The sequence below is a fragment of the Rhyacophila brunnea genome, unplaced genomic scaffold (assembly GCF_057557595.1).
Source record: "Rhyacophila brunnea isolate RB1 unplaced genomic scaffold, BYU_Rbru_1.0 scaffold_24, whole genome shotgun sequence".
NCBI classification, from domain to species: Eukaryota; Metazoa; Arthropoda; class Insecta; order Trichoptera; family Rhyacophilidae; genus Rhyacophila; species Rhyacophila brunnea.
This window is the reverse complement of record NW_028232904.1, coordinates 11,508,142-11,580,230: the sequence shown is the minus strand read 5'-3', so window position 1 is coordinate 11,580,230 and position 72,089 is coordinate 11,508,142. Positions and strand designations below refer to the sequence as shown.

The 72,089-nt window shown below is 34.5% G+C and overlaps 2 protein-coding genes across 2 annotated transcripts; both read left to right on the top strand.

Moving 5' to 3' along the window:
• Nucleotides 1–3,132: 3,132 nt before the first annotated feature.
• On the top strand, nucleotides 3,133–30,464 carry LOC147069035 (uncharacterized). Its single transcript, XM_085951111.1, has 10 exons — nucleotides 3,133–3,331; nucleotides 3,555–3,931; nucleotides 8,725–9,074; nucleotides 16,548–16,723; nucleotides 17,548–17,848; nucleotides 18,273–18,476; nucleotides 26,439–26,596; nucleotides 26,779–26,909; nucleotides 27,232–27,435; nucleotides 30,194–30,464. The coding sequence occupies exons 2-10, from the start codon at nucleotides 3,580–3,582 to the stop codon at nucleotides 30,277–30,279; spliced, it is 1,962 nt and encodes a 653-aa protein (XP_085807237.1). The 5' UTR covers nucleotides 3,133–3,331; nucleotides 3,555–3,579; the 3' UTR covers nucleotides 30,280–30,464.
• A 13,921-nt stretch (nucleotides 30,465–44,385) lies between these two features.
• On the top strand, nucleotides 44,386–71,646 carry polo (Serine/threonine-protein kinase polo). Its single transcript, XM_085951703.1, has 10 exons — nucleotides 44,386–44,576; nucleotides 47,616–47,840; nucleotides 48,801–49,005; nucleotides 50,487–50,679; nucleotides 56,993–57,225; nucleotides 64,844–65,001; nucleotides 65,893–66,077; nucleotides 67,187–67,320; nucleotides 68,062–68,174; nucleotides 69,209–71,646. Exons 1-10 carry the CDS (start codon nucleotides 44,475–44,477, stop codon nucleotides 69,398–69,400), a joined length of 1,740 nt encoding a protein of 579 aa, XP_085807829.1. The 5' UTR covers nucleotides 44,386–44,474; the 3' UTR covers nucleotides 69,401–71,646.
• Nucleotides 71,647–72,089: the final 443 nt, after the last annotated feature.

Below are 72,089 nucleotides of genomic sequence, written 5' to 3'. Positions count from 1 at the left end.
ATTTTGTGTTATTTATATGTAGACTTGCGTAAAATAATATAGCAGTGAAAACAACACAAGATTTACGTTTTCTTTTATGAATTTCATAAATACAAATAAAAAAATAATTGGTAAATCTCTCATTTTATAATGTGTAAATTAACAAATAAATCAATGAAAATGTTTAAAACAATTACAGATTTTTTTGCGGTCCGAATGATTGCGTATTAATGTCAAATCGAATTTGCATTGCGATCGACGGACGAAGTCTGGCAACTCGGAGGTAAAATATCAAACATGTTTGAAATCCAACGAGCCTGGTCTGCGGATTAAAAAGTCCGCAGACCTGGGGTGCTCCACGCGAAAAAAAAGTCCGAAGACTGTAAATCGTCTGACTTGCGTGCCAATGGAGCGCCGGCATTTGATTTGCGGCAAAAACCGACAAACGATGGATCGCTGTGAGCGCGCCTCGAGCTGCAGGCCTATGTTATAACTGGTGATATAATGTCACCCGACGACATGACGTAATTGTGACGTAAGCCAATACACTCTTGAGACAAGCCGCCCGACACACACTGCTCACCATAGATATTATTATGCTGAAACACCTATTTGTGTATGGGGACAATGAATAACGCCAGTATTTGACTAGTGTTATTTTCTCAAATGCTATTATCACTCCGGTAGTACGTCACAATGATGTCATATGACGTCATGTCGACCGGGCGACTACAACTCGCAAGTTCTAACATAAGGCCCCTGCTCGTGAAATAATTATTTGGCGTCCACAAGTTACTGTATCTGCAACGATTAAAGTTACAGTTACGGCTCGCTAATGCGTCAATGACATTGAGCTACTTTACAAGCTGTTTGTTGGCGAATTTAAAAGCGGGCGATTCAGCTACTGCGATGACACACAAAACTTTCCATTCGCTGAGAAGCCAACAAGCTAGCGACTATTTTGACAAAATGTAGTCCGTTTTTTTACCGGGAGGTCGTTACTACGCTCTACTGCGCAGACGGACTAGGCACACACGCCGGCGTGTAAAGTTGACCGGCTTTCAACTTTTCTCGGTAGATTGTATACAATCTGCTTGTTCTATGATGACATTGGGTTAACTGATAGTAACTACAATAGAACTGTAATTTTTGAAATGGATTTTTACAATAAATTAAATTACAATTTCCTCCCACGAAGTAGGTACGAGGGTGGGTCAATAATTCAATATCTATTAAATATTAAATATCAAAACCGATTAAATATAATATAGGTTATTAAGTTAGACATCACCAGAATCTGAGGTTCTATTTGGTTGATATTTCTGACACATTTGGCAATACACAAATTTATTATTTTCTGACCATTTTTACTATGCTACGAGGGTGGGTCAATAATTCCTTAGAAAAAAGCATTAAAACAGGTTTTATTTTTGTATTTTTTTTTATTTCTCAACATAATCTCCTTGGAGCTCAATACACTTGGTTAGACGTTTCTCAATTTTTTTAAACCGTCAGAAAAATAAGTTTTCGGAAGGTCCTCAAAATAAGCATTTGTCCGATCGATGACTTCTTCATTTGAAAAAAAACGTTGTCCACTTAGCCATTTTTTTAAGTTTGGGAACAGGAAAAAGTCACTGGGGGCTAAATCTGGCGAATACGGTGGGTGGTCGACCAATTCGAACTTCAATTCTTCAATTTTAGCCATTGATCGTAAACATGTGTGAATACGGGCATTGTCCTGATGAAAGAGGATTTTTTTCCTGTTTAAATGAGGCCGTTTTTCTTCAATTTTGTTTTTTAGCTGGTCCAATAAAGATGCATAATAATCCCCTGTTATTGTTTTTCCTTTTTCCAAATAGTCAACGAAAATAATTCCACGTGCATCCCAAAATACAGTAGCCATAACCTTACCAGCTGATTTTACGGTTTTCGCCTTCTTTGGACATGGTTCGCCTTTCGCAATCCACTGCTTTGACTGTTCTTTCGTCTCGGGAGTATAGTGGTGTATCCATGTTTCATCTACAGTCACAAAGCGACGAAAAAATTCATCCGGATTGCGTTGCATGAGCGACAACAGGGCTTTAGAGGCCACCACCCTATTGCGTTTATTGTCGACTGTGAGCAAACGCGGCACCCATCTTGCAGAAATTTTTTTCATGTCCAATTTGTCATGTAAAATAGAAATGACGCTACCTTTTGAGATCCCTGTAACCTCAATTATCTCACTCAACTTTAATCTTCGGTCACTTAACACCATATCGTGGATTTTATTGATCATTTCTGGTGTAGTCACCTCTACAGGACGTCCTGAGCGTGGTTCATCCTTTGTTGATGTACGACCACGTGTAAATTCATTTAACCAGTTATAAATAGTTGCAAGTGAAGGAGCAGATAATATGCCGTGAACTAAATCCAACTCATTTTTTATTTCCTTTGCTGTTAACCCTTTTATATTAAAATGTTTAATAACAGCTCTAAACTCAATTTTCTCCATTTTTGTAAACAAGCAAATTTTTTTTTTAAATGTACGAGAAACACACAACAACCCGACCAATCTGATTGAAACTTCGCAGCATACTGAATCGGACGAATCGGTAGTGCCGCTGCATGAAAACAAACCGCTTACAGTACTAGTCGCGCCACCTGTCGGCTTTTCTAAGGACTTATTGACCCACCCTCGTACATGTAAGCAATGACATTAAAATGTAAGTAAGTACTAATTTTATCAGTGTGTCGATATTTGCCGACAGGGATGGGTGTGCGCGATGTGTGTTTAGTAAAAACGAAAATCAATATTTCTTCACTCTCTTGACAAACGTATATACTAAATGCATAATAATATTAACACGAAATGTGACAACCTATATCTCAATCGTATATCTATAATATTTACTTGATAATAATATATTGATATTAATAATAAAATAAATCATTGAACACAATTGATACCTACCTATTTATATTAAATAGGTAAATAAATAAATCTAAAAATCGTACCTATTTACAAATATAACTTTTCGCTCATTTGTATACGACAGTCTGTACCTATATTATAAGCCGGTGAATGTATGTACCAACAAATAATTTTATTACTGTCTTGTCTTGTGAATTTAAATATTATCATTTTATCAGCTGTCAGACGCGTGCGTGCGGGTGTTCAATTTATTCCGAATTGGGTTTTTTGTACTTTTTCGCGTGACGTTCGTTCGTACATATTCTAAATTATACTACACAAATAAAGTTATCCATTACAATTACCGACAAATCTTGTGTTCGACCCTGAAGCGTGAATTGGTTACAGACAACGTAAAAATAGAACGATGTATTTATGCTTACGTTAAAAAACTATAAGGTATGTGAATCCAGAAACGTCAGTGAAAAATTTCACTGCCGAATTTTTCAATTTTGACAGTTATTATTATTGATATCCGGTCATTGTCTGAAAATTTTTATTATTAAAACTTCAGTAATAACGATATTTTATTTAAATGGCAATAATAATATTAATATAATAAATTTTATTCGAATCCTGTTCTAAATTCGAATTACAAAAAAGGTGGCGCGTTTTTTCACAGTTGCGAAGTCGTCAGCTGAAATACGATGTACAAAAAAATGTCATGGCTCTTCCAAAGGACTCGCTCGGCGAAATTAAAAATCGGCATCTTCATCACAATAGTCTTCGTGATATTCTGCTTCATCCACCTTCAGACCAAGGAGACGAAAAACATTCAGCTGTCGTTTTTCAAAGAGAACTTCAGATATTTGGACGGAATCAATGCAACGGAGTGCAAGCTTCCCAAATACGATTTATACGATCCAGAAATCAAGGTGTACATCGAGAAGCCGGCCAGCCCCATTTATTGTGGATACCTGCAGCCGTATTTGACCTATTTGGATTGGGACGGAAGCCTATATCTTAATCAAACCGAAGTGGAGAATAAAAAATATAAACGTAAGTTTATTTTATATAATATCTACTTAGGTATATTAATTTATGGATGCAATGAACACTTGGTGAATCTCCAGTGAAGAATTTATTTAGTTGTTCAGCCCAAATTGAATGTAACCTATTCGTACCTAGCCGAATATCGAACAGCTCGGAGGGCGATAAAAATGTAATAAACACAACACTACTAGGTGCCAAGAATTATTGCGTATAATTTGATTTTATCTATAACATAATAGGTATATGACTTCTAATGATAATTAAATTTACCTTTGGGTTCTTCGACCTATCGGGTTTTCTGGGCTAATCTGCCCCGGTGTTATCACAGTATACAATTTCTTCCCTTGCGCATCTATTCTATACACAAGGCTGCTATCGGCGGCTATCGAGGGTAGTTTATCGTCTTTAAGATACGAAAACCTCGTATCGAAAAATGTTAAAATGTTCAAGAGGATGAAAAAGCAGTTTAACTCAAAATTATCTTTAAGAGCGTGCATAAGTGAAACGGCAAATAATTTTCAACACTATGTGAGACGTAATTTCGGCCGCGTTGCCATTCGGAGAGCGATAGTCGACTTGCGAGCATATCAATTTGTTTTGTGATGGCGTCGAAGGTATATATTCTTAAGTCGTGTAAAGATGACTAAAAAACATTACTCATTTACTTTAAAAAGAAAACATGTCAATGAATATACTATTATTATTACGAATATAATAATAAACATAACATAAAAAGGACGCATGTTGATTTTTTATGACAAATTATATTTCGTTCGGCTCGCGTCATTTGCACAATCCGCGCATCGCCTAGTCACGATCTTTTTAGACCATGCCTCAGCTGAGGGAACATGATCAAAGTTGTTTTAGAAGATGATTAATTAATCAAGCGGGGCATTTTGTACAGTTGGGATTTGGCTTGTGGCTTATAGATTTGGCAGTATTTAACTTAGAAAATGAGTTTCGAGTTTTTGTTATTCCAATGTAAGATTTTTATTGAGTTACGAGGTTTCAATGTTTATAATAAATATAGTTATATTTTATTATCTTTGAAAAGAAAACACATTTTGGACATTTGATTTATTTAATAATCTTTAAAAGGGAGAAGGAAAAAATAATGAAACAATAAATTAATAATTCAAATTTTAAAAACTTATATTAAGTAAGATTGTTTGAGATACGAGTATTGCAACATGGTCAAGTTAGTTAGTAAGTAGATTCATTATTCATACGTACAAGAATGTAAAGAAGTTAGAAATATCATTTTCCATAATTGATAACATGGCCGATCGCCTTCTGATTGGCGGAATTTGAAGTACCACAGATAAATAGGTCATTTGTAAATAATTGACATGAATCATTGAAAGATCGATAGCATAAAGGCTAGATTATTTACCCTGAAAGTGCAAGATATGCGCTTGAATCCAATTAAATTAATATGGACGAATCATCTGGAAAAGAAAATGACACTCACTGTATTGTCGGGTCTGCCGAATGGCACAATCTGTTCTATCGCCATTACAATACAGGTGATATTGCTATAAATTCCTGATGCTTTTTGTTGGGTCTGCCGAATGGTTCGGTTCGAACGGGTTCGCTCAAATGAACATTGACATTAGAAACACTGCTCTGTAAAATGACAACTTTTGGGTAATATTTCAATAGCCATTATCCTGACAGAAATAATTGTATTGTGAGATTATATAAAATATAATTTCATTTTTTTTTCAAGTAATTTTCTAGTAAATATGTTTCCGAGGTTATTCACTCTCCCTGGGATTGTCGTGTACCACATTTTGAAAAAAATTCACTTTAATCGTTTGGATGATACAATGAAGTTTGTTCAACCATGTGATATTGAAGCGGTAATAGTCATCCGTTGATATTTTTAGATCACATTGAATAATGCAACGTGTGTTATCTCAATTCACCGAAACTGTGGGTAGGACCCATTGATATAATACATATTTGCATATTCCATGAAACATTTTCTAGATAACATTTTATTACATGGTAGATTATTCCTGTATAAGTACATGTTATGTGGTGTTGATTTCTAAAATATCTATGATAGGTATTATTGACTGAAATCACTTAACAAAACCAGTGTTGCCAAATTTTGCCAGACGAGGTATGAAAACAAGCTATTTGGCTAGAAAAAAATGCTAGATTTTGTGAAAATAAAAAGTAAATTTACTTATTCTACCAAGAACGATGTCAATACCTTTCCTTTCGCATATCGAAATAAGTGCAAAAATCGAAAAAATGTCTATACATTGATAGGTTTATGTAGGGTGTTGATTTATACTTTTACACTTATTAAAAACACGGATTCAGGGACATTAAGTATTACGTAAGTATACTTCACTTTTAAGATGAGTAACAATTTATTAATTATTAGCAATATTTGTAAACGCACGCTTTGGCGCGAAAAGGTGGTAAATTGTATTTAGACGCGACGTTCAAGGCTCGGGGGTAGGTTACCGACTGACCGTACCTACTCTCGATCCTTCGTCCGCCCAGAAACAGATAACGGTAACTTTCTTTTTGTTTGTTTCGCTGTGCATCCTGGTCTAGCCTCGACTCATTTACAGTTACAAAATATAATATTAATATCATCCCAACTCTGTCGATTACAAAATTTTTGATGGGGAATTTAGGCATTGTAATATTTGGTATCAACATGTAAAACCACACATTTTAACAGAAATATAATATTTCAAAATTGACAACAAATGCCTATAGTGTGTTAACAGTGTTCGTTTCACATGTCACATACTAAGCACAAATTAAATTATATGATGCCGTTTCACTATAAGACCATGAATGCTCCTATTGTTTCAAGTGTCGACTGGCCACCTAATCGTTACGCACTGAGCGCGTCTTTAGCGTCCAATGTATTAAGAGCATACTTCAGTGAAACGGCAAATAATTTTCAACAATAGGTGCGACGAAATTTTCTTGCGACTCGCGAAAGTCGAGCTGTGAACACGTCAATTTGTTTCGTGATGGCGACGGGGGGGGGGGGGTATTAATTCTTAAATCATGTAAAGATGACTAAAAAACATTACTCATTTTACTTAAAAAAGAAAACATGTCAATGAATATATTATTATTGTTACTAATAGAACAATAAACAGAACATTAAGTGGACGCATGTTGAATTTTTATGACAAATTATATTTCGTTCGGCACGCGTCATTTACACAATCCGCGCAACGCCTAGTCACGATCTTTTTAGACCGTGTCCCAGCTGAGGTATAGCCTTAATCAGGTGTCTGATAGTCAGAAGGTTTATGCGCATGAAAATAAATAAACTAAATATCTAGCGTATTTTCAACACATTTAAAGCTGTTGGAGGCATCAAGAAATGCTAGTAAAAATGCCACTAGCCAGATGCATTTTTTGCAAGCTAGATGTCTATCGAAAAATGCTACATCTAGCAAGAAAAATGCTAAATTGGCAACGCTTAACACAACCAGTAAAGTTGTTCAGTGTTATTTGTTTTTTTCCTGAATATTGTTGGAAGATTATGTCATCTCGTAATTGCAACAGATGTGTGTGTTATCGGTTGTATTATTTTCCTCTGCCCATTTAATGGTAACGTCAATCCCAGCTAGTGCATCTTCTGATTTAACTGTATAAGCTGCAGTCCGTTGACAATTATTGTCTTCATCCTCAGAATACAAGCCTTTTTATATATTCATGAGCTCGTATTCAGTTGGAAGTGGCGCATACTCCTCAGAACTTTCTGCAATCCATTCTTCTAAAACATTTTGCGTTTGTTTTTAGTCGCCCTCTGAATCAATTCTTCTAATGCAATGACATTATTAATGGACAACGCACTCAGTACAGTAGCTAGCAAGTAAATCCGCGCATAGCGACATTCGCACATGTAGAGGTAGACGTCACGCAATTTCCAGTATGCGATATCACGCATCGGGAATTTATAGCAATATCACCTTTATTGTAATGGCGTTAGAACAGTGTTTCTAGTGTCAATGTTCATATGAGCGAACCCGTTCGAACCGAACCATTCGGCAGACCCGACAAAAAGCACCGGGAATTTATAGCAATATCATCTTTATTGTAATGGCGTTAGAACAGATTATGCCATTCGGCAGACCCGACAAAAAAGTGAGTGTCATTTTTTTCCAGATGCTTCGTCCATATTAATGTAATTGTTCTAATGGAACTAAGTCTCCCGGTTCCCAGTTTTCATCATTTTGAGTCATGAAGGCCATGCCTCAGCTACGTTAAATACGGCAGCGGACAGCTGATATAGGCACGCGGCAGACGACTGAATTTGACATACGAATACCGGCGAATTATAGAGTTGAATTTTATGATTCCGTGAAAAATGTATAATAATAAATATGTAATATTATAATGTTTACATCATTGTATTAAAATCAGCATTATAAAAAGATGACATCACTGCTTCCTGTGAAAAATTTAAAACTATTTGACGTGCAATTGTAGACAGTTGATGCGGTAACATAACTTCAACCTATATTCAGATATTTCCATTTCACATGCATCTCAAATCTTAAAATTTTAATCTCTCTAAACATACAAAACTGGATAAACAATATCCTTGCACTAAACGACTTAACCAACGTTATGGTCTTTTAAAAAAAAATTGCATAATTTTTTTTAAATGTTGAAATATCTACGGATTCAGTCCTTCCTTCAGTCTTCTATTGCTCCTCAAGGAGACGGTAGCATTCACTTTGGATATCTACATAATTCACTAATAATCTTACAATATTTAATGAAATAATATCTTTTTTCTTTCGCAGACCTGAAGTGCGTCTATCAATCGGTGTTAGCCGACCAGCAAGATGATTACAAAGTCCTCTACGGCATGGAGACCAGGATCAGCTCCTTTCCCATCATCATCGGAGAGCCGGTCTTCAGGGTGAAATGTCACATAAATGACAAACCCGTTTACCAGATGGTCCACAGCCAGATCGTGCCACTATCCCGGAACGATATGAACGCAAATATGGCCATCCCGGTCCACCGACCGAGCGTCCTGATATTTACCATTGATAGTATGTCCAGGGGAAACTTTATAAGAAGTCTTCCACTCACCTACAAGTATTTGGTCGGAAAACATAAGATGAACGTCTTCAAAGGGCTTAATAAGGTATGTATTAAACAAAATAATTATATCTACCCTATAATATAAAAAGATATGTAAAATCTGCAATGTTTTTCTGTTAGGCTTTTCTTTCCGACTTAAAAAGCATTTTCACAATATTCTTCCGACCATGTCCGATCCTAATAAGATCATATGGGACTCCGCAGAGTGGAGGTTTGTATTAACAGATTTTGTTTTTACCAAAAATGGATGTCAGCCACTTGCTTAACCTATTAGGTCCATACTCTGACTCCTACACGAATTGAACTTTCACCATAGATGTTGAAAATAACCTTCTAAATAGAGATGGAGCCTAATTGTATGAAATTCAAGCAAAGAAAAAACCTCTGGTTATGCAGTGAAAATGCAGTCCGCCGTGTCATACTTCACCGTGAAATGTTGTATCAGAAATATGTGGCCGTATATTAAAGACCGTCCAACCTCTTTGGGTCGTATAGTACTGACATAAAATTCATGTCTAAATAAAACACGGTTCTTGTTGGTTTACACTTTACAGGAAGCCAGCAGCAAACAAATTTAGAAAATAGTTGATCTACTGGATTATTTGTTAGGTTAGGTTTTCGTTCTTGAATACATGAATTTTGCCAAAATCAGCTATGAAAATTGAATTAATGTTCATGATGAATCTAATAAAATTGGAGACCGTATAGTGAACTGTGCCACGGCGAAATGTTTTACGTACAATTTACATGTAACCCTTCCAGTGACGTCCCTAGACAAGATGCCGCCTCTAAGCAGCGCCAAAATGTCGGCACGATTTTTTTATATAGTATTTTTTATCATCTTTTCATGACTCCAATATCTAAGAAATGTGTTGTATGGATACATTACTAATAAAATATATACCACTAAAATATACAAAATTAAATTTAAATATCAAAACCGATTAAATATAATATAGGTTATTAAGTTAGACATCACCAGAATCTGAGGTTCTATTTGGTTGATATTTCTGACACATTTGGCAATACACAAATTTATTATTTTCTGACCATTTTTACTATGCTACGAGGGTGGGTCAATAATTCCTTAGAAAAAAGCATTAAAACAGGTTTTATTTTTGTATTTTTTTTTATTTCTCAACATAATTTCCTTGGAGCTCAATAGACTTGGTTAGACGTTTCTCAATTTTTTTTAAACCGTCAGAAAAATAAGTTTTCGGAAGGTCCTCAAAATAAGCATTTGTCCGATCGATGACTTCTTCATTTGAAAAAAAACGTTGTCCACTTAGCCATTTTTTTAAGTTTGGGAAAAGGAAAAAGTCACTGGGGGCTAAATCTGGCGAATACGGTGGGTGGTCGACCAATTCGAACTTCAATTCTTCAATTTTAGCCATTGATCGTAAACATGTGTGAACACGGGCATTGTCCTGATGAAAGAGGATTTTTTTCCTGTTTAAATGAGGCCGTTTTTCTTCAATTTTGTTTTTTAGCTGGTCCAATAAAGATGCATAATAATCCCCTGTTATTGTTTTTCTTTTTCCAAATAGTCAACGAAAATAATTTCACGCGCATCCCAAAATACAGTAGCCATAACCTTACCAGCTGATTTTACGGTTTTCGCCTTCTTTGGACATGGTTTGCCTTCGCAATCCACTGCTTTGACTGTTCTTTCGTCTCGGGAGTATAGTGGTGTATCCATGTTTCATCTACAGTCACAAAGCGACGAAAAAATTCATCCGGATTGCGTTGCATGAGCGACAACAGAGCTTTAGAGGCCACCACCCTACTGCGTTTATTGTCGACTGTGAGCAAACGCGGCACCCATCTTGCAGAAATATTTTTCATGCCCAATTTGTCATGTAAAATAGAAATGACGCTACCTTTTGAGATCCCTGTAACCTCAATTATCTCACTCAACTTTAATCTTCGGTCACTTAACACCATATCGTGGATTTTATTGATCATTTCTGGTGTAGTCACCTCTACAGGACGTCCTGAGCGTGGTTTATCCTTTGTTGATGTACGACCACGTTTAAATTCATTTAACCAGTTATAAATAGTTGCAAGTGAAGGAGCAGATATGTCGTGAACTAAATCCAACTCATTTTTTATTTCCTTTGCTGTTAACCCTTTTATATTAAAATGTTTAATAACAACTCTAAACTCAATTTTCTCCATTTTCCATTTTTCCATTTTCCACAAGCAAATTTTTTTTAAAAATGTACGAGAAACACACAACAACCCGACCAATCTGATTGAAACTTCGCAGCATACTGAATCGGTAGTGCCGCTGCATGAAAACAAACCGCTTGCAGTACTAGTCGCGCCACCTGTCGGCTTTTCTAAGGACTTATTGACCCACCCTCGTATTATTGTTCAATATGTAAACAAAATAATTTTAGCTATTTCTATAATATATAATATTTCTATATATTCCAAATGATTCTCCTCGATTTGCCGCCCTTCGTGTAACTGCCGTCCCCAAGCGACGCTCAATCTGCCTACCCCCACAGGACGTCACTGAACCCTTCTCTAGGGGGTGCTGCCCATATAAAATATTGGGTACTCCTGATCTAGATAAACAAATCAACAAAAAAAAAACCATCCGAAACATCATTTTTTCTTATTAATGACACAGTGTACACTTATTTATGAGTTACCACTTCCTTTTGCCTGTTGTTAATGTGTCAAATATTTGAACAGGCTGTCTAAATAATTACAGTACTAGCATGTTCAGAAATGATACATGAAAATAAAATGTCATAGAGCAGGAATGTCCAACTTTCAAGTAGGCTATTATCTGATAAAAAGAACTTTTTATATACAACGTTTTAAAATTTTCTGTTGGATCATATAAACTTGACTTGACTAGCTTAAACGATCAAAAAAATTTGTACTTGATAGAAATACTGAATAATGAAATGTCATTTCATATTGATTTCGATAGTAACGCACGTATATATTATTTAATAATTTAGTTGCTAGGACCCCCTAGCAACCAATAATGGTATCGAAATAACTTTTCATACAAAACAGAATTAACTGAAAATAAATTTAATTCTACTTAAAGATGGCTAAAAATATTAAAAAAATGCATTGGCGTCGTGTTCTGATATATTCTAAAAGTTTCAAATGTCTAGCTAGTCGGGAAGTTAGTTAAAAATCGATTGCAAGATTTGTACCGGTCAAATAAGAATACGACCTAAGAAAAACGTTGTAATAAATACGTATCACTGGCAAAGTTTCGTGTGCACTATTTATGTCGGATCTTTACAGCCTTCCTCCACCCTTCGCCACTGAAATGTTTTATAATTGGTTGAGAACACTTAGGCTTTACGAATTAACAACACATGTCTTTTAATATCATAAAAAAATACTCAATTTCCTATTCGTCGTGAAAATTATAAGCTTGGTCTTCTTTTGGAGTATGAGCCTAACGGAGAAACAAAAAAATCCTCTTCAAGTATTCAAAAACAGAATTCTTTGAAGAATACTTGGACCAATTAAAGGAAACCGAAGGTTGCACATCCGTACGGATGTTGAGCTCTGCAGACAATTTAAGCCCAATACAGTCGAATGTCTTGAGGGCGCAAAGATTCAGATGGGCTGGTTACATTGTAAGATACGGTAGATTTAGAGCTCTCCTGCAGGGTTTGCATAGAGGCTGAGTGTGACCGACTAGAGAGAGATAGCTCAGGATAGATACACTCGGAAGATGATTGTACAGTCAGTCATGGACCTAACAACAGCTTCTTTTGGATATTCATTGTCAAATTATTTTCGTGCTGTGCAGAGTCTAATGTGCGACAGTTAAGGGAAACTACTCCTCAGTTTCAAGTGTGACGATTCACATCTCCTCTTTCTCTCACTTATATGGCAGGACGTAAGTGCACATATACGAATCAAGTGTTACGACAAAACCTTCGTTAATTTGAAAATTACTTTCATGTAAGCCATGCTTTGCATTCAAAATTTCAATGAAATCCTGTTATATTACAACTGAATGTATACGATTTTTACATTACCGCGACCCAATTCGTATAGTGACATGTTGGACGTGCCTGTCAGAGTATTGATTATTTCTTGACAAAAAAAACTGACTAACAATAATGTTTTCACATGACAAGATAACACACAAAATATTATAGGGTAAGAAAGACATGTATAATGATTTTTCGACATGATAATGTTTTTGTAATAATTCCCGGTATTTTTTAACATTTAAAAAGTAACAAAACAGGGGTTTTTAACCTGTGTGTTACTTAATATTTTGTTATTACAACGTTTTTCTTAGCTCGTATTCTTATTTGTCCGGTACAAATCTTGCAATCGATTTTTAATTAACTTCCCGACTAGCTAGACATTTGAAACTTTTAGAATATATCAGAACACGATGCCAATGCATTTTTTTAATACTTTTAGCCATCTTTAAGTAGAATTGATTTCATTTTCAGTTAATTCTATGAAAAGTTATTTCGGAAGAGATCCGTAAAAAGTAAAACTATTATTGGTTGCTAATGCGTCAATGACATTGAGCTACTTTACGAGCTGCTTGTTGGCGAATTTACAATCTGTCTGTAAAGTCGCCCAGTGTCATCATCGAACAAGCTAACAAGCAGATTGTAAACAATCTACCGAGAAAAGTTGAAAGCCGGTCAACTTTACACGCTACACGCTGGCATGTGGGCCTACTGCGTCTGCGCTGTAGAGCCCTCCTGGTAAAAAACGAATTACGTTCTGTCAAAATAGTCGCTAGCTTGTTGGTTTCTCAGCGAATGGAAAGTTTTGTGTGTCATCATCACAATCGCAGTAGCTGAATTGCCCGCTTTTAAATTCGCCAACAAACAGCTCGTAAAGTAGCTTAATGTAATTGACGCATAATTGGGTCCTAGCAACTAACTTATTAATATTAATATATACGTGTGTTACTATGGAAATCAATATGACATTTCAGTATTATTTCTATCAAGTACTAATTTTTTTGATCGTTTAAGCTAGCCAAGTCAAGTTTATATGATTCAACAGAAAATTTAAAAACGTTGTGTTTAAATAGTTCTTTTTATCTTGTAATTATTTAGCTAATAATTTGAGAGTCTGAATTGAGGGTACTATTTGCAAACACAGCTCATTTGCATGTTTAATAAACTATTTCTTTTATTCAACGAATAAGACACAAGATTTAAGAATGAAACATTCTATATACTGAATATTATCTCCGACCATCTGCGATCCTAATAAGATCATATGGGCCTCCATAGAGTGGTGGTTTGTGTCAACAGATTTTGTTGTTGCGAGAAATGGATGTCAGCCACTTGCTCAACCTATTACGTCCATACTCTGACTTATATACAAATTGAAAAACAATATGTGTATTTGCCCAAGATTTGAACCTGGGACCCACGATGCTATATACCGACGCTTAAGCCGCACGGCCATCGTGGGGCCGTTAAATACTGAATATACATAATTTGAAAAAACATCTTATGTATAATATACACACTACAAAAAATTATTTTGTAGAAAAAAATACAACACCCGACGGGACTTGAATCTGTATCTGCTGAATTCGCCACAGTATGCTTTTCCAATTAAGCTACGGGCATCTTATTGAACTATGACGATTTTAACTAGTAGTAGTTCTGTTGTAGTAACTGAAAAATCAGTATTTTATTAGTCTGTAAAACAGTTTATTGCATTTGCTGCAAATTATGTTTTTGTGAATAAGCCGTGTTTGCAAATATTAGTCTCAATTATTAACACTCTTTCTTGGGTTAAAAGGTTAAGAAACCCTGCAGTAAAAAATCTAATTTTTTTATATTTTGTTTCCTATTTTATCTATGTTTACTGTCTCGGGGAGGTGTTCCCAACATTATTTATGTCGCCCATTTTATACTGGCCGTAAATGAATTATGACCCCTTGTCACATTTTCATAAATAGGCATTTGTAATTGGAAGAAGAAAGCACATAATATATAAGGTGTCTAATAACAAAAACCGATGAGTCAACATATGGTCAAAGTCTAACAAAAAATACGTCCATATTCCATGTGCAATTTCACACATAATGGTTACAAAAACTGATTATATAAAGTGATATACTTTTTTATACTCTTCTTAATAAACTAATATTGAATGATCGGGGAATTTCAATTGACGAGATATAGAAATAGTGGACATTGGTGGGTTTGTATATTTAGGATCGACCATTAGTGGAAAATGCGGATGTGAAACACAATTAAGAAGGCACGCACATAGGTGTGTTGATACGTCTTACCACTTTATGGAAGGTTCGAGGAATTTCAATTGCCACGTAAATAATGCTCGTGCATACATCAGTATTCTCCATAGTTTATATACAGAGGGCAAGGGAGCGGAAGGCAATTGATGCCTTCGAAATGTAGTGTTGGCGCCGAATGCTTCGTATTTCTTGGGCAGAGCACATGACAAACCAGTTAATCATCCGGAGATGCAGATAAAGGAATGGCTTTCGACAATATGTTTGAGATGCATTCTGAAGTTTTTTGGATATATTGCTCAGCACAGACCGGAAAGCCTAGACTGGTTTTGAGTGGTCTACAGAAGGCGAAACAGAAGAAGAGCGGCGCGCTGGAGTGACCAAGTGAAGGAGCTGACTGGGGGCAGCCTTCAACGAGTAATTTACAAAATTTAAGAATGTAACATTCTTTGTTGAACGTGCATAATTTGAAAACACCTCAGAAATATACATATTGGAAAAAATCTTATTCAATCCTGTCCCGAAATCACTTTGAGTTCCGTCTAACACCATATTTTTTTCAAGATTGTATTTTTCTGAGGTGTTTTCAAATTATGTATGTACTTGTATTATTTTTACTTATATACCCCCAAATATATATATACTTATGTACCCCCAAATAACGTGGAATATATTCATTCTCACTCTGACACTTAAAATGAGAGGCAGATGTTCGGTGTATTCCTGTTCCGAGGGCAGTCAGGATCAAGACAGGTGTGGTTTCACCTCAGAATAATAATATAAAGAGAGTGTGTATTGTTCAGCTATATGGAGACATGTTTCTTGCGTATAACACACAGTAGAACCTCAATTTTATTATTTTTAACTTAATTATGAAACCTTATACCATCAAGTTGCTTCTCAGTACGGCTACCAAATTTAAACATAACATAGTTAACCATATTTTCTACTAAATTAACTAATTACCACTAACTTTATATTTAACATAAAATCAATAATTTCCAGCAATATGTGTTCGCAGTTTTTGAATGAATGTAGTCATTCAAACCAATATTTACCGGCGACGTGTACAAAAAATATTTAATTCAGCCGCAGAAATTTTATCTTACTCTAACGCATATTGCTGAGAATGTAAGCGTGTCGAATATTTTCTCACTCGTACTTATGGTTCGTTTTTGTTCAGGCCTTGGGTTTCACATGACTTGGAAATATGTTCTCCAATTCATCAGCCATGTTATGAAACAATGCTGTTTCTAAAAAATATCTTCGAATTTGTTACAGGTGGCCGATAATACTTTTCCTAACATGATGGCTCTGCTAGCCGGTTTTATGGCGTACGAAAGGGACGACATGCCAGGGATTCCAGTATGGAGCATCAAGAAGAATTCTACCATGAAAAGATATGATGATATGCCCATCGTTTGGAAGACATTCAAAGAATCCAAATACGTCACTATGTAAGAATGAATTTGGACTATAAATAGGAGTTTTATATCTTTATAAATTATTTTGCTAGCGCATAAAGGGTGGCTATGTTGGTAAACTCCACAAATATTAATATCGCTCAGTTACCGTTCTGATTTTCTTAGATATCTTGACTAGATAACTTGATTTTCACTGTTTTTGAGATAGCTATTGAATATGATTTCACATTTTTTCTATACAAAATGATAAAACTAGGTAAGTCAGCAGTTAATGGGAACTGTATTAATTTTGTGTTTGAAAATATTAGTTAACTTTAAAATTATAAATGCATTAAATAAATAAAAAAATATATCTACGATATTTTTTCATACAATTAAAAATTATTTAATTGTTCCCTGTTAGACAAGCATAATTTCCCATTTTTATTTTAAATAATGATAATACCATAGATTTATGTTAATCAAGTAAAGTTTAAATTTCATTTTCCCAACCAATCATCAAATCAGAGTTATCTAGTTGTAGTATTGAGGTGACGGTATGCAATGCTTTTCATGTTGGAAGCTTTTCCCTTTCCACATTATGGAGACACCACCAGATTATGTGATTAGCGGTTCTCGTGGTGCAATGCGTAGGGCGTTATCCTTTCATCCGAGACATCCGGGTTCGATTCCCAGTGAAGACACAATGTATTAATGTGATTTTCTCAAAGCCTAGGTTGTTGTGATTGTTTCACTTCTATTACTAAATACTCTACTCTCATTGGGCCTATAGGCCTGTTGTATTTTTAAATATAATAATATATATATATTTTATAAATGTAATGTAAAAAATCTTTTAAGTCGACCATTTCTTTCAGGTACGCCGAAGAATACTTAGATGCTACGTTTAGCCTGTTGGATGTGGGCTTCCTCGAGGATCCAGTAGACTATTATTACCGGTCTACGTACGTCAGCCTCAAGGACACGCTCAGCAACATCGCCATGAACAAACTCAAGTTCTGGGACCGCTCCAAGTGGCGGTACTGCCTCGGAAACACTCTCTCCTACAAGCTGGCGCTCAATTACACCGAGGAATTCCTCACGGAGATGTCTGACATGAGATATTTCGCTCTCAGCTTCTTTGTGGAGATGAGCCACGAGTATTTGACTGATGTTAAGGTTTGTCAATGCGTACTAAATAATCACTATGACATTACAAAAATTGAGGTATAATTAACTATTTCTTTTATTCAACGAATAATTCACAAGATTTAAGAATGTACCATTCTAATTATTGAATGTACATAATTCTGAAAACATTCATTCAGTAAGGGTCAAAGAGAACCTTGCTAACTTGAGGAAACTCTGGCTAACGGAGTGCCTAACAGCCATTCCTCTCAAAAAGTTTGTTAAAATAACCTGCAAATAGTAATGGCTTGGAGCGTACATCTTATCTTAGTTTTTCATTGCTTACTCTTGCAATCTTCTTCTTCCTTTCAGATATCCCTCACTGAGTCAATTGCTATCCCAAGTATCCTTTACTCCTGCATTTATTACGCCCTGATGTTTCTTCCTGATGTCGTCCATTATTCCATGATTTTAGAATATGGACGGTGACCTGTTGGAGTTCTTTACTAAGATGTTTGAAGGTGGCCTATTCAACAACACGGTGGTGCTTGTGATGGGAGACCATGGCCACCGTTTTGACGCCATCCGCAGCACCTTCATCGGCCGTATTGAGGAGAGGATGCCTTTCCTGGGCATATGGTTGCCTGACAATCTCAAGAAATCTCATCCACATTTGCAGGTTACTGCTTCTAGTTTATTTCGTAAATTTTCGACTGGATACAGTGGACTTGCTGCCAAGCTTAGCGCTTGGACTTGTTATCCGACCAATATGACCAGTGGTGTAGAAATACAGGATACAAACCGCATCTTCAATGTGTACGGAAGGGGAAGAGATGCTCAAGTTGGTCGAACATGCTGTTGGGCCCATAAGGGCCGACCCGTATTCCTTTAAAAAAAAATTGTTGCATCTTACTGTAGACAAAATGAAGATCTCTTTACATAGGTCAGTTTTGAATTAGCTTTGTTTTGTATTACTATTTTGGTACTGTTCGGTTATCAGGATTACAACGGAAAATACATATTGAAAATAGCCGATAAACTGGATTATTTGTTAGGTTAACCTAACCAAACCTAACCTAACCCAACCTAACCTAACCCAACCCAAACTAACCCAAACTAACAAATAATCCAGTTTATCGGCTATTTTCAAAATGTGTTTTCCGCTGTATTCCTGATAACCGAACAGTACCACTATTTTATATAATTATTTATAATTTTTATTTTTTATTCTTTGTGCATCTCTACCATGAGCATTTTTTATTATATAAGTCAATTTAAAATTAGTCAAAGCACACTTGAGTGCGTGGTGACCTCAGTCTTGGGTAACTGGTCCTGAGATATTCCCAGACGTAAAAAAAACTGCTGATGCTTCACATCAAACGTAGGGCCTCATGATAGGTGCGGGACGGGACCCGCAGATTATGTTTATTTTGTACACACCGAAGAAGTCAGTGACATAAATACACTGATGTACTGAAGCAGTGCTTCTCAAACTTTTTATTGTACAGTCATCTAAATCAGGAGTTTTGTTTAGTTTTAAGTTTTTTAGCTTAAGTTTGAAAAGTACTATACTAAATTATTATTTTATAAAAAATCTCAATGTCAAAGTGGACACATTCGCAGAATAGGCTAAAGATACCAATGCATATTTGCAATATGCACCCTTATTGGTTAATTATATTCTCACTCTTTCTTTGTATTTTCCCAGAACTGTCTCATCTTTTTTCACAGTGGTAAGCAACGTTCCCTCTAATTTTTATATTGTGTGTGCGGATCATCAACACATCTGAGTAGAGTCACTCGTCACCCGGTACGGTAATTTCCCCCCCCCCCCCACACAAACAACACATACAATTTTTCATTAAAACTTATTTTTTTAAGGTTTTCGTAATTAACGTATACAATTAGCATTTTTTGCACATATATATCCGTACTTTTATCAACAATTAATGTATGAAACCGAGACCAGCTTTTGGGAATATCTGTGTATTTAGATACATGATTATGAATGGTTACATGAAATTTGTACGTATGCAGTTCTTCGTGGAACACTTATTCGTGTGCCGCAGTACGTGAAACATGAGTTCGTGCAACATTTAATCAAATGACGAGTTCTTCGTTGAACATTTCACCGTGGAATACATTTCACCGTGGAATACGTATTCTACAACATGTGGCGCTAGTTTGCTCTTCCAATTAGATTCAATACGAATTTTATGAGATGTCTTTATTGGTTTTAAATAATTTAATGTTGAAACTACATAAATAATATACCTATACGATGTGATTGTATTTATAATCTACTTACCTACCTATTTTCTAATGTGTGTTTCTTGTATTACGATGGTTTTATTACGTATTTTTAAGTGTTTTATTTAGACATTAATATTGCAACTTACAGAAATAGCAATATTTTGTTGTTTTGGTGTGGACAATGGACTAGTTGATTTGAAACCTTTTGTAAGTATGCGTTATTGAAAATAAAAAGATGGCAATACCTACCTTTTTTAATTTAAAAAATAAATGTATATAGGTACATAGGTATATGTAAATGCTGTTGTTTAATTCATTTAGGATATTATTGATTTTTATAGATAAGTACGTAGTACCTACTTTACTTTTAAATAGATGTGCCCGAGTTGGGGGAGCTGTCGTTTATGAAGAGTGGGTTAGTTCGATCCCGCGGATATACAAAAATACACGTTGTTTTTTAAATGTGTCTATTGTGGCTTATTGCGTTTTATTTTAATTAACTACCAAATATGTTGAAAATTTATTATAGTATTATAGAAAATGTGTGTTCTTATTATTATTTAAAATAATATTATGGACAATGTTGATTTGAAACTTTTTGTAAATGGATATTATTGAAAATACGAACGTGTTAATAGCTGCATACTTTAATTTAAAAATAAATATACCTACTTATATAGATGACTGCATTTATTGAATTCATTTTGGATATGATTGATCTTTGCAACTTTAAACATAGGTACTACTACGTAGGTACTTTAACTTTTGCATATCCTGATAATACAGCCATGGTATCCGACTTGGCAGAGCGGTTCCATATAGAAAGTGGGTTCAATCCTGTGACTTAATAAAAAATAAATGTTGTTTTTTAAATGTGTGTTAATCCAACGAGAGACCAAGATTGGCTAACAAGTAACAACCGTTATTCGTAAAAAGTCTGTTAATATAATCTCCATTCTATGGAGCCAATTTATGTTCCGGATTGCAGAAAAAATATTAATTACCTATTCTACACTCGTATAATACACTCCGTTTCATTATAGGTTATTTTTGTTATAGTAAGGTAGGTACGTAATAATGTTGACTTTTTATTAAAACTTATTAATTTTTAGATTTGATCAGAACTCCGGATATTAGGTATGTTACAGTGGCCAAATGTTTTTTGTGCACTAGAAGCACGTGAAAGTTAAAGGACCTACCTACACAATAAACTGCAAAATACAACGGATTTGTAATTGATTTATTTCAAGATTTTTTAATTATATTTAGGATATGTTGATAGGTACGCGTACTTTATACATATATGTATAAATATAAAAACCTTTTTATTTCTTACAAACAAAAAAAGTAAATGACAGTGAATTGACTATATCTAATGTATAACCTATGATTATATCTATGATTGTATTATCTACTTATTATCTAGTTTATATAATATTAATTAAGTATTATTATTTTTATATTTTTTGTATAATACATATATATATTAAGATACTTAAGTATTTACTTTATATATTATATAGATCAATAATATCCTAAATGAATTAAATATATATACCTAGGTAAAAACATTTATTTTTTAAATAAATTAGGTATTGCCATCTTTGTATTTTCAATAATACCTACTTACAATAAGTTTTAATTCAATTAGTCCACTCAGATTATAATAATCTAATTAAAACATTTGAAATCATTGTGTGTTAATACAGCGTAAAGACCCAATGGGTTTGGCGAATGGCTAACAAGTGACAACATTCTTCGTAAAAAGTTTATTTGGTACTGTTCGGTTATACGGAATACAGCGGAAAACGCATTTTGAAAATAGGCGATAAACTGGATTATTTGTTAGTTTGGGTTAGTTTAGGTTAGGTTTGGTTAGGTTAACCTAACAAATAATCCAGTTTATCGGCTATTTTCAAAATGCGTTTTCCGCTGTATTCCGTATAACCGAACAGTGCCGTTTATTTATTAATATAATTTCTATTCAATGCAGCTCAATGTATTGCGCTTTGGAGCAAAAATGTTAATTATTTAGCCAGGTACATACTGTATTCTGTTTACTAAGTATTCACACATACATGATTTATAAATAATATGTAATGTTTAATACGCTTACGTTATAGGTTACTTTTTTGTTACAGTTGCATAATAGTGCATTTTAAATATCTATAGGTCATACCACAGAACTGATTATTAAGATAGAAATGCTAAAGCCAGTCACCATCGACCCAGAATTTGAAGCCAGCAACGCAAGAAATACTAAGCCCGTTTAGTGTCTTCGAATATTGCCAATATTGAATGCGCGTTTCATTTATGTTAGAAACTTTAATGCATATTATGATATTGTTGTTTTAATTTAATAAAACGCATTTTTTGTAGTAGTTATTCCACTTTTAATTAGGACCTGTTTCGTCCGCCTCAGAGGGACATTTTCAACTGAGTACATTTTTTTAAAACAATATTTATCAAACAAATTCCAAAGCGACAGAAATAATATAACAAAAATGCAGTTCCACAATGAATTGACAGTTAACAAATTAAAACATATTATGATACTTACGTAATGTAAATAACATATTCTTTATCACGTGGTAAATAGCTATAAGAACATTGTAGTCAATTTCAAGAATGTATGTTTTGAAACACACGTTGGTTCCGTAGCCATGACAATCTTTATCTATCTACACTTCTGATGCCTTCTTAATTTCCTGCATTATGATGGAGTACACAAGTTAAGTTATTATAAAAATAATATAAAATGTACGTTCATAGATAAAACGGAAATAGATTTAAATTAGCATTAGGTATATTTGTAATTTCAGTTAACTTATCTGTACATGTATATTTTATATACCTGTCTAAATTGCGAAATAAACATTAGGTACTTACCTAAATAGTATTGTTGTGTTATAGGTATTTAAATTAATGATATACTTAATATTTTCTCATCAATACTAAACTTGATAGTTAATACCATTAATGTGCATTACGTAGGTATTACCATAGACAAATATACTATGTATATGGTTATTACTTATAAATAGCTCCCATTATCAATACATAATACCAATAAACATAGTAACATAATATAATATTATTTATTTACAATATATAATGAAATTTTAAATATTCATGTAAAAATATAATACTTACTTAAAAGTACGTAATAAAACCATTATAATACAAGGGACACAGCAGAAAATAGGTAGATAAGTATATTATAATTACAACCATATCGTACGTAATAATGTTTTTTTTTTAATAATATTAATTTCTAAAACGGTCTTTTTTGTGCACACAATAATGAACAAGGGAACTCTCGAGAAAGGGCCAACCCAATAAATTGACCATAATACAAAAAAAATCTACCATCTGGACACATTTGTCTTGAATGAATGTATTGTTTAGTTTAGACTTTAGTCAGTGTCACTTACTAGATTCCACCAAAATAAAACGGATTTGTAATTAGGTAATCTGGTAATGCATCATTTCAAAACACTTACTACATTTCGTTATTGGTTTTTTAATCATATTTAGGACATGTTTCCCACAGTAAACTGAATGTATTATTAAATAAATACATAGGTATTATAAAAATTATAATAAACCATTTTTTTTCAACCAATAAGACCCTAGATTTGAGAATGTAACATTCTATATATTGATTGACACACTAGAAATAATCACTTGACACGACACCAGTGGCGCACCCAGGATTTAATATTGGGGGGGGCAAGGAGGAAAATGTAAATTAGTCCCATAGGATCTATTTCTTCTTCACAGCCTAATTTCTCGTTTATCGGTCTTTTGTCTATTGCGCTCGGTGTACCTACACCATGGTCCCCACATCCTGAAACGGGCCCTCAGGCTACGATATTAGATTAAAGGCAGTGTGAAACACTACATTAACGTTCTTCAAATTGTGTTTTAGTTCAAATTAAGGGTACTTATACAGTGAATTATTGGCGATTTTTAATACATCTACTTTAATAATGGAGCTGTCGAGTATCGACACATTATAATCAAAAACTATATTGCACAATTATATAAGTAATTGAAAATGTTCATGACCATGAAGTATACTTTTTTTTACTATTAAAGCTAATTTATGATGTGTGTTTATCTCACTTATCTGGTCAACCCGACACGCCGGGCCCCCCACAGCCCGGGCCCCCAGGCTAGAGCTCTGTCAGCCCTCCCCAGCCATGACCGACACTACTCCGGAATTCGGGTGGACATCGAGAATTTTTGACATTTCCATTAGGGATTGTGTTTCTAAAAAAACCTGATATTAGTGTTTCGAAATTTTTGTGTTAAAAATTAAAATCTACGAAATTTTTCTAAAAAGGGTGCTGGAGAATTACTACAAATCATTTTTTGTGTCTTTATTTGTCTAGGCCCAAAGGTATAGTTTATTGGCTTTCAATTTAAATGTTTAAAATCATACTGATAATTTTCATTTTTGGGGGGTGCCAGGGCCCCTTGCCCCCCCCCCTGGTTTCGCCACTGCACGACACATTGGGTCTTTACGCTGGATTGATCGATCCCACTTCTTGATAGACGACCACTTTACCAACTCAGCCACCATGGGTGTATTATTAGTTTTACTTATTACTTATAAGTACAATATATAATAAACGGTACTGAAATGATACCAATATCTCAGGATTATAGGTTAACCTATAATATCCATGTGTGAATTGTGGAATAAACACTAACTACTTATTTTTGTGTTTTATTTTAATTAACTACCTAATAAAATGTTTTCCTAATTCCAACCAATAAATAGCTGTTTTTATAGTTACCATTAAGTGCACTTCATAATATTAAGTACTTATAAAAATCATCAATTATTAATACTTACACGATAATATCTATATTACACAAGGAATTATAAATCTGGATCTTGGTAAAATAAGTGCCAATATCAAAATTTGCCAATACTAAGTTAAGTGTTGAAAAGTTCCTAAAAATGTTCAAAAATTGCTTTATTTTTTGGTCTTTTCCAAATTATTTACTTGTATTAAAAACAACATAAAAATCTATCGTGCATATTATTATTTATATTATCAATTAATGACTTTGAAACGCATTAAAGAATCGTTTGTACTGGAAAAAATGACATATCGACATAACCACTTCTTTTACGAAGGTAAAGAAATATAATATTATTTACTTACAATTTTGAAGAAAATAATGCTATTTTGGTAACGTATAATAATCATGTAAAATTATAACACTTAAACCATCGGAGTATATGGGAAAGACGGAAGAAAATAAGTAGGTAACTAAATTAGAAATAGTTTCATATTGTAATTATATGTACGTAGTTTCAACATTAAATTATTTAAAACCAATAAAGACATCTCATAAAATTCGTATTGAATCTAATTGGAACTGCAAACCAGCGCCACATGTTGTAGAATACGCATTCCACGGTGAAATGTTCAACGAAGAACTCGTCATTTGATTAAATGTTGCACGAACTCATGTTTCACGTACTGCGGCACACGAATAAGTGTTCTACGTTGAACTGTTTACGTACAAATTTCCGGATACGGATTATGAATATCTTGTACAGAAAGCATATACCTAAGTATTTGTTTTTATAGCCAATAGTACATTACCAATTAACACTTTGACTAGATCGTAACCAGATTTTTTACGCTCAGCGATCTCAATCCCTATTCTTTCGTTCTTCGGGTGTCTCCATTATTATTTTCAAAAGTCCACCTCTTTTCAAAATCCCGGTGTACTTTTTGACTTAAATGACTTTTTAAAAGATACAACCTCCTTTCAATCCACTTCTTTCCAGACGTGAATTCTCCTTGCATATTTGCTGCGGAGCATATGATGCATTTGGCACAATCATCTGTTTCCGAATGAACAAAATAATATATCACTAATTATTCTCACTTTTTGCGAATGCATTGCAGATAGCATTTCTGTTTCGACGATTTCAGAGAGCCATTCCAATTTTAATTTATTGCAAGATTTCTTCTTAATGATCGCATTTATAATATATCATCCACTCCTTTTTGACATTTTTAGGCGATAAGTTTTCTATAATTAATAAGTACTAGCTGAGCCAGCTGGCTCTCGCCAGTCTGTCTCGCTAGTAAGTATAATTATTGTACTATATAATATTTAACTGTGCAAGCTAACATATTCTTCACTTGAATTGTTTGTTACGTACACTGAACACACCTGTAGTTATTAGTAAAATCTGGTAAAGGAAACTTTCTTTTACAATATTTTTATGTGAGGACTGTGCAGGGGACGAAAACATGTGTGCGGACATGTTCTGGTAAGTGTGCGAGCGCACACGCGAACATTTTAGAGGGAACATTAGTGGTAAGTCATATTTATTGTATTGTTATTATTATAGAAAGCATTGCAGACTCATACAGAGCGTCTCTTGAGCTGGTACGACATCCACGAGACACTGGTGGACCTCGCTGAAGATGATCTCGGAGAGTTGCGTAGGAACCCCCGGCCAGGATCTGTCGGGAAGTCCATCTTCAGACTGTTTGATGACAATCGGACGTAAGTTTGTTCCTGTCAATCTCTCTTTTGTTTTGTTATAAATTTTTAGAGATGATACATCCCATTGTCCAACTGTCATTGTTCATCCACCGTAGGTATACAGACAAAAACATACTTTTATATTTTCGGCTTTTCGGTTCAAGTTTTCCATTTGGCCGCTGACTTATATTGTTATTTTTCAGGTGTTCTCAAATCGGAATCTTACCAGAGTACTGCATGTGCGACAGGGAAGCCCAAATACCAAAGAATTCAGAGAAAGCCTTGGCATCTGCCGAAATCGTGATGGAGCACATCAATAAACTCTTGGATGGCTGTGAGTAATCTTACAATTCATCTGCGTTATGTAATTTACGATTCCCACGATGGCCGCGCGGCTTAAGCGTCTGACTATAGTGTCGTGGGTCCTAGGTTCGAATCCTGGGTCTGGCAAGTACCTACACATATTGTTTTTCAATTTGTGTATGAGTCAGAGTATGGCCCTAATAGGTTGAGCAAGTGGCTGACATCCATTTCTCGTAAAAACAAAATCTGTTAATACAAACCTCCACTCTGTGGAGGCCCATATGATCCTATTAGGATCGGAAGAAGAAAATGTAATTTAAGAGAAAATTGCTAAATTAATTTTATTCTTTCAGCGTCTACGTACCTAAGGAGCGGCGAGTCACGATCATGTGCGTATCTCAGAATGAGCCACGTCACGTCGGCAAGTGTATCCATGAAGAGCTACTCTTCACAGGCCATTAGTTTGTTGGTGAGGGTAGCTTTCCAGGTGCACCCCAGCGATGGTATGTTCGAGGGCGCTGTGGAATACACGCCGGGATCGCAGCCAGTCGTCATGGGTGAGCGCTCAACATTTTTTTTCTTATTTTCATTGATAGATCGAGTGACTTTTTAGTTCAAGTCAGTTTGAAAGGTTTGGCTTTATAACCAGGGAATTATGCCAATACATATCTGGATCATGGCTCACACATCCTGAAGCGGGCTCCAAGGCCACAATGTGTGGCGGGCCCCTCAACCTATCGCTATTGTTAAGGGCAGTGAAAAGTTATACGATAGTGTTCCCCAAATGGGTTTCTGCGAAACTCCGGGTTTACATGTAAAATAAAGGGTATTCTGTGTATTTTTTCAAGATTTTTAGTATTTTTAAATAAATCCACTTGATTTATTGGCACTTGGTATCATATTATGAAGCACTGATTGCGACCCCCTATTGTGATAGCCAAGTAACATGCGACCCTTCGCCATATTGAATAAATAGTCATTTTTATTAGTCAGGAAACACACTAAAAATAATTATAAAATAAAATTCTATTCTTGAAATAACGCCTTTTTTACTATTAGAGCGAATTTGCAGTTTGTATTTATCTCAATTAAGTGGTCGAACCACCACGCCGGGCACCCAGGCTAGAGCCCTGTCAGCCGCCCTTTGTAGGGGCCATGATCTTGATACTTCTTTGTCAAAAATAATAGATAATAATATTTACTATCCTGTCCTGTGTACGAGGCATCCTAACACTATCAACACGGCTCTGAGGAACAAATTTTAGATTCTTCTTGATACGAAGTCATACAGATAGCTGGAAACGAGGAAGCTGACAAATACACTAAACAAATCACAACAGACAAAAGACCTTACAGATACCTACTTCTGCCTAAGTTCCGCAAAAAAAAACTAAACAAAGACACAATAGAGCAATGAAACAACAGATACACGACATCCGCTGCAGGATCAGTAACATGGAAATTTATTTCAAACATAATCCAGGAACATAAAAACATCACACATATACTAACAGGCCACAGAGCACTGTCTATCTAAACAGATTCAAACTAAGAGATGATGACTGCTGTCCAGGTGACGGTAATGCTGCAATTTCATTATGATCACGTCACATGCTTTTGCATGCTGATACGGCGATAAATTTAGTCTTTCGTCATTCCGCAGAATATTTTGAATGATCACTATCTATAAATTCAATTATGGAAAGTGCCATCTCTAATTTATTAGTATTTTGAATTATTATTCATTATTTATGGTATTTTCAATTAATTTTAACATCTATTATGGTTTGGTAAGGCAGGGCTTAGTTGATTTCTAAAAACTAATCAACACCATCTGTAAAATGTAGTCTTAATTCAATGAAAATAAATACGTTTGACTGACAATGTGTAGTGTGCTCTATTTATGTCAGATTTTAACAGTCTACCTCCACACTTCGCCACTGGCATCAATAGATAATATTTTGAACTGAACCCAACGAGCAGACAATAGATAATAGAGTCTAAAATGTGTAGGCAATGCAAAACGCTCATTGAGTCATGCGTTTGCCGATGTGGCGCCGTACCCATGAGGTGACCTCATTGTTGTTCTGGCGATGACAACTTACAATGTTCATTTCAAGACTCAAAATGTGCTACGGAATGGGAGCATCAGTCTGATGACATTTTTATGGACAAAGTTTGTTCCAGACACCATTCAATGTTGCCAAATGAAAAAATCAAGTAACCCAACTAGCAGACCATAGATAATAGACGTAAACACCAGTCATAGATAATGATTTAAAGGATAGAAAATCCACAGAGAAAACCACTAATAACAAAGAACACACGATTTTGACTTGAGTCGAAAATGTGCAGGCCTGCAGAAAATAGAAAAAAAATGTTCACTGACTAGTGCGGCTTATGATGTAGCGCAATACGCGTGACCTCATTGTTGTTCTGGCGATTTCGGCAGATGCCAATGACAATGTTCGTTTAAGTTTAAAGGTGCAAAATGTGCTATAGAATGAGAGCATCAGTCTGATAGCATTCTAAATTACCAAGAAAAACGACATTATACACTTTATTCCCGTAGCGGCAGCTTACTCTGACAGCACATGACGTGATCATAATGTATTTGACGCATAACGCGTCTCGATACGTGGGGCTTGCGATAATGACTGCCCAATACTAGAAAATGAGCAATAGACTCTGAGCAGGAAACATAATCACGAAATTGACCTCCAAAAACCTCAAGAAATACCAAACAACACAATAAATACAAACACACTCCACAAAATGGTTACATGTAAATTGTACATAAAACATTTCACCGTGGCACATTTCGCCGTAAGCTTTCTTATCGGAAATAGATGACTGTATATTATACGGTCTCCAATTTTATTTGATTCAATATGAACATTAATTCAATTTTCATAGCTGATTTTGGCAAAATTCATGAATTCAAGAATGAAAACCTAACCTAACCTAACGAATAATCCAGTATATCAACTATTTTCAAAATTTGTTTGCTGCTGGCTTCCTGTAAAGTGTAAACCGACAAAAGCCGTGTTTTATTTAGACATGAATTTTATGTCAGTACTATACGACCCAAAGAGGTTGGACGGTCTTTAATATACGGCCACATATTTCTGATACAACATTTCACGGTGAAGTTTGATACGGCGAACTGCATACATACAAGTTTCCGGACACAACACAAAATATATAATTCTGGCCATTAAAAACAATAGGCAAAAAACCAGTATTTTAAAAACTGCTTGTACCTAATCAGCGATCAAATGGCATTCTTATAAAATTAAATCTTTACTGTTTCAGGTGACGTCAACAGGATAAACAAATATGGCAGCCAACCGGATTGCATTTCTCACGACACTCTTCGACTCTACTGCTTTTGTACCTGAGCCGCAAGTCGTACAGTGTTCAAATAATCGAAATACAGACAAACAGAAGCTATCTTTCCAATTTTCTCTCTCATCATGTGTGAGGGAAAGTGATAAATATACAGGCAATGTATTATACTATTGTAGTCGGTGATACGTTATATTAGTAACTGAATCTTTACGCACCGTTTACGTTGAACACCGTGAATAAAAATTCAATGCACTGTTTTTATTCACTGCAATGTTAGGCAGAAAGCTCATGGACCGTTTCGGGGTGCTGATATGCAATGTATACTTGAGAGGCTTAGAAACAAAAATGATAGTTTTGATAAAATGATTTTCATTAAATGTTGGCGAGGCATAAAATGTCTTATATCTTGTATAGCCCGGTCACACATGGAAAATTGTCTCGACTGGGATTTAGTCATGAATCAAAATTGGAAGTAATGTTGCAATTTTATTCCATGCGCAATAGCTGATATGAATGAAAAAGCAGCTGTTGCACATGTGCATGTGCGACATTTTGTGTGAAATTTGTTGCTTGCGACATGCATGTTTTACAACCAAAAATCTCGTATTCGAACTGAGTGGGGTAGAGGAACATTCAATTTCATGTGTTCTATGAATACCAACAAAATCATATTGACATATTCAATTCAATGTGTTGCAATCAAAACGAGTTCAGTATTTTTAAATGTTGTTTACATATTATATACTAATAATATATAACATTTTATAAAACCTTTTCAAAAATAGAAACTGCTGTATTTTGTTTCTAGAGCCCTCGCTTATAGCGCTAAGCTCACTGGTCGTCACTTGGTTGAACCAGAGTGCTGGCATGTGCCTTTGAGATTATTAAACGAAAACATTTAACGACAACGTCACGATTTAAGCTGCTGAGTGCGATTGTTGTGCTCCTGCTGTATGTTTCGCGTGCCGGAGTCAAGTTCATTCTAGGCTGCCTCCTTCGGGCTCTCTGCTTTACATTACAATGTTTAGCTCAGTGTAAATGACGTGTCCAACGGTGCGGTTCTACGTAGCAATTTGAAACTTGCTAGCCTTGATTTGGTTATGAGATATAATCTCACATACAAAGAATTAAATGTTCCTAGTTTATATTCTAATGAAAGTAAATCTAATCTAATATAAAACAATTATTTGATTGTTTTTGTGTAAATAATTTAAAAATAAATGTGTATAGTTAATCAATATTTTAACACTTCTGTGTACGTAATGTTACGTATCTTTCCTGGCAGTGTACTATAATATAAAACGTGTATGTATAGACTTCAGCCGAGGTTTTAGGCTATCGAATTGAGACGAATCCATCAATATAAGATAATATTATATTAGTCAACATAAGAATTTCAAATGGAGGTTAATCATTGAAATAATATGTAGATATACAATGGAACCCCGATTTTATGTGTCCGGAATTCACGTTTTCCCGTTATTTGTGTGTAGTTTCCGCAGTAACGTTTCACGTTATTACATTTAATACACGGTTTTACATCTGAAATACTTAATTTATTTTAACACATTCAATAAATTAAGGTGCAGGCATACGTGTGCATTTCTATTTATAGACACGTCTGTAGTGCCCAAAACCTATTGGTTGGATCTCTTATTTTAGTCAATTATGGGTGGGTATATGCAGTATTGTTTGTCATTCTGCGTCTCGGCTGGAATGTTACCGTTGTTTGTTGCTGACTTTTTTCATTTTCATTATTTTATATAACTATAAAAAAAATATATCAGGTGGTAGTGCCACCTGTCAACATTTCAACAACCATTTAACGTGTCCATGTGACGTAGAGATACAGAATGCAAACCAAATCGTCTGGGAATGTCTTAGAATGTGTAAGGAAAGGGAAGAGCTGCCCTAGTCGGTTCAACCAGCTGTTGGGGCTATCAGACCGTCCAACCTGGTCACCACAAAGGCCAATTTTATTGCATTGGCTTTGTGCTTCTCTCTCTACCATGGGAACTTTCAACTTCCTGTAAATTCATCAAGAGTTATGTATATTTAGGCAAAGCACACTTGAGTTCATGGAGACTTGAGAAGTCTTGGGTAACTTCTCTTGAGACTTTCACAGTCTCAAAATATTGATTCTTCACACCGTGTGGTGCAGGGCGTTCAGATTGGTTGGACCATTAAGGTCAATGTCAACATTCTTGTCGATACATTTAATGCATTTTAATGTGTTCAATGCGCAGACAGAGTGTGCGTGTATCCAGGCAGATAAATCAAGGCAAATATATAACGTAATTGTTATGTTTTATGAGGTAAATTTGAATTTAATTTTATATACATAAAATCATTATTTCAAAAACATAAAATCTAGGTTTCACTGTATATAAATTATTTTTGTGTAAAACAGAACCAACTCGAGGTCAGCAATATTCGAATAATTATTACTTTTGGTTTAGGACTTATCTGACGCCTATATCCCAGGCATTATTATAAAACAAAATAATATATAATAGACATATTATGTCTTCAATAGAAGCAAACTATTGTAAACTATAATGGAGTTCAATCAATAAATCTTTTTTAACTACTTAATCATAAATATAGATAGAAATTTAACATATATATTATTATTATGCCGAATTCGTGAATTTAAAATACGTTATAATGTCCACTCTTTGGTTGGAGCATATTATGGGCACGATGCGACGCGTTCTTCATCTTCGTTTGATTTTACACTTATTTGGTTAACGCTCTGCTTGAATTGCACACATCCATCTTGAGTGTGTACTGCATCATTGCTGTGTGTCCATAATAGGTGAGGCAGTACATTAATTGTCTCAAACTTTTCACAGATTGGACAATTTCACGGATTCGGCATTATCTAATCTAACTACAGGCGGTCCTCGACTTTTGTACGTTTTACAATTCGCTGTTTTGTACATTTCTTAAAATTTAGATTTTTGTCGATAATGCATAAACTGTATGCTTCCGTGTAGTCGCTCCCCTCTCCTCCGCTCCTCGATTTATAAACATGAGTGAGAAATGGTGAAACTGCAGTGTTGATACCGATGAAAAGAAAGTAAGAACTCTCTTCATATGATTGAGGCAAAGACGGAACTAATTAGGCTTTTTGAAAGCGGTAAATTTTTTGCTTTTTGCACCGGCATAGTGATGGATGAAATGGAGATATCTTTGCCATCACAAATTGATGGTAAACATAAAAAAATATGTCCCTCTGAGTTTTTCAGATTGGAAGCCAAAGCATGTATGTCGCGTCAGGCCACGGACAAATATATATTCGTGGGTTCTTGTAAACGTCATAACTTCTGAATAAACATTCTGTGTATATTTTTTAAACAATATTTATCATTTTAGTGTGAAAATATTCACGATAAACTTGATAAACATGTTGTGTTGCTAAGTTTTCACAAATATTTATCATTCCGTTCCTATTTCATATTTTTTAAAGGATTTATTTTATTCCGAAAATAGCTGGCCTACAAGTGTCCGCCTAGTAAAAATTGGCTGGCAGTGATAAGGTTAAAAGAAGATTCTAACTTGGAATTTCATGCAAGTAAAGGCTGATTCGGTAAATTTAAACTGAGGTATTCTTTATGGTTGTATGATTGTACGTAAAACATTTCACCGTAGCACAGTTCGCTGTGATCTTTCTATCGGAAAGAGACCGTATACTATACGGTCACCAATTTTATTAGATTCAACATGAACATCAATTCAATTTTCAAAAGTCGTGGACCGTACAATGCGTATAATTATATTTTAAATCTGAACTGAAGCAGTATCGTCTTCTCAACGACGGTTTAAACTTAGTTTAAACTTTGTAATATTACTATATTTATAATAAATACATATATTATATTACGTAGTTGTAACGATACATTCAGTTACCTTCTCATAAGCAGTTGGTTTAAGCGCCAAATTAACATAGGCTGTGATAAAAATTATATATTATTATGTATAAATCAATATAAAATTATATTATGTATACGCTGATAATATTTAATAGACAATTATTATATTGTTGTTCTTCACTTTTTCATGTAATTCTATATGATATGTTCACCATTTTTTTACTTAGCTTTGTATCAAAGTCGGACAAATGCCACTTCCCACTAAATTCATGTTTTTATTGGTTATATGTAGTAATATTCTCACAAGACCCGAAGGACCTCCAAGGTAGAATGCAAGAACTCGCAGATGTCAGTCAAACGGTCGGCCTAAAGTTAAATGTCTCAAAGACAAAAGTGATGAGGAACTGCTTTTCGGACCCTGCGATTATCTGTATTAATGGCACCCAACTCGAGCAAGTCAGCAGCTACGCCTATCTCGGACAGCAGGTGCCCATAGACGGAAGCATGCACGATGAAATTGCTCGCAGAACAAAACTGGAATGGAGTGCTTTCGGACGTCTGAATAGTATCTTTAAGAATGACCTACCATTATGTCTTAAGCGTAGAGTGTTCAACCAATGTGTGCTGCCCGTGCTCACGTATGGCTGCGAGACATGGACCCTCAACACGAGAGATGTCCAAAGGCTAAGAGTCACACAGCGAGGCATGGAGAGGTGTATGTTGGGCATCACGCGAAAGGACCGTAAGAGAAACGAATGGGTTAGGAAGCAGACAGGAGTACGCGATGTAATAGACGTTGCCAAACAGCTGAAATGGAGATGGGCAGGGCACATTGTTCGCCGAAAGGACGGCCGCTGGACAAATGCCGTCATCCAATCGTACCCAAGGGGCACGAAACAGCTACTAGGTCGCACTAAAAGCCGCTGGATTGACGCGAACGACACAGGACCGAGAGAGTTGGAAGAAGCTTGGGGAGGCCTTCATCCAGCAGTGGATTGACCCCGGCTGATGATGATATGTAGTAGTTTAAGCGATACACTTTTCAAAAAATTACACACGTGTGACACAGCATTATCTTTGAATAAATTTGTAGCGGGCACACATTATGTTTTTAGACTTTAGACTCGGATATTATCGTGTTTCATTATAATATGAAATGAAAAATCACATCTGTAAATTTACATACTTGGCTTATGTCCCACTTTGATACTCATGTACTCATCTGTCCACATTTATTTGTATAAAATCTAAAAATTGATGTGAAATTCAGTATGCTGATCTGAAGATTCATGAATACTAATATACGTAATCAATACGTGACGTATAATTTTTCTTCCACTTCTCGAAGACTTTTGAAATCTCGATTTTGATGTGGTGATAGATTTTAATTTTAAAACTTCGATTGTCTGTTAGAATCATAAAATTCTTTTTAGTCATCTCTCACACAAGGCCGACTATATTCAGGACGGGCACGAAGCTGCACATTTCGATTTAATGCTAGTTGTTGCTTATTCTACAAAAGAAATATGATAAACTGTTTGTACGAAATGATATATAAAATAATGAAACATGACAGATATATTATACCTACTAGTTTACCAATTAAGCTACGGGAGTCCTATCTAATTATGACATAATTAATCAGTAGTTTTTACATGAAGTGCTTACCAATTGCGTTAAGTTTTGGCTACCGGTTTTTGTGCTGTAAATCAAGGTATCAACTCAATCACTGCTAACCTTTTAGTTACCACATTTAAATGGCATGTTAATTATATCTAATGGCCAACGACTCCAAATGCGCCAGTCGCGGTGTTAGCACTAAATGAGTTTTAAGTGAATAACCTTAAAAATATGATGCCTGATGGGACCTGAACCTGTATTCTTTACCAATTAAGCTATGGGTATCCTATCTAATCATGATGAAATTTACTACATAGTTTTTACATGCTTATTAGATTTCAAAAAAGATTTTCTAGTAGGTATTATCGTAGATGTTCAAATTTTTTATGTTCAATATAAAGAATGTTACATTCTCTAATCTTGTTAATTATTCATTGAATAAAATAAATAGTTTATTTAAATGATTGTTGCAAAATGGTAATACATTAGTTAATTTGAACGAAATATTCAATCGAAAATCTTCATTTACTGTGAACAGGTTACCGCATTGCATTTGATGACAATCAATAACGAGCACTACCGTTCGTAACTCCCTATTCAGTGCCCCAGTCTGATTATAGCTGGCCTTGTTTCTCACATTGTGACTGGTCTGTCCGGATGGGAAATAATAAATTAATTTAATGTAATCGATCAACTGCATTATGCATTTGTCTATCAATCGACATTTAAAACAAAATGAGTTACGAGCAAAGAATTTGGACTGTAGAAAGTGTTTTTCAACATGTGTAATTAAATAATCAAACCTACACTCTGTGGAGGACCATAATATGATCTTATTAGGATTGGACATGGTCATTGCTGACTCAAGTAGAAAGCCGATACATTCACAATGACTGGTCCTACTCTTTCCACCCCTCCCGTTGTTGTCTATGGATGACCTGTCATTGCCTGTAATTGTTCTATAGAGTACTCATACTGACGCGTCTGTTGTGTTCAGACAGGGAATGGTTTGATTTGGATAGATGAGTTGTTACATGATAAATAATACACTAGCATTAACACACCATCCAAAAATGTAATGCATAGATCAATGCTACATATTTTTTGGAAATCGATATTATCACCGGTTTATGTGTGAAGGTCTAGTCTGAATTTGACAGCTGATGAATAACAGGAATGTATATTATTTATAAATAACACTGATAGTTAATATATTTGATTTTAGAATTTTTTATAATTCAATTTGAAACGAGAAAGGGCAAATCAATAAGTCAAGCAATCTGGGATCTGATTTTGACAGCTGAACAGTGGACCACTCGTTGCTTGTGCGAAAAGTTATGCTCAGGCTTTATTAATCTAAACATGTCGCTGACATGGTACAAAGAAAAAAAGAATGTAATTAAATAATAATCCGTGCGATTTTGAATGAAGTAATTTGTTGGCTGCCTCAAATACATTCATTGTATACACTACAATCATGTCAATTACCTGGTGTTTTCGCTTGAAATCGTGACAGGTGTTCTGGGTGATGTCATGAATCCAAGATGGTGGTCTAGACATTAATAAAAAAAAATCTATCGTAGCTCCTTTTACAGTTGTTTGGTGATAATTTCATTCTACACATTTTTTGTTCACAATAAAAATATTAACAAAAAAGGTTCTTATTATGTAGGTATTTCTTGATAACGAATTTTTAAAATCTTGCTTATGCTCTTAAATTTGACGAATTGTTCATTTGCAGAGAACTCCACACTACTGCTATGACAGTTTGCAGGGCGTATAAAAAGATAATTCGTCACAATGAGTCGATAGGCAATCAATAATACTACACTTCGGTATTATTATTGTAGTTAAGAAATCATCTAAAACTTGTGTAAAACTGTTTATAACAACTGCACTCGAGTATAGTGCGAAATCTTTACGTAATAGGCGGCGGCTTGGAGAACTAGATCCCCTCCTCTCGCGTTTCAGTAGTTACAATACTTCGAAATTGAAAACCATAAACAAGATACGACACGAGCGCCGCCGCCAGGTCTCACGTTAAAGATTTCGCAGTCTAATGTCATAACAGAAATAACTTTAAAACTAGCATCCTGACTTCGACCCACAGATGGCGCTGCCCATTGCTTGGATGTCGCAAGCGTTATGTAGACGGATTGGGATATAACCTTATGTTAAATCTGTAATTTTCACTCACAATCTCACAGCCAGTCAGCTTAGTCTGATTAGCTCTGACCCTTTTGATCATACAGGTCCTCTGTTTTGAAACTAAGCATCTTACACTATCGCGATTTGTTTCTAGTGTTAAATGTAGTTACCTTGTTGTCAACTGCGATACCTTACAATTCTTTGGCAAGTTTATCTTGTTATTGGGTCGAGTGAGTCATCTTTCGTCATATTTTCATGTACCGTTTGAAATAGTTATTGTTGATTAACACAATCAATGCTAACCTTTTAATTACCACATTTAAATAACACGTTAATTATATCTAATGGCCAACGACTCCAAATGCGCCAGTCGCGGTGTTAGCACTAAATGTGTTATTAATCTCAGTGAACTCCGAATAAATACTAAAACCGGAAGTGTTTCTATTTTGTAAATAAACCACCTATATAGTCCAAATTCTTAGGTCAAAGCACACTTACAAATGCACAATGTGGTCCAAATAGTAGTACCTACATAATATTATGTATGTTGTATCTAAACAGTGTAATTATTATTAATGACATATTTTGTCCATTATCTCGAATGTGTTTCATTATCATTAAATTTAATAACATCATCAACCATTATATATTTGAATATACTTCTCTGTACACAGATTAGATGATTATATTAGATAAACTAATTATGTAAATAGGTACCATTTCACTATTGTTTCGTTAAATAGTTATTGGGATATTTTTTTATTTATTAATGTGTCTATTTTTGAAGTAATGTTTTATTGTAAAAATTTTGATTTAAATGTAACTAAAACCAATTTTGAAAACAAAAGACGGTAAATGTGCCGCAGAGGTGGACATGAGATGTTACAACTTTCTTTTTAGACCAAACCAAACCAAACCTAACCTAACCTAACCTTATCTAACCTACCCCAACCTAATATTACCTCATATAATCTTAGTTTGTGATAATGGTGTATCAAAATGTATGAAAATTTAAAATTTTCAATTAATGATTATTGGATCGAAAAGCCGATGCGCCGACAGAGAAAGGTATTTATTATAATTGTCTACATGGAATTAACTGTTTTCGCAAAAAAAAAAAATATAAAAGCTCGTGTCCACCTCTGCGGCACAATTACCCAAAAGACAATATCAATTTAATTTATTAAATGTGTCTAGTATTTCTCAACTTGTATATATGCCTCCGAACCATACCGTCATTAGTAAACTTCACATTTAAGACAGACTGTCCACAGTTTACCTGCGCTGGACTCTCCGATTTTTTCAGCATGCATGGAGACAACTGGGATAAAAAATCATTGTATGGTTGGTTGGACATGGTTGGACTGATTCACGAATATTTTGTGTTTTCTTTTGACACAGACCTTGGATGTCGATAAATGCTGAGAGGAGTAGAGCCAAGCTTTGGAGAAGATTGTCAGACGATCTTTAAACCCCTGCTCCATTGCCATGCAAGTCAGACGGTTTATAGTCGACAGAATTTTTTTAATGTGGAGCAAACTAAATCAAAAGTCCGCAGTCCAGGTTCGTTGGATTTCAAACATGTTTGATATTTTACTCGCCGTGTCGTCTAAATTCGTCTGTCAACCTCTGCGTGAGTTCGATCTGACATTCATACGCAATTATTCAGACCGAAAACAACCCGTAATAATAAATATTTACAAACATTTTTTATTAATATATTTATCAATTATTTTTTTATTTGAAAACAGTGTAAGTAATTATTATTAATGAAAATTGTGTTATTTGTACGTAAATCTAACAATATAATAACATAATATTTCATAATTATCGGATAATATTGCGATATGTTTAACTATCACAACTGAGTATAAACAAATTGGACGACTTCTGTGGACAAGTCTGTGGATTTTTGGCTTGTCAAAAGAGCGCCTGCACAGGTCATGCGGTCACAACGAAGAAAAATATTTAATGCAGCATTCTTATTTGATAAGTTTCGTAAATGAATTGCATCTTAATGATTTATTTATCATAACAAATACTTTATCAATTTTTACACAAAGTTGCCCACCTCTGCAATAGAATATGCAGCCTTATTCCAACTACATAGCAACGAAACGTTATTTTTCGAGATCAAGACATAACAATTTTGAGTTACTGCCGTATTCACTGTGCTCGTATGCTATCTATATTGGAGGGTAGTTAGGAGGTAAAACTCAAACGAAAATATTCATTTATTACGGCACAACATGATTGTGCCTGTGCCGTTTGTTAATTTATTGTCACTTTGACGTTGGACTAACCTATAAATAATAGCACATGAGTTGGGTTACCAGATAGTATCCAAAAGGAGGACATGTCCATCTCTTTAACTTAAAAATAATGTCCTGCATCCATTTTAGAAATGGTCCTCCTATGACCTCCATTTCTTTATAGACATACATATTTCAAAAGTCACCTGTGACCAATGACATTAATATGGACGAAGCATCTAGAAAATAAAATGACAGTCACTTTGTGTCGGGTCTGCCGGATGGCGAAATTCATATTTTAATATCGGTATCCTACGCTCAAATGAACATTCTGCTTGCAAGCGGTCTGGCGACACCGCTGGGTCTGCCCATACAAAATTTCTGACTGTCAGGTTTCGACTCCACCGTTATTATTGTGTTACAAAATGCCAATGTGCCTAGTTAAAAATTGTAAAAAAATCTACTAAACACTCCAAGAAAGATGGGATATCACTTTGCATGTATTAGTATTATTTATTATTTATAAAATGCCATTTTAAGATATTGATGAATGTTTATTCAATGCAATTGAATGACAGGAACCATTGGACAGTCAGTCGCCTGTGATTCGCTGAGCTCACTTGCGTCTAATCTCCGAGAAATCGTAAGTAACCGAGAATCTGTTTCTAACGCAATGAGTCATGACACTAATACGCCATTACAATAAAGGTTATATTACTATAAATTCTCGAAGCTTGTATCGCATAATGGAAACGGATACATCAATGGTCACGTGACATCTACCTATACATCTGTGAATGACTTTCATGCACAATTTCTCGTGCTCGCCGGGTATGAAGTGAGTCGTCCATTTAATATGTCATTGCCTGTGACACAATTTAAATTTATTCTCTGTTCTCAATCCTTTTCAATGATATGGAGGTATGGACGGTAAACCAGGAAATGTCTCAGAGAGTTGAGGCTTTCGAGATGTGGCTGTATAGTCATATCTTCAAAATTCCTTGGAATTAAGAGGTTCTCCGTAGTATCAAAACCAGAAACCTATAGTTGGTATATCGGTGGAGACAAATGTACAGCATTCTCCAAATCGTTATCCAAGGAAAGGTCAATAGTAAACACATTTCGTGGTGAACTTCCATGATTGGTACGAATGTTGCTCTATTGCATTGTTTTAAGTAGCAGACGATAGGGCAAAGATCGGCCTGATGGTGGCCAACTTCCACTTTGGGATGGCATGAGAATGTGCATTACATAAACGATTTCGTTAATTACTTTTCAAATATGCATAAATTTACCATAAAGTCCTCCATTTGCATTTTTTTTTATCTGGTAACCCTACACATGAGTAATGTACTGTCCGTCAACGATTGCACTGCAATTTGATCCGACATTCCCCTTTGGTTTGTTCAATACATGCTCACCTAGAAAGTCATGTAGTTGAACAGTGATGTTGCAGTACAATATTATATATTATTTTCATAATATGACTGACAAATGCTACCTCCAAATCTTTGCCGCTGCTTGGAATATATTATTATAACATTTCTCTTCAGATTGTTAACGATTTCAGAGTTATGTGTTATGTCGGAATAAAGCTGATGAATCTATTAACATTCTACTATGTATTTTATAAATATGTACAGTAAATTATTTACTAACTTAAAAATGACAAATGAAATGTATAAATGATTATTTATCGTTATAGAAAATGAACAATTATATTGATAAATTAAATTGATTACGTAATGTATGACATTAATGTTTTTAAATTGGCCAATAATATTTTGGTCGAAATGTCATTTATACGCCTAATAATCCGTGTCATAAACTGTGTTTGAAAGTGTTCGCCATGGTAACCATTTCATTAATATTGATTACAACTTACTGTTTCTCTCAGTTTCTGTTTTGATATTTTTTGACTAATGTTTTATTGACGTACCACAGTTTTACGCTACAATTAAATCTGTCACACTTTTCTGCTTGTGTCTCTTTGAAAATGTTTATTACATGCCTTCCCTTTTATTTATTTCTGTATATACAGGCTTGCATATATCGCACCGTGAGTGTAAAACCAAGGCATCTACCAAAGACATATTTTGGATGTATTAGGATTTGAAGTCTACGTTTCGTTAGAAGTAGAGTTTCTAAAAAAAACCATAATATTAGGTTTATATTAACTACATTATATTGCATGTTCTTTTAGTTACTTCACTTTTACATTATCAAGTTCACGACTTTTGCAGTTGTTTTAGATTTAATATCGAAATTGGAAAATTTGCAGATGCCTTGGTTTTACACTCACGGTGCGATATGAACAATTAATTCACTGTGATAGGTACTGTCGATAGGTACTGTCGTAAAATACCACACTGTTTTATACAGTTTTTTAGAGTTTTGTTAAAATAATAATATCTTTCTTAAAAATAACAATAATGTTACAATTATTCTTGTATTTTATTCATAAAATAAATTCCCTCACTTAATACTATGGAATATTTTTTATTTTGGATAGAAAATATTTTAAAATCCTTAATAATTATGGATACACTTTGAATTTATTTTAACTTTGGAAGAATATTTTCAAATTATAGACAAAAATAAAAGACGCATGCTGATAAAATATACATTTATTAGCATAATGAAAAAAAAGTACTCATAACTTATACTATGACTCAAATATTAAAATAATGAGAACAATAGGACACTTGTTTCATGTGCGGTCCGGTTATATTTTTTTACAATATAAACACTCATTATTTATAAAATATGGCATCACCATGTTTGTTAAAATTTTATAACAAAAAAAGGTTCATTAAAAGCCGATATATCGCCTCATGGTATTTTTAACAAAGTACGCAAAGCCGATATATCGGATCTGTGGTATTCTAAGACTAGTATTTCAAAACCTTTTTTCTTTGGTGGAACCCTTCACACATTTTTTTAAATCTCTTATTAATATAACTTCCGCTTTGTGAGGTCCATGTGCTCCAACAATTTACTTATTTTTCTGATATTTTCATTGATGTCTTATTTCAGCAGTCTAATATATTGTCATTTTTATTTCTCATTTGTTCAGTGTTTCTTCTACATTATATGTACAATTATATGAATATTAACATTGGTGCCTTGGTAATATATGGCCTCCACATTGGTGGTTCTTATATTTTATTGGCCTTCTCTGAAGATATATTGTGATTTCATATTACTTAATAAGCAAATAATATTGTATTTTGTATAATTTTTTATGCTTTATGTAGACACATTGTGTAAGTGTGCATTTTCTGGTTATCGATTGATTATCCATAATAAATGTTATTTGGAAAGTTATGTTGGTTTTATTTTACTAGGCTTCTTCTTTCTTTGACCATGTCCACTCACCAGCTCTCTTGAGTCGTCCCATGTCATGTCATATAGGCTGTAGAGATCTGACATAAATAGTGCACACTAAACATTGTCAGTCATACTTTGAACTGACTACGAATTGCAGATGTTGCAATTATATTCTTCGGGCCTTCGAATATTTTCTCCTTCACTCGTTCGGCGCTACCACTACCAGGAGCCCCCACCATAGTGCGCGGCAAACATTATCACGCAGACAGCAGAGAAGGGGTCGCCTGTTTAGCTATATAAGGCGATGTTTGACATTCAGTTATCAAATAGTATATTAGTCTATGGTTATCAATTAGAATTATTGAATCAAACTTGGTTCTGTCAAGACAGCTAATTCAGTACAGTAGTCTACCTTGCATTCTGAAAATGGATAGATACGGAAGGGGGGGGAGGAGTAATTGTTAAAATTTGTCGCAATTAGATAGGATGCCTATATGCATCGGCGCCATTTCCGAGAGACGCAGGTTTGATTCCTGCTGGGTGTCATAGTAAAAAAAAATCTAGTTTTAGTAAAAGTGTTTTCAAATTATATATGTAACCTACATTCTTGTGAATTTATTCATTGAATAAAAAATAGTTAATAATTATATATTTAATTGGATTTCTAGAATAAAATAATAACCTCATTTATAACGTTTATTTTTTAATATTTTGAGGTTTCTAAACAATTTTAATTGGATTAAAATTAACTACATAACTCATTTGCTTTCTCCGAGATTCGTCATTTAAAAGTATTAAAAAAGATAATGGCAACTTAATGCGAATAATCAATCATGGCAACATTTACAGCTGTGTCTAAACGCCTGTGATTGGTTGAATTTCAAAAGAATTTTAACTGACAAACTTTCAACAAACGTCTTGCCATCGCCAGTTCTGGCTCGTTTGCGAATTTTAGCTCTGTGCTTTGCAAGTGTTTTACTCAGAAATTATAAGTTTTGAACTATAAACATATCGATAAAAATGTCGTCGTCGGCCCCAAAAGACGATAAAAAAGAAATCCCAGAGATTATCCACGACAACCAAACTAATTCTACTTATAAGCGCAACAGATTTTTTGGAAAGGTGAGTACTTGTGTTACAAAGTCACATTTATTGTTTTCAATGAAAATCATATTTTCGACTTCAATTAGTAACAATATTTACTTCAGACCGTGTCGATATGTCATATACACATCTGGTACCATCTTTATAAGGTTAGCTAATGATCGTATACATAGTTTTAACTTTTTAAGAGTACATTCTCATGTGTTCATTGTCATTATCGTAATACAATATATCGGTTTGTGTATAGGTATATACATAGCGTATTCTTGTTTCCGTCATAAATAAGTTTTGTGTTTTATAAAACGGCTTTCTAATGATATTTCGTGTTGACTCACTTGAAAAGGCGCTTTCAATAATGTTTATTTAACGGTATTGTACATTTCGTTATCAAAACCGTTAAATTTAAAAAAAATACTATCGCGAAGATTTCTATATTTTCTATCATGGCTAACTTCTCTGTGTTTATTTAGTTGGTAAATGAAAACAATGCAGTCTATCTATATTATTATAATGTCGTAATTGTTTAACAGTTATTAAAATGTTGTCTAGGTACATAACTTCTACATAGATGCATATTTTAGTAAGGTTACGTGTGACAGGTGTTCAATAGGTATGTAATAATTTATTATGTATACGTAATTATGAAACATCACAAAGAACTCTGTGACCAATTATTATCATTCTAGAGGCTATTAAAGTCGTTTTATTTTATTATATTTTAATTATTGGCCACGACAAATAGGTTACCTATAATTATTTGAATTAATTGTACATTTGAAAACTTTTTTTTCAACTGTCATTTTTGGATTCGTATAAGTCTGTAGGTATTGTAATGTCATATTATTTCGAATGTTTAGACCAGACAAGGATACACCTGTACGGTAAACAAATAAACATTGTCTAAAAACAGTTAAAAGTTGTATAAAGACTTTACAAATATTTCAATAACTGGGTTTTATGTATTCTACCTCTAATGGAAAACATTGTTCACATACAGGTGTATTTTGGGCTGGACTAGGCATAATGACTAGCTGTAGGCTAATTCGCATCGCAGGCACATAATTATCGAGTTTGAAAGTTTGGACGGTCTTAACTTGTTTTATACATATAAAAGGCGAATTCCTTTCTGCGATATTGCTTCTTACTGCGAGTTTTGCACGCAGAATTTTGTGAATATAGCCTGAGAATGAGAGAAGCAAATGTACTCTAAGTCCTTTTAGTGCCTTTTCTCTGAATTGATGTATGTCTTTTTTACTTATAACATAAATTATCTTCGCCAGTTTTATAGATATGACTGTGTGTGTTTTTGTAGACTATAGAGCGTACTCTTAATAAGATTACCTCATCATTAAGTCAAAACAGCAAAATTTTGACTTAGTGCTTTTTCGCAGAATACCCACGAATATGTAGCAAGCTTCACACATCTGCTCTGAGATGCAAAACGGTCTTGCATACAAATATAAATAGATTTTTGTATAATGAACCATTATTATTAATAAATATTTACATGAACAATCACAAACAATCGAAAAATAATTAGTAACCTAAGAAGGTTTGTAATTTTGTCACTGCTGCTTAATCATCAATCAATAATCGTCTGCATTGTCAGTTTTGACTATCGTGAAGTTAGCTGCATAACAATGATTTAAACCCCCATTGGTTTCACACTTCCTCATACTCGTGGTTGGTTCCGATTGATCATCTATCATGGCACGTTTGGTAAATTCAGGATTAAATAGACATGTCACTACTTCGTATCATATTTAATCAACAAGTGATGCAATGGGGAAATTAAACACCTTCATCTATGACGCTGACGTAATTAAACTGTTTTGCATTTAAATTGTATTGTAATCTTGATTTAACTTAATTTCGGAGATCATAATTGAGTCGCTTAGTCACTCAACCTGCTCTGTTGGTTTTTTTGAGTTTCGATTAAGTCATGAAAAACTGTTTTGTGCATTTACGATAATGTTGATTGTCTGACGAGAAGATCTAGGCAATAACCGGAAGTCGCTGCAGTCGATGTGCGGTTAAAAGTAGGAGGGGTTTGTGAATTCACAATTTTAACAGGTGGACAACTCGTTGATAACCTGAAGTCGTTGTAGTCGAAGTGCAGTTAAAAGTAGGAGGGGCTTATTATTATTAGTTCACAGTTTTAACACGTTGACAAGAAGATCTTGTTCGACAGTAGTTGTGACATTTCTATAGCGATTTAAAAATCATGGTGTGAATCGCGACTTATGATTGGTCGGCAATGTAGAATGGATTTAGTAACCTGTTATATATATCCTAGAGCAGTCGTTTCTAAACTTTATGTTACTACGCCTCCCTTTTAAAAAAATCTAATCTTGGCGCCTCCCCCCCCTTTTTATTTCATTAAATAATACGGACACCTTTTTAAATAGGAGCAGGGTGGAAATTAAAACTCGCTAATAGATAAACGATAGGCTGGTAGACCTAACGATATAGCACATACGAACATTCAAAACTAATTTTTTTGAAAAATTGCCCAGAGCGGGTTTGGCAACTAAGCGGCCCAATTGTACCTATAGATTCAAAATATTTGTTAGCATTGAAACTTTTTAACTTTCTGATTTCTTAGTCCCCATACAGTGTTACCATCCTTTTCTATGGTGCTTATAGTACAGAGGTGTAAATATTACAGTATTTCTGAAAAAAAAAACTATAGTAGGTACATGGAACATTTTTCAAGTTGAATCCTTCAAAATTATAGTAGTTTTAGCATATATATATATAGCGTAAAATTATAGAACGGTTAGTAAACATGCCCACTACCGTCAGGCTAGGACAGGAAACTGTGAATTTCGATCATAGTTCTAGTTATTGGTCATACTTCGAGTACAATTTGGTAAATAGATGTAAAAAATAATAAAATAAATTTTAATACGTTAATTGACACAAACCTCTACTCTGTGGAGGCCTATATAATCCTATTACTTAATCGTACATGGTCAAAAGAATATTTAGGCTCCGTCTTATATAGAAAAATTTCTTCAACGTATTTGTCTATAATCTATTAATTGTCGATTTCAGGGAGGATTTGCAAAATGCTACGAAATCGTGGACATGAGGACGAGCGAAGTGTACGCTGGGAAGATTGTTTCGAAGAAGCTGATGCTCAAGTCCAACCAAAAGGACAAGATGTCTCAGGAAATCGCCATTCACCGCTCTCTCAACCACAAGCACGTAGTCGGCTTCCACAGCTTCTTCGAAGACAGCCTCAACATTTACATTGTCCTTGAGTTATGTAAAAAACGGGTCAGTATTTTGAGCATTTATTTTCATTACCATTATTGTTCTTTTCGTTTCTTCTACTATAGAGTACCCCTGTCGCTAGCAGTCTTCTTGCATCTTCCCGGGCCATGTCAGCATTTTTTAGCTCTGTCGTATACACCCTGCTGATAGTATCTATTGGAATCCGCCGTGTTTCTTGAGGCATCCGTAGCACATGGCCGAACCGGATGCAATGTCTCACAATGAGACACCACTCTTGACGAGTAAATCTGGATCGGGAAAGGTGCTATTACACATGACACTAGTTTTATTTGTGTGAATTTTCCGGCACACGTCAGGCGATGCAGGCACATGCAGCCTGTCGATTGTCAGATTGATTGATTAATTTGAATGTTTCCTCCGGAGGTAGATCCGCATGTTTTCTTTCGCGATACTCTTTCGATCGTTGTGCCGCTGACTTCGGCGTAAATGAGTCAGTGAAATTTTATTTAGTTAGCGAAACATAGGTGTCAACTGGAACTGGGTTTCTGTTTTGCTATTTTTTACATTTCCATTACATTTTTTTTTAGAATTATTGATAACCATGTCCTTGTTTTTTCGTATAAGGTGGTTGTTAGTAATTTTGAACGATCACAAACAGCGAGGCTTTTAGAAAATCACAAATATTGTGTCCTCACCGGCGATCGAACCCAGAACTCTTGGGTGGACGGCCAGCGCCTTATGCACTGCATCACGAAAGCCGCCTTAATTTCCATTACATTGTGAGCGTCAAGCGATTTACACTGTTGGGTGGCTGGGAAATTGCCCCCAAAAAAGTTTTGCACTTGCAGTCCTTGTTATTGATATCTAATCAATCAAGCTTCTGTATTATCAAAATAGCTCTTAGTAGAGACTAGTGTCTTACGTTTCACCTTAAAAAGAGAATTGCCTTGGTGATTGATAAAATACTTCAAAAAGTAACATTGTTTGTTTGATATTTTTCAGTCGATGATGGAATTGCACAAGAGGCGCAAGGCGATAACGGAGCCCGAGACCCGCTTCTACATGAACCACATCCTGCAGGGAGTCCACTACCTTCATAGCAACAGAATCATCCACCGAGATCTTAAATTAGGAAACTTATTTTTAAATGACCATCTACACGTGAAGATTGGAGATTTCGGATTAGCCGCCAAGTTAGAATATGATGGTGAGTGGACAACTTAAATTTACTTATATGTAGATCAAAGGACGAATCGAAGAAAATTATGTATTAACAGTTTGTTGTCAAGCCCATTTAACAATAGGCATTGGCAGGGGTAGAGGGAATTTTTTATTATACATTTATTTATATATTACCCAGAAGTTACGTGATAGATGGGTCCGACGAAAATCGTGTAAGTTAAATTTGCGTAAGTCGGGGTACAACTTGTTTAATTGGGACCAAGGACTAACAAAAACGCCAGTTTAGAAGAAAAATATTTAATAAAATTGTAGTTCTTTGTAAATATTAATGTATACAAAATATAAAAAAAATTAATAAGTTACGTAAAAACGTTATTTCGATGTTGATAGATAAATTCTAGCAAATTTGCCTGACTATGTGAATACAACAGCTCGTTGACATCATCACCATTGACATTCTATCAAATGAGCAACATGATCAGTTTATGGCATTGTTTCCGTCTGGTTTTTCAAAAAAAATGGACAAAGTTTGTTCCAGACACCATTCAATGTAGCTTAATGAAAAAATCAGGTAACCCAACCAGCAGACCATAGATAATAGACGTAAACACCAGTCATAGATAATGATTTAAAGGATAGAAAATCCACAGAGAAAACCACTAATAACAAAGAACACACGATTTTGACTTGAGTCGAAAATGTGCAGGCCTGCAGAAAATAGAAAAAAAATGTTCACTGACTAGTGCGGCTTATGATGTAGCGCAATACGCGTGAGGTGACCTCATTGTTGTTCTGGCGATTTCGGCAGATGCTAATGACAATGTTCGTTTAAGTTTAAAGGTTCAAAATGTGCTATAGGATGGGAGCATCAGTCTGATAGCATTCTAAATTACCAAGAAAAATTACATAATACATGTTTTTTCCCGTAGCGGCAGCTTACTGTAACAGCACATAAAGCCTCAATGACATTGAGCTACTTTACAAGCTGCTTGTTGGCGAATTTAAAAGCGGGCGAGTCAGCTAGTGTGATTGTGATGATGACACAAAACTTTCCACTCGCTTAGAAGCCAACTAGCTAGCCGCTAGCGAGTTGAAACCGTCATTTTTGGTACAATTTTGACAGGGCGTATTAAGTAGTTGGTTTTTTTTACCGGGAGGTCACTACCATCGCTTTACTGCACAGACGCAGTAGGTCCACACGCCAGCGTGTAGCGTGTAAAGTTGACTAGTTTTCAATTTTTCTCGGTAGATTGTTCACAATTGTTAGCTTGTTCGATGATGACACTGGGCGAGTTTACAAGCAGATTGTGAATTCGCCAACAAGCAGCTTGTAAAGTAGCTCAATGTCATGATGATAATGTATTTGAACCTTAAAGGTCGAGAGAAGATTTTTTTATGATCATCTTAATAATGAAGATATTTTAATATCTTGGTTGTCTTATGGATTGTTCAGCACGAGTCGATCAAATTATGATGAAAATGTGATAAATTGTTTTTAATTGTTAGGTGAAAGAAAGCGAACGTTGTGCGGCACGCCCAACTACATAGCCCCCGAAATCCTCTGCAAGAAGGGGCACTCGTACCAGGTTGACATCTGGAGCATCGGTTGCATCATGTTTACCCTGCTGGTGGGGAAGCCCCCCTTCGAGACGGCCACGCTCAAAGATACCTATGCCAAAATCAAGAATTGTGATTACAAGTAACTACATATTGTATTTTCCTCTGCATTCTGACGTAGCCTTTCCACCTGATGAAGCTAGTTGAAGTCTTACCGGTTTGTGTTCAACATGCGATTACAGTCTTTACGATTACGATCTGTAATACTTCCTTTAAGGCGAATTCTTTGCCTCAATTTACGATCAAATGTGACTTCAACGCCATCTAAAGGCATCTACAGGCATCTACCATGAATTTCTAAAAATGTGTTACTAAAAACTTTCGTCGATCGCAACCAGATGGCAATAAAATATAAAATAAAATATTGTGTGTCGCCACATATTAAAAATCATAAGCTTGATAAAAATGCATTTAAATTTATTATATATTTACTTACCTATGTAAAAATATTTATAATTAATATTTTCCCCATAAAATATTTACAATTCTATTTGATTTGATTTAAAGTGTTTATGATTTTTACATTTTGTTTACCGTAGTTTTTTTTACAGTGGCAATACAAGGGTATCCTGTCCAGTCAATGAACCAGATTTTTTTACGTTGTCAATACGAATTAATATAAATATTTTTCTACAGTAAAATTCATTTATAGTAGTAAATGAACATTTAAGTACAAATGTTTATAAGATTGAGTTTAATCTTGTACAATTGACAATTACATCGAATTTCTACTAGAGGTGGAATAAAAGAATGATATGAAATGAATAGCAAAACAAATGCCATTCGAATTATTATTAAACAAAATAAGGAATATACAGTTGTACTTGGTTATTACTAGGAAGGTTGGACCGGCTGAATGTGCTCGTTATAAGCGGTACTCGTTATATCAGAGAATAGGTATTTTTATTGTCGGCGAAAACAACAATTAGACACTTAACTAGTGTCATAAACGTAATCTGTCCCCGGCGGCATCCTGTCCGATCGGATTTTATTGCTTAGGGTCGAAATGTCTTTAAACGATCAACACATTACCAGTATTTTAGCTTGGTATATCCGATAAGTATCTCGTTATAACAGTGAATAAAAATGTACGGAGAAAATCATATACCAAATGTCAACGACTGTTTCCTCATTACATCCGAGATCTCGCTATGTCCGAGATTGTAATAACCGAGTTCGACTGTAGTTATAATTATGACAATGTCGATATTATATAGACATCCCAATTCATTTCGTTTCAACCATGTCCGATCCTAATGGGTTCATATGGGCCTCCACAGAGTGGACGATTTGTATTAACTAACTAACTATATCTGAGATAAGAATAAAGTAAGACACGCAACGAATTGAATAAAAAAGAAGTTGGAGGTAAGAAAAAACCTAAATAAACATGCGAACAAATCTTGATAAGCAAACCCAAGGACAAAATAAATGACAAATTAAAAAAAAAATTGTAAAACGTAAGAAAAAAATTTAGAATTTGAAGTAAGTGCACCACTGATTACATAATATTCTAAGAAAAAGACAGAACGTTGTAGTAACAAAAGTAGATCTTAATTTTTTGTATTTATGATTGCTTCATAAAAAAACAATATTTACGACTTTATGATGTAGCAGATAAATGAGCAACTAAATAGTGATCCAAATATTATGAAAAGTTCAACTATCAAAGCATCACGGCATAAAATTAGTAATACCACAGTTATACACAATTTATTGTACCTACCTATTGTTATAATTTTCTTAGTTCATTTAATCGTTTTTAATTTAATTTATTTTCAAATTCACCTCTTATGTGTTCATTCACTGAATTGTTTACCCTATATTTTATGGAGACTAATAATAACTTCTATTTTCTACATACTAAATTATCAACCTCCACTTTTTGACAGGACGGCATACAGTTATATAGGCACGTAGATAATAATTTTAAGGCCAACAAATAATCCAGTATATCGGCTATTTTCAAAATGTGTTTGCCGCTGTATCCAGGATAAACATATAGAACAAAAGTTAGTGAAGTGGAAGTTTGTCGAGGCTGTTTTGATCGGGTTAATTTGTCTTTGAATAATATTGTGACTAGAAATTTTAACAATTCTTATTATTTTTAACATTGTATATTGTTCATAATTTTCGCGACTACCACGTGAATAGACGTTTTTTTTTTACTTATAACATTTTAAACACTTAACATAAATATGGATAAATTGTACAGTTACTAGACAAAGATTAAATTTGATGTGTGTCAGAAGTATCTTAGGCATTTTCGCTCGTATGCTTTCTTTATATTATTATGAAACTATATTTATTTTAAAATCGCTTTATAAAAGGTAGGTACGTCAAAACAGTAATAAATATCTGAAATATTTACACAACACTATTTCAGAAAGTGGAGGTTGATATATGTAGTCCATTGACATATGCTCCAATATCGCAAACAAAAATTATTGACAGCAGAATTAACACAGTTTTTGTCTTCGTACCTGGCGAACCTTTATTTTCAATGTATGTGTGTGTGTATGTATTTTTTAATCCATGCAAGTACTGTTTCAAAAATAGTTCGATTTATTTCCGCGTTAGCAGCATATGTCGATAAAGTCTTGTCAAATATTCATTTTATTTACAATCGATTCGTTAATATACAAAAATACAAGATTAAATTTAAATAACTAGCCTAAAAATTATTAAATAATATTTTTAATAGAAACGCTAAGCGTTTTTTGCGATAAATTAAGTCTGAATCGAGATGTTTCGATTTTAATTGCATGCTTTCTAACCTCTAAATCGATGTTTTTTAAATTTGAAAAAAAATATATAAGGATATAATAAATTCCAATTAACGTTTAGCGTTTCCCTAGGTAATAGATTTACGTACATTTTTATCGTAATTTTGATAATAAATCTTATGTCATTCATTCTTACCACCCGATAGAAATGTACCGAATTTGACACGTATTTTTGGTATATAGAACTCCACGATACATCTTAATTTTTTATTTTATTTTTCTCATTACTTTTGAATATATATTTACCAATTAATAAACTTTTCTAGCTATTTTTCGATAACAACTTTACCTAGAGACATCACCTTAATAGGGGTTATAAGGGATTTATTGGTGGCATGGAATACTAATTCATAGTATCTGTTAAAAATCCTTCTATTCCACTGATGGATGGGAGGTAAAGAAATATTATTTCTGTAAGTCGGCTCGCACATCACAATTCGCCACATGTTGAAATTGTTGATGTGACGTCATCGTTATCATCATAACACATGCTGTCAAATGGAGCTTCGAAGATTGGCTGAATGCTACTGCACAACAAATGTGACAGGTCGACTGTCGACTCTTCTAACATGTTGGATGTCGCGAGCGGTGAGAACACGCCAGACTGCGCCAGCCATTTTTAACTCTAGACGTCAGTGCGCGCACGCCGGTCGCTGGATGCTTGATGAGTTTTGCTGCGATAAATGATCCACTGTGCATGGATATTATGCCTAATGGATGAATCCAATATTTTCGCCTTCTGCTTAAAATTCTGCGGTACCAATACAATATTAATCGCTGTTTCAGCGTCCAAGACATTTGCGTAATGGCGCTGGCCAGCGTACTTATTGTTTTGACGTTTTGAGTCGCTAGTTACGCTAGTAGGTGTACGCGTTCGTCACGTGCAACGGGGATCCTGGGATCTCAAGTACAAATAGTATCAAACACCATACTGTTGTAAAAAGATTTTGTAATTGTGATCTTTGACGTCACAATAACAAAATAACAGGGTTTCTAGATTAGAAATAAGTAAAGATAAAGTAGTTAATAGTATGAGAATGAGACAAGGGCCGTGAAGTTACCTGATCTTTTTCCAGCCGAACTGTGCATTCCTTCAGAAATCTCGCAAGTGACAACTGTAATTTTAATTTAAAAAAAAGGAATTACACGGCTGAAGGCTCGCGCAATCCATGGTTTAGGATGTACATAATAAATTTCTGGACGCCACACGATCTTACGACCGTGAAAGATAATAAATCTTTAAACAGTGTGGAATATAGAATTGGGAACAATAAATAAAAGAGCGATTTATACTTGACAGAAACTATATTATCGCAAAGACAATAATTTAAAATTACATTAAAAAGTTATTAAGCAGCTCGCTACTGAAATTTGAAATACTAACATTATACAAGCGGCTAAATTTGAAAAGCAATAAAGGAAGAATGGTGATTGAAACGACAAGAGACTCCTGACACGACAGCTGCATCGTGCTCCGTTAAGTGACGTCCATGATTAATGTTGGGTAAACTCAAACGGAGCACGACTGTACTAGGCGGCAGACAAAATCAATAAGTCTCATTTCTACGCTCACACAACGCGACCTGACATTGTCTCCGGAAATTCCAACAGCGCCAAATTAGTCCACACGACTCGCGAAGATAGCTCCTTCAAAGATAAGTCGGTGTGACCAGTTAAATTAATTAATATTGTAGGTGATGTTTATTTTAAACATGACAATACAAAAAAACTTTGGATTATCGCAAGCCTTTGTATGCATGTGTAGGGTGAATACCCTACCATCCGCATGACTTGGCAGGAAACCATTAATCTATAATTACAAAGTAATAATATTGTTAAGATTACAAAACAAGCGATTTATGCGAGTCAATCGAAATTTCAACAGAAAGCTAATTTAGCAAAAATAATTTAATAATTCACTTAATCAATAATTTTGCAAAGTAATAAATAATGCTATTTAAGTTTGCTATGATATGCACAAAAGTTATTTGTATAAAATCAATCTTGCTTAATTATTAAAAAGTGCTTAATTCAAGTAGTGATAGCAGCATTTTCTATTGTATCGAATCACTATAAAAACACACAGTACATGAATCAATATGTCAGTCAGTTATCAAAGATTTAACCGTAAGGTTATCGTTCAGCTTTGCCCGATCGATTTCGTAAATCCATCAGAACGCACACTCGTGACATCTCACATCTAGATTACTAACGGTAAAAAAAATTATCTGCAAATTATATCAATTTTTATTGTTTGGGTATTATGAATCAATATGTCAGTCATTTATTAAAGATTTAACCGTAAGGTTATCGTTCAGCTTCGCCCGATCGATTTCGTAAATCCATCAGAACGCATAATCGTGATTTCACTCAGCTAAATTATAATCTGTACACTTATCTGTAATAATTAAATTAATATTAATTTTTGAAGGAGATAATAAAACCAGGGTTCATTTCATTCACGCACCAAATTCTGAGTTATTCCTTGGAGTCAACCAACCCTGCCTGTTCCTTATTCCATCTCACATTCGATACATGTGTTAGTAGAAGATTCGATAGAATTGGTCACAATATAATATCTGTGTTATTGTATATCCTAAAGTTTAGTTCTGTTGGTATGTTTTACCCTTGAAATGTCTTTAAATTTATTTGTCTTAAGAAGGTGGGTTTTAAATAATCGCTTAGTATGGAGTCTTCACCATTGCTGTCAGTGTAATTAGAGCATTATATATGTTACGCCGAATGTGCGAAATTGAATATTACATGAAATGGGCAAAATTTTGCCTAAATCATGAAAAATGCAAGCCCGTTACCTTATTCATGAATTAGACAAAATATCTGGAGAGTGCGTGAAATCGGCAGTAATTTTTCTGCCTACTTCATGTCTTGGACAAATTAGATAGTAGCGCTACGGTGGTATTTTTTGCAACTAAACTAAATGTATGAAATGCTCATGCATTGGTCAAAATGTACATTTATATTATCTATGGTCAAAATAGATGATCGCGCTCCGTGGTGTTCTTTGCAACTAAACAAATGTGTTAAATGTCATTGATTATAATAATATAATTACGTTCATATCCATTTACTATGCGCAAAAAAATTCTAGAACTATAATATGATAACGGAAGAATTTTATTGAAAAGTATTTTCGCGATTTGATTCGTGCTTGGTTAGCAATTGTGCAATGGTCGATTGAATGTTTGTGATAGTTTGTTGACACTTGATAGCTAATCTCAAAATGGACATTCAGTTGAATAATTAAATTCAGAATTACAAAACCTAACCTAACCTAATAATAATAATATTATATTATGTCCAATTATAACTAATAAAACCATCCGTATTAAATTTACTTTTTCTTCTGTCATGTTGACAGTTCAAGAATTACATACCGTGGCGAATTCATTTACTCAGCAGAAAAATTACCTAATTCATGAATAAGGCAACAGGCTTGACTATTACATGAATTAGCCAAAATTTTGCCCATTTCATGTAATAGTCAATTTCGCACATTCGGTGTAACATATATATAACCGTTTTACATTCAGGGATATTGTATAAAGGAAAAAAAAATAATTTTGATTCACGTCACATGTAAAATTGCAGGATGCCACAGACATTGAACAATTCGGCGGTGGGGATGATAATGCTGATGCTGCAGGTGGACCCCAACAAGCGGCCGACCGTTGAACGTCTCATGAAACACGACTTCCTGGTAACGGGGATCCTACCGGCCGCGTTGCCCGCCTCCTGCCTCACTACCGCCCCCCGCTTCGACCAACTTGAGGCGCTCGACAGTCTCACCAACCAGAGGAGGCCTCTCAACGAAGTTAACGGAGGTACGTTTGCCAGCCAAGCAGTAATAACTAGGGATTGCAAACAGAAAAATTTAGATTCTGGGATTTTGAGTTTAGTTATTTATACAGTGGCGGCTCGTGGATAAGATATTTGGAGGTGCTGCAGTTGATTAAAAACAAAAATAAATGTTTATTTGGATTATATTTTACTATTAACATCAAAATTAATTAAATACATAAATAATTAAAATAAACAACTTTGCATAAATTGCTTGCAGAAATAAATTTTAACAATTTTAATAAATCATTATAGCTATATTTGCGTCGCGTGCTCACTCGCGACGCAGAATCGGAGAAATGCTGAAACCGGTCTGTCTGATCCGCAGTACCGATTAGGCTTCCATTTGCGAGCACCGCTGCCAGCGCCGCCCTCCTTCGCCGACTCGAGAATATTCTATTGAAATCGGTACTGTGCAAAATCAAGTACCTACTGCGGTGTATGCTAATATTATTGAACATTGAATGTATCGATGCGTGGGCGAGCTGATTACACGATTAATAATATTGATATTTTCATATAATATACATAAATTTATGTATATTATAATATTACAATTGAATTTGCTTGGGGGTGCTGCAGTACCGCAGTGCATATGGACGAGCCGCCACTGGTTATACATATAATATGTCAATAGTGCCCACGATGGCCAAGCGGCTACGCGTCAGGCTTATAATGTCAGGGGTCCTGGATTCAAATCCCGGGTCACGTGTTGTTTTTCAATGTGTCTTTGGATCCAGAGTATAGACCCAATAGGATAAGCAAGTCACTATGTAACATCCATTTCTCGTAAAACAAAAATCTGTTATAAAACCTTTTCTTGTAGTTGCCCAGATCCACGTACGATTGTAGAGCCAATTAAAAAAAAATGTCGCTAAGCGAAGAATTAATGCGACATTTTGGCGAATATGGGGATTTATTAAGAGAGTCATCTACAGTTTTTCAAAAGTGTGTTGTTTTGGTATAGCAACATCTAAAGTTACTTGAAGGCCGCCGAATACCATCATGAGGCTATGGGATGCTGGCCCAATCTGGGATGACGAAAAAAATAATAATTACAAGATAAAAATAACTTTTTATATACGTTTTTAAATTTTCTGTTGAATCATATAAACTCGACTAGCTTAAGGTAATGTCTCTAGGTAAAGTTGTTATCGAAAAATAGCTAGAAAAGTTTATTAATCGGTAAATATATATTTAAAAGTAATGAGAAAAATAAAATAAAAAATTAACCACTTACCAGTTGGATTTTGGTGAGAAAGAGTGTCTAAAAATTGTCAGATATTTTTTTTAACAGTTTATTAAAAAAATTATTTTTATGTTTGTTTTACTTTTTTTCACATTAAATTAACACTTTTTTACAATATTTTACAATGTTTAAAATTTTATGACAAATTTTCTTTCAACGTTTTATTATAAATTTTTTATATGTTTTTTTTACATTTTATCACAACAGATATGTAGGTTTACAATGTTTTAAATTTTACGGAAATAATTTAATAAGTTTTTTTGGTAGTGTAAATTTTGAAACATTCAATACACAACCCTACATTACAATCCGGACAGTAGTATCTCGTCTCCTTCCGTATTCGTTTGCCGTTTTCATTCCTATGTGAGCAGTATACTTTGCACTGTCTAGTAGGCCTTTCTTTATTCGCCGTAGGTGGTATTGGTTGGTAACTAAAATGAAGCTAAATAAGTATGAATAATATATACTTATTTTTTACGAACTTACGTCTAAAATGTGCTCAAAAATAACGAAAGTAACTAAATTCAAATTACAATAACATGCGACATACCTAACACAAAAATAACTATGAATGAACAATGAAGTCATTGACAAATCGTAATATGCTCAGGCCCGCTCTGCCCGGCAGTAAATAAAACTTTTATTATGTCATATGTCTCATATATCACTCACATACCAGTTAAAATAAATAACAAACTTTGTGACAAGTGTAGTGACTTCCCGAATGTAGCTCGTGATAAACATTTCTGGCAAGTTGAGAAAAAAAACGCCCGAGTGAGACTCGGGCTCGTCAACGTGGGAAGCAAATCCGCGCCCGAGTCTCGCTCGGGATAAACAGTCAAGTGGTTAAAAAGTATCGTGGAGTTCTGTATTCCAAAAATACGTGTCAAATTTGGTACATTTATATCGGGTGGCAAGAATGAATGACGTGTGTTTTATTATCAAAATTACGATAAAAATGTACGAAAATCTATTACCTAGGGAAACACTAAACGGAAATTGGAATTTATTATATCCTTGTATCTTTTTTTTCAAATTTAAAAAACATCGATTTAGAGTGTAGCTGCAGAATAATAGCGATCAAATATCTATTGTCTAAGATATCAAATTACTCTGCAGTAATATATTCCCAGCGAATCCATTTCCAGTAAACAACTTAGCTAGATCAGCAAGTCGATTGGCGAAATTAGAGACGGTGTATTATTACATCATATCACAGCACATTATACCATTACGGTGTATTAGCCGAATAATCATTTTTTATAGTATCATATTTTCTTACAACTGTAATAACAAATAATATTTCATTTCGCTACTCGATTTAAAACGCTGATTCTATAATTAGGCCAATATGATTATGTACCAAAATTTAATGTTAATGTGTTACTTTTATTGTAAAAATAACGAAGAATAATTTATCTAGATGTCACTCGAATCCAAGTACTTAGCTCGTAACCATGATTGTATAATATACTATTGTACCGATACGCTGCTAATAAATCTCACCCTGCTACATCGAAGACTTCATTATCATCATCCTCAACCTACACATCGAACACCACACTAGTGACCCAACAAGAGGTTAGAAAGCATGTAATTAAAATCGAAAAATCTCGGTTTAGACGCAATAAATGACGAAAAACGCTTAGTGTTTCTATTAAAAATATTATTTATTAATTTTTAGGGGAGTTATTTAAATTTAATCTTGTATTTTTGTATATTAACGAATCTATTGTAAATAAAATTAATATTTGACAAGACTTGATCGTCATGTGCTGAATCGAACCATTTTTGAAACAATACCTACATAGATTATAAAATACACACACACACACACATACATTGAAAATAAAGGTTCGTCAGGTACGAAGGCAAGCACTCTGTTAATTCTGCTCTGTCAATAATATTTTCTGTTTGCGATATTGGAGCATATGTCACAATGGACGATCATATATCAACCTCCACTTTTTGAAATAGTGTTGTGTAATTATTTCAGATATTTATTACTGTTTTTTGACGTACCTACCTTTTATAAAGCGATTTTAAAATAAATATAGTTTCATAATAATATAAAGAAAGCATACGAGCGAAAATGCCTAAGATACTTCTGACACACATCAAATTTAATCTTTGTCTAGTGACTGTACAATTTCTCCCTATTTATGTTAAGTGTTTAAAATGTTATAAGTAAATAAAATTCGTCTATTCATGTGGTAGTCGCGAAAATTATGAACAATATACAATGTCAAAAATAATAAGAATTGTTAAAATTCTAGTCACAATATCATTCAAAGACAAATTAATCCGATCAAAACAGCATCGACAAATTTCCACTTCACTAACTTTTGTTCTATATGTTTATCCTGGATACAGCGGCAAACACATTTTGAAAATAGCTGATATACTGGATTATTTGTTAGTTTGGGTTAGTTTAGGTTAGATTAAGTTAGATTAGGTTAGGTTAGGTAATCCCAACAAATAATCTAGTATATCGGCTATTTTCAAAATGTGTTTGCCGCTGTACCCAGGATAACCGACTTGTACCCTAACTTTAATAACATACATACTATTGTACTATATTTGGGCCATCGAACGTTCATTACTGTCTACGGCCTTAAAATTATTATCTACGTGCCTATTATAACTGTCTGTCGTCCTATCAAAAAGTGGAGGTTGATAATTTAGTATGTTGAAAATAGTATAGAATATACGCTTTGCAAAAGATAGGGTAAACAATTCAGTGAATGAACACATTAGAGATGAATTTGAATTAAAATAAATTAAATTAAAACAACGATTAAATGAACTAAGAAAATTATAACAATAGGTAGGTACAATAAATTGTGTATAACCGTGGTATTACTAATTTTATGCCGTGATGCTTTGATAGTTGGGACTTTTCATAATATTTGGATCACTATTTAGTTGCTCATTTATCTGCCACATCATAAAGCCGTAAATATTGTTTTTTTTACGAAGCAATCATAAATACAATAAATTAAGATCTACTTTTCAATCATAGTAGATACCTAGGAATATGGTATAGGTGTTGATAATTTTAAATTATTTATTCAAGATCTTCAGGGAATTACAAAAGTCCACACCTAGAAACCACTGGGCCAAAAAGGTTTCTTTTTATATCTCCAAATCCATTTCACTTACATATTTATAGGTAAAATAAATATAACTATCTTTTATTTTATCTTGCACTTTTCGTTAAAATCGACATTAGATTTTTTCAAAGAAATAACGTTCTGTCTTTTTCTTAGAATATTATGTAATCAGTGTTATTAATTATGTGCATTTACCTCAAATTCTAAATTTTTTTCTTATGTTTTACAATTTTTTTTTTTATTTATCACTTATTTTGTCCTTGGGTTTGCTTATCAAGATTTGTTCCCATGTTTATTTACGTTTTTTCTTACTTCCAACTTCTTTTTTATTCAATTCGTTGCGTGTCTTACTTTATTTTTATCTCGGATATAGTTAGTTTTTTTTTTTTCGACCATGTCCGATCCTAATAGGATCATATGGGCCTCCACAGAGTAGAGGTTTGAGGCCTTGGGAGGTTTTGGGCCTTTAGATGGCGTTGAAGTCACATTTCATCGTAAATTGAGCCAAAGACTTCGCCTTAAACGATCAAAAAAAATTGTACTTGATAGAAATACTGAATAATGAAATGTCATTTCATATTGATTTCCATAGTAACGCACGTATATATTATTTAATAATTTAGTTGCTAGGACCCCTAGCAACCAATAATGGTATCGAAATAACTTTTTATATAAAACAGAATTAACTAAAAATGAATTCAATTCTACTTAAAGATGGCTAAAAGTATTAAAAAATGCATTGGCATCGTGTTCTGATATATTCTAAAAGTTTCAAATGTCTAGCTAGTCGGGAAGTTAGTTAAAAATCGATTGCAAGATTTGTATTTGACAAACAACCACCGGACAAATAAGAATACGACCTAAGAAAAACGTTGTGAAAATGGCAGGCTACAGGGTCTCTTGGAGAAGTCGTTTGGTGTCCGTATGCTCCAACTAAGGAGGGCACACGGACACAGAAGTCAACAGTAGGTCTTTTTATTTTTCCTGCCCGATCTATGGTACCTTATTGTGGTATCCACTGTTGGATAAAGACCTCTCCAAGCTACTTCCACTCTTCTTGGTCTGTAGTTTTTCACTGCTACGTACATGCGCTGTACGTGAAGAATTTGTCGATCCAACAGGCTTTAGGGTGACCATGATCACTATGATTGTATTTGTTCAATCGCTGAGTGTCACATTAGGTTGGCATGGTATACATCAAGCAATTATATTCAGGTCGTTGCATTAAATTTCGATGGTATTGTTAGTTGTTGATTATCTTAAAATGCAATGCGGTAAACCTGTTTGTAATAAATGCAGATTTTTGACTGCATTTTGTTATTATTATATATAAAATTCTGTGGGCGAAAGGAAGAGGGCGACAAATCTTAAAAATCGAAAAATGAGTTAACAAAGGGTGTAAATGAACCATAATACATGTAGCTGCAGAGTAATAGCGATCAAATATCTATTGTTTAATGTATCAAATTACTCTGCAGTAATATATTCCCAGCGAATCAATTTCCAGCAAACAACTCTTAGCTAGGTCAGCAAGTTGATTGGCGAAATTAGAGACGGTGTATTATTACATCATATCACAGCACATTATACCATTACGGTGTATTAGCCGAATAATCATTTTTCATAGTATCATATTTTCTTACGACTGTAATAACAAATAATATTTCACAAACTAGTCGATTTAAAACGCTGACTCTATAATTAGTCCAATATGATTATGTACCAGAATTTAATGTTAATGTGTTACTTTTTATTCTATAAATAACAAAAAATAATTTATCTAAATGTCACTCGAATCCAAGTACCTAGCTCGTAACTATCTCAGTAGATTATATCGTCACCGTTCAGGCAAAAGTCACCAACCCTGAAAATGGCAGTTTTGAGTTGAGTATGTCACCCGAAGCGTAAAATTATGTTCTTTAAGATGCAAAACTCACCTCGGTACATTAGTTAGTAAAATTTTGCTTAAATCCGAATTATTTGTTTTTCACTAAATGACTTTCGATAAAATCTTAACAAGCAAAAGTCATTATAGGTGAATAGACATTATTGACTCTATAAAAAAAAATCCTTCGTTATAAATATACAAGCAAAAGTCACTATACTATGGATGGTGAGTTTTACTGATGCTTCTTTTGGCTAACATTGTTCAGATTATTAACAAGCAAAAGTCACCAAACCATAATTTGAGCTACCTTGCCTCCTTTAAAACCTTCCAGATGTTTTAATTAGCATCAAAAAGTAAAAGTACCTTAAAGAAATTATTAAGAAGACATGAGAAAATAATTTAATGTAGATAAAACCTTAAAAACATTAAAATCTGATTTTTCCTGCATTTTCAAACTTTCAAATTGCGATATCTCAAAACTATGTTTTTAGGGTTGGTGACTTTTGCCTGAACGGTGACGATATGTACTATCATTGTATAATATACTATTGTACCGATACGCTGCTAATAAATCACACCCTGCTACATCGTAGACTTCATTATCATCATCCTCAACCCACACATCGAACACCACACTAGTGACCCAACATACACATGGTTACATGTAAATTGTACGTAAAACATTTCATCGTGAGCTTTCTTATCGGAAAGAGATGACCGTATACTATACGGTCTCCAATTTTATTAGATTCAATATGAACATTAATTCAATTTTCATAGCTGATTTTGGCAAAATTCATGAATTCGTGAATGAAAACCTAACCTAGCAAATAATCAGGCTATTTTCAAAATTTGTTTGCTTCTGGCTTCCTGTAAAGTGTAAGCCGACAAGAACCGTGTTTTATTTAGACATGAATTTTATGTCAGTACTATACGACCCAATGAGGTTGGACGGTCTCAAATACACGTATGTATTATGTATGCACAAATGAGAAAAAGGATAAATCAAATCAACACATTTGAATTACTAAATTCCATATAGAAACATTGGAGTTCCCATACAAAATGGTCTAAAAATTAATCTTCTTTTGGCTGTCCTGAAAATTAGCGATTTAAGACTTAACGCCTTCTTCCTTTCGCACACAGAGTTATTACCATTGCATTGCATGCTACAATTATCATTTTCTACAAACAGTTTACCATATTGCATTTGAAATATGAGCGTTATCCAGCACTACCATTGAAGTTTACAGTTTCGTGTCAAGGCTCGGCTATTTATAGTGGGCCTTATTTATAGTACCTATACATACATTATAGGGTTCAATCAATGTGTTTTTTTTGTTTGTTTTTAGTGGAAAGAATGAACGTAGACTCGCCGTTGAAGAAGGGCAGCGGTAAACCCATGACGCCCAATTCTGCTGCAATGAAGGCTGTGAAACAGCAGACCAACGAGTACAGAGAACACTTAGAATCCCTCAAAGAACAGCTCGTTGCCCTTTTAGCCACTAAGGTAACCAGCATACACATAAATATGTTTTTTTTAAATATGATTTCGTCTTACTGGAATCGAACCTCCTTTCATTTTCACTGGAACCAAAAGTTAAAAAAAATTCTAAAAAACCTTCTAAAACCTTTGCACTAACCAAGGCGAACTATAATATTCAGGCTATGGTATGACTTGAAAATTACGATGATAGTGCTAATTGTTATTGATATTTTTGTGGTTTTATCCAACTTTCTCTTAGGTATGCTTACATACTGCAGTCTGCAATTTAGAAGAGATCTTTATTTAGCTACGTATTCTTTTCGACTTATACGAGGTATAAATGAGAATTCTGCCATTCTGGGCAGTGTTGACCTTTGTCCCTGATAACTATCTTAGAAATAGAGAGCATCAGTTGTTTATTCTCCTAAGGTGCAGAACCAACCTGCCAATTGGGAGGGCGATAACTATGTTCAACCAAATTGCTTCGGGTGTTAATATATTCCACATGCGTGAGGTGAGTTTAGGCGGACACTATTTTATAAATTCTTGAAATAGGGTCTCCTTAGCAAACTCGGTGTACCTTTTTGAACTTCTATAGATGTATAATTGTATTTTCACTGCTTTTGTATGTTTATATTATGTTCTCTTTCCATATTTTCATTTTTATCATTTTTATTACTTTTCTTCTTTATAATGTTTGATGTCATGTTGTTGTGAACCTCTCAAACTTATAATTTGTAATGTCCACAATATGTTAAAAAAATTAATTGAAATTGAATTATCTTCGAAAATAATGTGGTATCCTGTTCGCAGTAAATGTACATTCACACGTAATGCCCACAATGTGTTGAAATAAATATGAATATAAAAGAGTACCTTCATAATTTTAATGTAGCTGTTTGTGATGAATTGTAGCCTGGCGGTAAGGTGAATGGTCGGATGAGAGACGACGCATCCGACCCGGCAGCCCAGCCTTTGGTGTGGGTGAGCAAGTGGGTGGACTACTCCGACAAGTACGGCTTCGGCTACCAGCTGTGCGACGAGAGTGTTGGAGTCACCTTCAATGACACTACCAAACTCATAATGCTTTCAAACGCTGCGTAAGTTTCTCCCTATTTCTCCTGCGCACAAATGTAGTCGACGTAACTGCAACTTCATCTATGTAATTTACTCAGTAATCACAAAATAAAAATTATGGTAACTACAATGTGACAGAAGAACCAAATTCACAGCCTCATTCTGTTAAAAATGACGTTGATAGGTGTATTAAACTTCAGAATCGACCAATTGTTTTCATATTGGCTTAAGACTATGCATTGTTCACAAGATCTGAAATCTTCCGTGGCTCATTATCTCAAATAATCATTGGAACGATGTCTCTTTCGGGCGCAAGCGTTGAGTTTTTCAATCAAGGTTTTAAGCAGAATCAAGAGTGAAAAATTTGATGCGCATTTCTGTGCGATGTCTTTTGTCACTACGCATTGTTTTGGTCAAGGCCTGAACAAAAACGAACCATAAGTGTGAATGAGAAAGCATTCGGCACGCTTATACCTATGCAATATGCATTAGAGTAAGATAGAATTTCTACAGCTGAATTAAATATTTTTTGGAAACGTCGCCGGTAAATATTGATTTGAATGATTACATTCATTTAAAATATAAAGTTAGTGCTAATTATTTTTAGTTAATTTAGTAGAAAATATGTTTATTTATGTTGTGAATAAATTTGGTAGCCATAATGAGAAGCAACATGATGGTATAACGTTTCATAGTTATGTTAATAATGATAAAATTAAGGTTCTACTGTGCGTTATATGTGAGAAACACAGCTTCATTTGGCCGAACAATAGCCACTCTTGTTTATTGGTTCAATTTATTATACACATTGAAAGTTTGTTGAAACATATTACATGATTGTTGGGCCATATTTCTGTAGTTCAGTGTAATGTAGTGTTAAAAGTGCACCATCCTATAGTCTTTCATAAACAATCATAAACCTTGCTTTATTATAAAAAAATAAGTCATAGTCAGAGAGGTGCCGATCGTGAGGAGATGTTGCAATTGGCTTGACGTACTTTGTGCGTAAGAAATTGAATTTGCGGTTAAAGTGGTCTACTATATTGCGTTTGTGTGCGTGGGCATGAATGAAACTTTGTTAGGATCATGTTTGTGTCAAATCGAATGCCTTATGGTTGCTTTTTTTTCTCAGCAATGTCCACTACATAAGCAGATCTGGCCAGGAGTCATACATGAATATGCGGGAATACCCGCAAGACCTCGATAAGAAAATGAAATTGCTCACCTACTTCAGAAGATACATGAGCGAACACCTCATGAAAGCAGGTCAGTAATAAATGCTGCATCCGATTTTACTATGTAGTCTCTTAAAGGTGGTACACACAGTTAAATAAGCCAGGCGATTCTCGGGTACATAAGAATCCACGTCTGGTCGGCGATTGTAATACGGTTGAGAAATGTCCTTCCAACAATTGAAACATATTGATGAATGTGTCTAATATTTCTGTCATATTTCATATTTTTCTTAGGGTTGTACATTATTCACAAAGTAATCCGGTGATGCAAATATTCAGACTGTAAGGCCATCCGCTCACGTGAATACTCGAAAAAGACGAGACTGAAACTCCAGTATCTAGCTAATGTATTTCAATGGCGGCTCATTGACGGCAAGACTGGTATCTCTCAGTTTTAAAACGTCCGCAACTGAAACCGAGGAGACGCGACATGCTAGTCTCCCATTAAACAGTGGTACATACCAATATCAGTAGATTCAATGAAAAATCATATTTTCTTTTTCATATTATCATATTTTCAATATGGTTAGCACTGAACTGAATTAAACTAGCAATAATAAGTCAAAGGTTAAAGATGGGCGAACCGATTTTTAATTTAAAATATGTGGCAGATGTTGAGAAATACTCCTGCCTGTGTAATTACAGGCTGCCAGAATATTCCCGTAAAGATATTACGGAAAACATTAGTTCCGTCTCCATAAAATATGGTTCGTTTTCAACATTTTTGTTTTGGGCATATTATAATTTTCAGGTTTGATTTGTTTGTTTGTAGGTGCATCGATACCTGTACGTGAATCTGACAGCTTATCCCGGATCCCCCACCTACACGAATGGTACAGAACAAACACAGCCGTAGTTATGCAACTTACCAATGGAACAGTACAGGTGAGGAGGCCGTCTTTTGATTTATTCTGCCACTACTGCTATTGCAACCATTGGTGTTTTCCAATTTCTTATATATATCGGGTATATTATGAGCCAATGAAAATGCTTTACGTTTTTGAATTGTGTTAGCGACAACTGGTGTCGTGGATAGAACCAATGCCTTGATACTGCAAGAGTTGCGCATCAGTGGGAGGCTAACCTCTGTGCCTGTGTTACATGTATTATTTGCTCTGGTCGAAAATGCCACGTAAAAGAGACACGTCAATGAGGTGGAGTGACCAAGTGTAAGATTGTAGTGTAAAACTGATGGCATCCATGCAAGGTTTGTAGAGAATAGGGAAAACAGGAGAAAGCTGGTTCAGAACGGAACACACTACAAATTCAGGAGAGATCACGATCTGCAGTCAATGAGAGTCACGACGAAGAGTAATTAGGTAAAACATCGTTAATACAAGATCGAAAATGAAGCAAATGCAATGACATTGTTTTTCTGTAAGTTGGTGTGTAGTCCAATACTTTGTTTTGAGATAATTTTTAGTGAAAACCACGTTTTTTATTCAACGAATAATTCACAACATTTAAAAATGTAACATTCTTTATTGAACATGCATAATTATTTGGAAATACCCCACGGACATACCTGTTGAAATAAATCTTTAAAATAAATATAACGCCTGGCAGGACTTTAATCTGCATCCATCAGATTGCGGCAATTCCGGAAATCTTGTGAATTATTCGTTGAATTGTGCATAGATTGATGATGTTATGGGTAATCGTAATATAATACTATGTTAGTAAATGCGTTCAGTAGATCGTCAATAGTTGTAGGAAAATATATGAGGGAAGACAGATACTAAATTTTGTATTGAGATGGTACACGTTTCCATTATATCATCACCACTAGCATTACAGCCCGCGGTTGGTTTCTAGCCACCCCTGATATTGCTCTCCCCCATATTCTGTCGCCTGCCAAAATATCATTGTCGTTTAAGCAGGATAGAGGATTAACATAAACATAATTTGTTTTGTTTCAGATAAACTTCCAAGATCACTCCAAGATAATACTATGTCCGCTGATGTCGGCAGTGACTTACATAGACGTGGAGAAGAACTTCTCCACCTACCGATTCGCCAACATCGAAGAAAATGGTTGCACCACCGCCCTGCAGAACAACCTGCGCTATGCCGTCGAAAAGATATCCTATCTCATTTGCAAGAACACCTAGCCGACGCGGTGACGCCCCGCACCGGGTGCCCTCAGGATCTCGTAGACAGTGGACACGGCCTATAGTATTTAGTTCACTTTTGACTGACGCAATTATTATAGAGGAAAGCATAATACAATGGGAATTCTGAATTGTGATTCGTTTCGAGTTTAGTCTATGGCTATTTTAGGTTTCACACTATCATTATCATTCGTCGTTGGTCAAGCATACTTAGTGCAGGGATTCCCAATCATTTTTGTGTGGGTGAACCTTCCAAATATTTTTTTAGAACTTGGAACCACTAACTAGTAACTAACATTCCATAGGAATATAATATCAATATTCGTCATTGTGAAATATGCATAAAACCCGGCGAAACCCACTAAAACCGACTACTACATGAATACTACAAAACCAGAGAACACAAATAAGGGAAGTAGGTTTCATTCTGGGTGTGGCTGTAAGAAGGTACAATTCTCGAGTGTGTAAAAATATGGGATAAATTAATAACACGGGTATGTTATTTTCAATAGATATGTCTGTATTGGATAAGTTTGTCAAGTAAACGAAATGTGCATTCAATATTTGAGGTCATTAAGCGGGCTTTGTATTTCTTGCGTTTTATGGCCTAACCATGATTACGTCATTAACGAAAACTGGATTTCAAAGTTTCCGTCTATGGTGACTGGCTTTTGAACTTCTATCTTATTAATCCGTTCTGTGGACAAAACTTATTGATTTGTTTTGTGTTTAGTCGATAGCCGTTTTTATTACGTTAATAATGATAATGGCCATACTAAAGGTCGACTCGACTCGACTCAACTTGAAATAAAAAATAATCAAAATCGATGTTTTTTTAATTCAATAAAAATATATATATTTAAATCTTTGAATTATTGGGTATTTAATCCTTTCCACGTGGACGGCACACCTGTTGTACACTAATTAATTGGCCATTCGATAAAATTAGCATGTTATTTAAATGCGGTAATTAAATAGTAATTAAATGCTCCGCGGTCAACAAGTTAAAATACATGTTCAAGATATTGATAAAAATAACCATAGAATAATAAGATGAAAGTGATCCTTCAACGTAGATACGTTCTATAAAGGTGTTTTTTTTAGTTATATTAAGTTTTCTTATCATTGAAATTAAGAGACGTTGATTAAAATTATAAAAAAAACAAGGTATGTAAATTATCAGTGAATCGTATAAAAATTTACACTTCATATTCTGACGCTAGATGTCTGTAGGCGAACTACAGTGGTGCTGTAATTCGTCCCAACGTAAACGATGGTATGAAAACCGGAGATTAGCCGGAAACTAAACGAGTATCAAATTCTGTGGAATCATAATTCAGAATAATAATTTAATATAACTATTGTAAAATGGACTTCCACCCGGTAAATGCTAATTCAATTAATTCAGTGGAAACTCAATTATTTCAATAAGAGTGGCATGACGCCACGCATGCTTGCATTGCGCTGATTAATCGGCAATCTTTGTCCAGCACAATAAGCTCGCATATCAAGGGGTTATCATAACGTAGAATACTTACAATTTTATATTATAATATTAGTAAACACTTGAGATAATTGCAAAAAACCGTCAAGCACATTTAGAATGCAAATAGAATATTTTCTTTTTGCAAACAATTTAAAAAAGCTAATAGAGAAATAAAATGTCATTTACGTCAACGATTGAAAAGTACTTACAGAATCAAAATCAAGAAAGATATAAGAAAAATGAAGGTTACTGACGATGAAACTAATTGCCTCTTTTATGGTGGTGTCCATTGTAGTACCCACAACATAGCTTGTCACCTTGCGAGCACAAATATCATTGTCGTTTTCCCTCCACAGATTGTTCAACGTAACATTTATGGTCGTTAAAAAAATGGATACTGTACGTATAGTATTTTCTTATCGTGAACGAGAGATAGAACATTCGTTTCGGCAAGTGACTTTACTTATAATGTCATAATTTTTGGTCTTTCTTTAAATCCCTCCATCCCCATTGTCACACATATGAAGATGTTTTACACCCCCCTCCCTTCAATTCTGTACAATTCTGTAGTGTGGAGTAAACAGGTGTTAAAGAATATGTTATTTTTGAAATGTGCATTCAATATTGGTGTTATTTGACGACGCTCAGTGGGCTTCGTATTCTTCCATATGCCATTCGTCGCATATGACCACGCCTTTTCAGACCCCCTCCCCCCCTTAGAATGTAATGTCATGGACAACCCTTATAAGCTCAACGCAACCGTGACTCGTTTATTTTATTCATTTATAAAAATGCCACAACAGCATGAATTATGATAGTTTTGACAGCGCATAAGACGTAGTCGGAGTGAGAGAATGCGATGCAATTGTCTTGATGTATGTGCAGTTGGCAATAGTGACCGTGACAATGATCACTATTGCCATACGTAATACGTGATCTCTATTGTTATGTGGATTCTGTTTCGTTGGGTTTCATGTGTTTCGTGAATGCCGACAGAATCAAATCGACAGAGTTTTCACTTGTGAGGCAGCTTCGGGTTGACGTTGCACTGATTTTTTGTGTGCGAGCTTCCGTAGAGATATCCCAGTTACATGAAATCATTACTTATCGAGATAATTGAGTTTTAACTGTAATCAATAATTTCTATTAAGAGCCTCATTATTCAGGGTTTTGATAGAGAAGATAAGTTAGGTTATTTTAGCT

Excerpts from the sequence above, each read along its gene's own strand:
- LOC147069035 (XM_085951111.1), top strand. The coding sequence starts at position 3,580 with ATGTACAAAAAAATGTCATGGCTCTTCCAAAGGACTCGCTCGGCGAAA. Across the intron at positions 26,910-27,231 it reads CAATAAACTCTTGGATGGCT|CGTCTACGTACCTAAGGAGC; the intron begins GTGAGTAATCTT and ends TTATTCTTTCAG. Across the intron at positions 27,436-30,193 it reads ATCGCAGCCAGTCGTCATGG|GTGACGTCAACAGGATAAAC; the intron begins GTGAGCGCTCAA and ends TTACTGTTTCAG.
- polo (XM_085951703.1), top strand. The coding sequence starts at position 44,475 with ATGTCGTCGTCGGCCCCAAAAGACGATAAAAAAGAAATCCCAGAGATT. Across the intron at positions 47,841-48,800 it reads TTGAGTTATGTAAAAAACGG|TCGATGATGGAATTGCACAA; the intron begins GTCAGTATTTTG and ends GATATTTTTCAG. Across the intron at positions 66,078-67,186 it reads ATAATGCTTTCAAACGCTGC|CAATGTCCACTACATAAGCA; the intron begins GTAAGTTTCTCC and ends TTTTTTTCTCAG.